This window comes from Pteronotus mesoamericanus, unplaced genomic scaffold (assembly GCF_021234165.1).
Source record: "Pteronotus mesoamericanus isolate MK-2021 breed Mesoamerican mustached bat unplaced genomic scaffold, CSHL_Meso_final contig_94, whole genome shotgun sequence".
Classification (NCBI taxonomy): Eukaryota; Metazoa; Chordata; class Mammalia; order Chiroptera; family Mormoopidae; genus Pteronotus; species Pteronotus mesoamericanus.
Genome location: NW_026555285.1, coordinates 32,202,928 through 32,275,016, shown reverse-complemented (window position 1 = coordinate 32,275,016; position 72,089 = coordinate 32,202,928). Strand labels below are relative to the sequence as shown.

The 72,089-nt window shown below is 36.4% G+C and overlaps 1 pseudogene; it reads right to left on the bottom strand.

The window, feature by feature from the left end:
• Positions 1 to 22,236: 22,236 nt before the first annotated feature.
• LOC129081168 (putative homeobox protein NANOG2) lies at positions 22,237 to 55,215 on the bottom strand (annotated as a pseudogene).
• Positions 55,216 to 72,089: the final 16,874 nt, after the last annotated feature.

Sequence of the window (72,089 nt, the reverse complement as noted above, 5' to 3'; positions counted from 1 at the left end):
AAAGCACTCCTACCTTTTGTGACAACCTGGATAGAATTGGAGAATATTATGCTAAGTGAAATAAGCCAGTTGATGAAAGACAAATACCATATGATATCACCTATAAGTAGAATCTAGTAAACGAAATAAACTAACAAACAAAATAAACCACAGGCAAGGAAACATGGAGCAGACTGAAAGTGACCAGAGGGCGGGGGGAGGCAGGACAATGGTGGAAAGAAGGAGAAGGGACTAAACAAAAAACATGTATGAATGACCCATGGACATGGACAACAGCGGGAACTGAATGTGGGACAGAGGGGTGGGGTGGGCTGGTTGGAGGAGGGCAAAGGGGGAAAAACTGAGACAGCTGTAATAAAATAAGCATGATTTAAAAAAATTCATTCATTCATTCATTAGATAATTGTCTTCGCACAAAGAACATACCAGGCCCAGATGATTATACTGGTAAACCATTCTGGTTCAAACATTCAAAAAACAAATAATTCCAGTCTTATCTAAAATATTCCAGTGTATACAAAACAAGGGATTTCTACCCAATTCATCCATGAAGAAAAATACAAAAATCCAAACTCAAATATTAACAAATGGACTCATGCAACTTATAAATAACATAGTACACCATGTCAAAATTAGGTTCATTCCAGTAGCACAAGATTGGAAAACACTGTATGTAATTCATTATATTAACACATTAAAAGAAAATAATCAAATAATCATTTTTGATAGAAACAGAAGAACACATTGAAATTCAACGTTCAGTTTTGGCAAACCAAGAATCACTTAACAACTGATATCTAACTCCAGAAAGCTCTACAGTATATTTAATATATATTTATATTTAATAATTTAATATATATTTATATATACATTTATATTTAATTATGCAACATTAAAAACATTTCCAAGATTAGAAAAATTAGTGTGCCCATCTTCACCATTTCTATGAAACATCATAAACCCAATGTCTTAGCAAGAATAGAAAAGCAAGGAAGTTGAAATATGAAAGATTTAGAAAGAAAAACACATAATTGCTATTATTTGAAAACATGACTCTAAATATACAAAACGCAAAAGAATCTATAGATGAATTATGAGAATTAGAGGTAGACTTACCAATTTTTCTTCTTAAAAACATATAAAACAGTTTTATTCCTATATATCAATAATAAATATTTTAAACTGTAATTTAATAAAGGCTATGATTTACAGCAGGCATTAAAAGCTTTAAAGTACATTATGGCAAATCTATCAAAAGATATAGAAGATTTTTAATGAGTAAATAGAAAAGCTTTTAGAAAGACAGTATAAAATACCTAAATAAAGAGCTACTATACTGTATGCATGAATTGGAAGACACAAAATTTTTTAAAATGTCCATTATTTGTTAATTGATCTATAGAATCAATGCAATTATAATAAAAATCCAATTTTTGTGCAACTTTCTAAGTCTATTCTAAAATGTTTTTGGAAGAGAAAAATGCCAAGAATCGTCAAGACATGCACAAGTAAATCAATAAATAAGTTAAGGAATTTGCTTTCCAGATATTAAGACTTCTTATAAAGTTGAGTAATTAGGTTAGAGTGATATTGGTGGAAAGATAGTTAAGTTGGTCAATAAAACAGCACAGAACTTAAAAACAGTCTATAGGAGTAAACGATTGCACAAAATAACTAGTGCACATGTTACAAACAGGCTTTAAAGACCGGGGAGAAAAGGATACATTTTCAAAACAAAGGGCTGAGATATCAAGTATTCATATGGAAACCAATAAACTAAAATTTACTTGCAAGTGGACCACTGACTTAAATGGCTTTTATCAAAATTATATACCTGTTGAGACAATACAGGTTGATACCTGTATAACCTTTGGGTAGGAAATTAATTCTTTAATTTCTGACCTTCCTCCCACTCACCAGGGGAGTATGTCCATTAAAATAGGCTAACGATGTAATGTTCAAACTGAACAACATTGTAATGGTTCAAAAATAATAGATATGTATTTCTTGTTTACATAAAAAACCAAAATAGGTATCCTGATTGTTCAGTGGCAAGGACCCAGCCTCCTTTCATGTTGTATCTCTATCATCAACATGTGGCTTCTGAGGCCATCTTGGGTTGGTCTCCTATCAGCCAGCAGGACGAGGGAAAGCCTGTAGGGGGTTTTGCGTGTAAAGATTTTACAGGCCATGTGTGCTTAAATGTCACTGTACAACAGTCACATGGGCCGCTGTGACTGAAAGGGAGGCTGCTGCCACAACCAGCGTGGAGTGGAGGTCCCTGAGTGGGGGGCAACGGGAGATTGAGAAAGACAAACACAACACAAAGACACAACACAAGACAGTTTAAGGAAAAGCGGGGGCCAGGTGGGGCATTGTCCTCTGATGGAGAGGCAATGACCCTGAACACGGTCTCCGTGTTTATTTTATACGGGTTGGTTAGATGACGCTCAAGGACGTTTTGCAGCTGCAGGCAAAGACTGTTCATTTCCCCGGCTACCTAAATGATAAAACTTTCTTCTGCCAAGGCTGCAGTTGCATTCAGCTAAAGCATATGGTTAACTATTTGCTTCTCAACCCGCCTGGGTTCTGGCTGCCGTCATCTGCTGGCTTGCTCTGCTTTGCAGATGCAAGCAGTCAAGTGCGGCCTTGCCGGCCCTTAACCTGGGCTTTGATGCCAGCCGTCACCATCCTCCATAAGCTGCCAAATGTGTATAGTTTACCTCTGTACACAGGAATAAGAGCAAACATATAGCTGATCTCCATTTCAGTGTCTAAGTTGTTAGAGATACTTGACAAAACCATTTGGCGCCGTCTAGTAAAGTTGGACCTGTATACAACCTTTGACCCCCTCATATGTGCACCAGCAGACAGCAGCAAGAGTGTTATATATTTATAATATTATGATATTATCTATCACAACAGAAAATAACCTAAATGTCCAACTTTAAGTAGATGAATTATAGTCTTAAAATTGAATATTATTCAGCAGTGAAAATTAAATCCTAGCTATTTTTAACAATGTGGATGAATCTCAGGACAATACATTTATACATAAACCAAGCAAAATATTTATCTTATAAAGTGATCAGTGTTAAAAACAAATTTTAACTACAAAATTTAATATGATTCAGAAATACAGATACAAAGGGAAAAACCACAAAGATAAACACAAAGTTCAGAATAGTGATTAATTGTGAGGAAGGAAGGAATGGGACGGGATGAGGAGGAAAACAGTAGTTTTGTACATAGGAAATGGTAGTGTTATTTTCTTTGTTTAAGGGTACATGAGAGTATATTATACCATGACTCTTTAATCTTTATGTTGTACATATATCTTATACATGTTCTTTTGTAACTACTCAGTAATTTCTAAAAACAGTGTTTAATAAAAATAGTTACAGTTCTTATAAACCATGTTTGGTGAAGGACCACTCAAATGAAGTGCCTACTGTCTGCGCTTGTAAACGTGTGCAGTCGGGCCCTTTCTGGCATCTTCAGTGAATATTTTATACTCTCACAGGCATCTCTGCTCTGAAGGTTAATCACTACTGTTAATTCAGTCATTGTGTTTTAATTTTATGAAATTACTCTTACACAAGGTAGCATCACAGTTACCTTGCTATTAGAACTGTGTCCTTGTTGATCATGAACTTGATTTTGATTAAAACTATATCCTTATTACATTAAGACAACAGCACAACCTTTATTTCCCTCTTTTCATATTGACTTACTTTACTGACAACCAGCTTTTTCCCTAACAAATTATCCTTATGTTTCCACTAAACATTTTCTGTTTCTCCTCATTTGAATAACTTTATTGGCAAAACTCTAATTAATATCTCCAAGACCAGAGTCTTAGAAAACTTAATGAATTCTAATTTTAATATATTTTGATGTCTTTGTATTTTAACTATGAAATTTAATATAATGCCCTGTATTTAACAGCATGTTACTATATTATTTCTCCCACGAAATGGCATCATCCCTTCCATGCAGTCTCTCATCTATCATGGTGAAATACTTCCCCTTCAATTAATTATTTATACAATTTTAGCATGAAGAGATGCTGTTTTATATCACACAATTTTTATAATAACTGCATTCTCATGAAAATAATCTCAGAAAACTAAAAGTATTTTAATGCATAGTAAATTGTGCAGCCTTCCTAATTGTTGACACTGTTTAGAAAATATCTTAAAGAAAATTATAAGTTAGTAACAAAATTGTTCTGGAAGAAACAAAAAGCCCTCCTTTTAAACTTCTTTCACCCTTGGTGTACCTTAAAAGACTAAATATTTGAGTATTTAATTTAAAATTTTTTACTTACATAAACAAAAAGGGAGAGGGTTCTGACAGTGTTTTCCGGTTTAGTTGTATCTATGAGAATTCCTTAAATTAAATTGCTACCCCTAGATGTCCCGAAGAAGACATTATGTTATATATGGTGGGGAGGGAGGTATGGGAGGGAAAGACATGAGAGAGGATATAAATAGATAAATTAGATAGATATATAAATAGATATATTTTTTTTTCACTTTTTAAATTTTTATTTTAGGGTACTGCCAGTATGTGAAGGAACCCAGTGACCAGAGGACTTACTGGTTACAAGAGGTGCCATAATAAAGTCCACATGCCAATTCCTCACTCCCAATTGCCAGGCCTATGCCTAATCGCATTGGGCTGCAGGATAATGTAAGAGGCATTCTAATGTCAAGCAACAAAAGAGACCCAGTTCGCTCTATGTCAATACCCCATTAACATCCGGAGACAGCCTTGGGGGAACGATAAAGATTCTTTGATCAAGCATCCCTTGCAAGCCCATGCCAGACTAATCCTGAACATATCTATTCATGTCTCTTAATTGCGAAGTCAAGTCAGCTTCCTAAGAGTATTCCTTCACTACAAACACCGTAGAACTGCCAGATGACCAAGGTTCACCTCTGAAACCCAGGCAGCCAAGAGTCCTTCAACTGGGTGTAAAATGTACCCAGATTGATATCAAGGGGAGCAAAGTCACGTCTGGCATCTCACTGCCTGGGGCCCCATGTGGAAAACTTCCCTTGACCTCAACTTTGACCAATGTCTTGGGAAAGCTTCTGTGATGAGAAGGCACCATGCTCTGAGATTTCTTTCACAGGACACGCACCGTGTCCCAAATCCCTCTCTTTCTCTGACTGCTGTGCGTCTCTACCATTACCTCAAGAAATGTCATGGTGGCTCTGTTTCTAGGCTGGGATGGCTCTAGAGAATTTAACTTAGGATGTTTTCTGGGCAATATAAAACACTTCAAAGAGATTCAGAAGCCAACACTACTGCTGAAACCCTTACATAGGTCCGGAAAAGAAACCCTTGTATTCACTGTGCCCTTGAGTAAATCCTGAGAAACACAAAGAAAAGGTGGACTTGCCTGCAGATAAGCACTTTCTTGTCTTCTGGAGAACCTAGTCCTATAGGTCACCTTTATTTAACCAAGAAACAAGATGATCACCTTTCTTTTCCTTGTCCTGTGCCTCCCTCGCCAAAAACCAGAATCCCACGCACACACATACTCCTGGAGAAGGAGCAGAAGATTTCAAAAGGCATATGGAGAGACACTAGGTAGGCCAGCCACCCTGAAAAAAGCCCCATGTCCTGCCTCCCTTTCCTTTCAATGCTATGGCACACTGGCTCCAAGTTCATTTCCACTCTCTCCAGTGCCTCGGGGTTTAGGACATATTTTCAGCAAAGGAATATTTGCATGATTCTTTAGACATGTGTCATTTTCCTCACCGCGTATTGAAAATAATTAAAATGCCTCAGAAAGGTATGGCCCAAGGCACTAACTCCCTGCTGATCACATTCACCTGCTTGCAAGAGGCCAGTTCAGGCTCCTCTGGCTGGCCATGGGGAAGGCTGAGCCGTTACAAATGATTTTAATAAATGCAAACTACATCTAAATGTCTCAGTCCTTCTAGAGTTGGCCCTTTAAGTTGATTATCAGTTCGTAAGTTATTTTGTAAACTGCATACATGAATTTTACATAAGTAATGATATTATGTGTACCCAACGCTCATTCATCAGTGAGATGGCACATGACCCAGTACTTAATTTTTATGACCCAAGAAATACTAAAGGCTTTAACTAGCTGGAAACTGAAAAATGAAATGAAATCCAGTCCTGATTTGACCAAATAGACATTGAGTGACAATGGTTCAGTATAGTTGCTAGATACATATCAGTTTCTTCCATCTGTATAGATGGATTGGTAAAGGCCACTCACATTTACAGTATTTTGCTGTGTATAATGTGCACTTTTTTGCCTAAATTTCTGAGAGAAAAATAAGGATGCGCATTATGCATGCGTGGTCTAAAACACAGGTGTGCATTATACATGGGAGCACATTATTTTTCCCTCAAAATTTTGGGCAAAAAGTGCACATCATACATGGCAAAATACAGTGCTTATCTCTTGTACAGCATCCCTATGATTTTGTGATGCTCTTTCACATGGACTGGAAGCTCTATTTATAGCTGTCCCTAATTGCACATCTGACTTTGTTCACATTTCTTCTTGCATACATGCCATTAAAGTTATAAGGTTCTTGTTCAAGTGTTCACATTTCTTTTTCTCCTTGACTTAAAAGAAATGGCTGATCTTGCATTGTGGTTGGTTTTGCTGTGGAGAGATATGCCAAAAAATTTATTAAAAGTTATGTGCAAAGATTTGTATGTTCATTATAGTTGACATGATGGTGCCTGAAGCAAAGATCACAGTGGATATCCTCAGTTACATTTTATTCTATACAGGCATACCAAATAATCTATCTATATTATTGATAACATCTAGGGCTCACTCAAATTTCTCTGGTTTATTTCAAGAGACACAGACCAAAAGAGAATTATTAGATGTTATATATAATCATTTACTCATTTGAATTTAAAGTTGAAGTACAAAGATGTTAAACATTCAGAATGGTTAACTTCTCCTTACAAAGCAATTATTTCTTTATTTTTACTGCTATGGTTAAGAATGTCACAAAGAAAATTTCTTGTTAATATTGATGGTATTGATAATAGTAATAACATAGAAAATATTAAAAACATTAAATTGGTGGAAGAAAAGCAATTTTAAATAATGCTTCTGTGCTGGTCTCCCATTCTTTATGCTTTGGTGTGTGCAGCTAAAGGAATATGCACATAAGTCTTTTTAGTGTTAATAGTCTAGATATCTGAATTCTTTGGCATGCTTCTGAGTATTTAAGTCAGATTGTAACAAAATGATGTGCTTGTTCACTTTGCAAAGGTACACTGGGAAGATAAAACGGCAATAACTTATTTTATCTGTAAGGTTTGAGGTTAAGCAGTATTAATGGTTGGTTAATAGCTTAATGAGTGGGATACAAACCATTTAAGCATGCAATGAACCTTAGCTTTTCAATGACTTTCCTAATGAAAGATCTATATGACTGCCTGTCTGTGTCACAATAGAGATAGTAGGAAAGGTACCTAATCAATTGTGATGGTAAATCAATTGATCTGTAACCCTGTTTTCATACTGCAAGGAAGATATGGAGAGAGCATTTTACTATAGCCTTATTTCTAGCTGAAGATCAATAAATAAAAGAGACAGCTCACTATTTGAAAATGTTCCCTTTTACTGTGTGCTTCAAAAGCCAAGGCAGGCAGATTGATATCCTATTTCATAGATGTGTCAGTTTCCTTTGTCATTTCTCAAAGATTTAAAGTTCTTCAAAATTAAATATATGATAGAGAATATCTGTGAGTCTAAACTTTATCGTCATGATTAAGGTTCAGATTGAAGATAAAGCTGTGGCATGATAAAAATTTGCTATATGGTTTTATAATATTCATGGATGTCATTTTTAAATTGTCCATCAAAAAAAGGTTCTATTATTCCCACTTTCTTTTAGAAAAATATAGAGCATAGTGCTGTTAGCATTTCAAAATATAATAACTTGAGATATAGGTAAGTAAATATAAAGATCAGCCATAGAATGGAAGGAAATATTTGTAAAACATAGTTATGATAATGTAATTGCATCCAAAAAATATTTTAAAACTCTGGAAACTAAAAAAAAAAAATCTAATTTTAAAATGAGCAAAAGATCTGAACAGACTCTTTACCAAAAAGATATATAGATAGCAAATAAGTACATTAAAATACATTCAATGACATTATTCATTAAGGAAATAAAATTAAAACCTCAATGAGATGTAACTACCCACTTATTGAAAAGGTTAAAATAAAATGAACAAACAATACCAAGTGCTGACAAGGATTTGAAGCAATTGAAATTCTCACCCATTGCTGGTAGGGATTTAGTGGTACAGCTCTTTGCTAAACAGTTTGGCAGTTCCTTATAATATTAGACAAATACCATAGAACCCAGTGATACTACTCTTAGGCATTTACCCAAGAGACACGCAATCTTATATTTAAACAAGACCCTGTACACAAATGTTTATAATGGCTTTATTCATCGTTGTCCTTCCTCTCCAAATGGAGAAAATCCAAATAGCCTTTAATTGGTGAATAAAGAAACTTGAAAAAACGGATATAAACAATATTTTGTATAAATCTCAAATGCATTATGCTCAACCAAAGAAGTCAGACTCAAAAGGCCACATAGTGTATGATATCATTTATATGAATCTTGAAAAGGTGAAACAAAGCGATCGGAAAATAGATCAGTTTGTAGGAGTTGAGCCTTAGAGAAGAGGTTAACAACTAACAAGGATGAAGGAAGTTTTGGAAAGATGGAACTTTTCTACATATAAATGTTAGTAAAGTTTATACAGCTATATGTATTTGTCAAAACTCATAGTATTTTACACTAAAAAGGATAAATTTTGTTATATGTAAATTATACTGTAATAAACCTGAAATTGCAATAATATGGAATTTTATTATTCCATAACCTGGCCTACCACTTACTTTGTAAATAAAGTTTTATTGAAACACAGCCAAACTTTGTTTATACTTCCCAAACTTTGTAGTGGGACACCTTCCCACTGCAAGGTACAAGTTGAGTGTTTACGGTTGAGATCATATGGTCCATTAAACCTCAAATATTTATTATCTGGCCCTTTGAATAAGAGGGTTGTTGACCTCTGGTCTAGGGCTAAATACTATACTCATTAAAATCCTTGATTATCCTATAAAATTTAGTATTTTATTAAAGATACCCACATTTAAACAAATGCAAATAAGAGAAATACCATCATTAATAAAATCAATCAAGCTTTATGATAAACATTTATTAAAGGTTTTGATGTGCCAAGGACATGATGATGTGCCAACCATTTTTCACCATCACAAAACTTAAAATTCAAACATAAAATTAGGACTTTTTTCTTAAAAAGTGAAAAAGTTCTGTACAGTAATTAAATTTTAAGAAAGTTATTTTATTAAATATTTTATTCTTCCTTTCCATTCATACAATACTTATTAGACTTTGGGTCTTTAATGGACTCTTGACTTGGCCTCCATGCTGATGAATCTGTTCACTTTCATACTAATGCCAGAAATCTAATGTTTACCATGGCTCTTCTCAATAAGAGTCTTAGAATTATGTGTTTTTCTTAGAATTATGTCCAAACCCCATGTTAGCATACATGCATAGACCTTCATAATCTGGCCCCAGCTTATATTCATATTAGTTTATTATTCTTATTTTTTTATATCTTATGTTTCTGCCATTCTAGACTATTCCCCGTCCTCAAACATACAATATTTTTCTTTGTTTACACATTTTCTTCTTTACCCTACAAGGTCCTTTTCTCTTTGCTGCCTCTGAGATTCTGGGTCTCATCAATATTAAGCTAAGTTCATTTGTCAAATTCTCTCTGAATTTTTTTTATTGCAAATATAGTATAACTGCTTTTTCCTGAGTGTTTCCACAATACTTTGTTTGTACCTGTAAATCTAACACTACTGATATGATGACTTATTAATCTTCCAGTGTTCGCCTATCTTAATTACATGTGACAGGAGGGAACACATCTTATCATTTTGTGCTTCCTCCACAGCACCTAAGTTTATACATTGCTTGTAATAGGTACTTGATAAGTGGTAAGTACTTCTTGACCTGAATTAATTCCATTTAAGTTCTGTAAATTCGTATTTACAATAAACTATTTTTGTAAATTCTCATTAATAGAGATGACAAACTCAAAATTCATTAACTGTACAAGGGAGGACCCCCCAAAACACAGAATTATCTTCTGGAGGGTGGGACCCTTGTAGCACAGGCTTCCCCTGCTAGGTGAGTGTTCTAGAAACCCATCTGTATCCGTGTACCAGCTGGCGTTGCTGTGAGAGGCAATGTCTGGTTTCAGTGAATTTTTTTTAAGACTCTTTCAAGCGTTTGCCTTTTTCATGACGGGTGATTTATGAGCACACCTGCCCACACCACACTGAGTGTTCATCAATTTTAGACCAAGAAGAGCATGACCCACCCTCCGCTGCCCCTTTCCCCGCTGTCCCTATTCACCTAATCTTGCCCCGAGTGACTTTTTTTCTGTTTCCCAGATAAAAAGACTCCTCAAGGAGACAGTTTTTATCGATGTGGAAAGGGTGAAATGAAAAAATGAAAGAAACACTAAAAAGCATCAAAATTGGTTCAAAAACTGTTATTGAACAATGGGAAAAAGTCTCAATAGTTGTATTGCATCAAGTAGAGAGTAGTTCAAAGGTGACTGAAGTTTAAACATGTAATAAATACACAATTTTTTAATAAATAAATTCCAGGTTAGGGGGGACCCTCCTCATATAATCTTATATTGTCTGCATCTCCAGTTATATATCTATTTTTACATTCTCAATGGCATAGGAGTCAAATATATGGAATATAGTGCTTGTTTTTAAAAGCCTTTGTCAAAACTCACCTAGTCCCTTTTACCTTTCTGATCACTTTTATGTTCATTCTAATCTGTCTTTAAATCTCTCCATATTTTTAAGTTCTTATGGAAGTACGGGGCAAATAGAAGCTATGGTTCACTAAACGCAAAGAAAAAAAGAGTCAATACTTTTAGAATATAGGCAGGTCAGCCTTTTCCCCACTTTTCCAGTGGGGTTTATCTTTTTCAGCCAAATATGTCTGGGCCAACAATTTGTTCCCACAAATCTGCTTGTATGGTGGCTTATATCTAGTGTTACCTGTGTCATCTGCCTTTAGTCCCCACCGCCATGGGGAAAGTACCATTTCTTTCAGCTGTTCCTCTTTTGCTGTTGGAATGAAGTACAATTTGTTTTTTATTAAAGTAACATATCTCCTCACTAATTGATACAGTGCCTCGTTCTTGATTATTCTATTCTTTGAAATGCAGTGGTCAGCTTCACCCACGTATTGAGCGCTGTAGCCCTTGTGCAGCCAGCGTCCATCCCCAAATAGATAGTGATTAGGAATCACTATCACGTGGCCTGCAGGTATTGGCATCTAGGTCAGGTGCCCCCTACTTCACTCTTAGTGTCAAGATTCCTGGAGCCCACAGTGGACAAAACTAGACATGAAGGATTTCTTTAATATGTTTTCTGGATGTTATTGTACATGTTACTTTTGTCACCTCGCATTTTTGTGCTCCCAGTAAGAAGGGTCACATTATATTTAGTTAGCTATTTATGTATCTGGATGCCTAGTACATGATGGAATCCTTTAAGGTCCAGCATTTATTCATGTTTTTTTTGGCACTTGTAGCATTGACTGCCTTTTAGTAACTCCTCAATATGTCTTGATAAATAAATGAAAGCCATTCCTTTAATCCTAAGTGTCACTCAATCTTCAAGAGGTTCTCAAGCTCTTCTTAAGTTTCAGGTGAAGGCCAAATCTTCATTCTCCAATGGTTAAAATGAAGATAAGTATTCCCGGTGGAGTATTTTTGAAACTTGTACCTTAGGTAGAATAATATAACACTACAATGAATTTTGTAAAATACTCTATTATATAACCTAGCAAGCTATTAAATGCTAGGTCCACTAATATCTTTTATACAATACTCAATGCATGAACACATTTTTTAGAGTATTTCCAAGATATTTTCACTTTAAATTATGCCATGTTACTGTACATCTCTAAAATTCTTAAACCTATGGCTTTTCAGTTTTCCTTTCTTTAATTTTCTTTTGAAGTCCCTGCACTGTTAACAAATAGTACACCTCATCATCTCACACTATTCTTGCTCGTCTCTCTCAGGTCCCCAAGATTTTTATTAGTTCCAGAATGTTTTTCTCTATATGGTAATATGATATGTTCTTATCCTTTCTTGTGTTCATATACCAAAAGTAGCATGGTACCTGTTCTGGACCTTGGTTTTTCACCTAACGAGGTACACTGTATCTCTGCCATTCCATACATGGGGATACCCTTTCTGTTCTTTGTAGCTGCATCATATTCCAATTTGTGTGCATGGCATAGTCTATACAGGCTTGTTCCCAATATTTTATTATAAGCAAGATCACAGTGTGATATTGTAACTGTGTCATTTGAGTTGTGCAGTGTATCTGTAGACTACCTTCTAATACCAAAGCAGGATTTCTGGGTTAAGAAGTAAGTGCATCCGTAAATTTGATAAGCATCGCTGAGTTTACTACCATAAATGTTGCATCATTCTATACTCTTCCCAGAAATGTATAGGAATTCCTGCTCCCAACTAGTCCTGTCAGCAGAGCAGGTTAACAACTTTCTGATTTTTTGCCAGTCTGATAGATGAGAAAAGATATCTGGTTTCGTTTCACAAATTACTTATTATGAGTGAGAATTATCTTCTTTCATATTTTTTAATGCTAGTTGTATTTGCTTTTCTATAAACTGTATGTCTCTTGGTTATTTTTTTATAGAGAGTTATTGATCAATTTTAACTTAATTTCTGGTAGCTATTTATATATTATAAAAATTAACCTTTTTATGATATAAATTGTAATATTTTTCCCTAATTTGACATTTGTTGTTTGACTTTGCTTATAGTGAATTTTTATCTTGGTGATATAATTTTTATTTTTATATAGAAAATGTTGCCAATCCTTTCTTTTATGGCTTCTGGATTTTGTATCATAGTTAAAAAACTTTTAGTTTCCAGTCCAAGGTTATAAAAGAATGAACCCCTGCTTTCTTCTAAGGGTTTCCCTTTTTACATTCAAATCTTATATTTACTTATCCTAAAGTACAATACACAGGATCCACCTTTGTCTTATTTCCAAGCAGTTATCCCCTTGCTCCAATGGCATTTATTAAAATAGTTGATCTGAGAGTTGCCTTTGTAATAACCTACATTTCCATGTATATTTGTGTCTATTTCTATGCTCTCTATTGTGTTTCTTCATCGGTCTATTTGTCTATTATGTACTCTAATTACATTTTTATATCATGTGTCCCTTAATTAAAAGCAGAAATGCCCACTGATGCAGGGAATATGGCTTGCATCTCAAATTAATAAGTATGACAATTACTTGTCGCTGTGTCTCCAGCTCTCCCTAAAGTTTAGATTACCACCTGGATCTCGTTTTCTAGTTTTTAGTCTGACAAATATATCATCATAGATCACATTGCAATATAGAAACACTGTGTGGGAGCTTTAAGCTCTATATCACCTTTAGAGATCTTTAGGCATGTATAGGGTTTCTCTAGAGCAAGCTGATTGCATAACCTCAGCCTTCAGAAGTCAGGCGGTGGGTCTGTAGCCCATGCTGACAGTGCAATAGAGTCAACAATATATCTCATGTCATCCTATGTGTACAAGCAGCTTGGAAACATAATCTTTCCTCAGACCACTGGAGATATGGAACAATCACACAAAATACTATCAACACAACATAACACAACTAGCTATACCTCTCACATTCCCAGCAAGCTCAGCATGATTGATGAATAGCAACCTGTAGGTAGAAGTAAGCCTACCAAGCATCTGTATGTTGCCTTATGTTGACAACAAAAAGTTCATTAGTCATTTTAATGACTTTATGTAGATGCTTGGAGGCTGCTCCTGGCACTGTTCATTTAACTAAAGCATTGTTCACATAACACACACTAATATCTAGTATCACATTGTTAGTATTATTTCAGTAAAAAGCATTTGGTACAATAAATTGCAGGTAATATTTTCAGGCAGTAGAGGAGCATTGAGGTGCCTAAACAGAATATTTGTCACGATTTTTTCAATTAATAGCAGTCATGGTTGTTTTTTAAAAATAGGTGTTTAGGAAGATGCCTAATAATAGCAATGGGAGTCACTATTTATTTATTTCCTATGACATACCAGGCCCACTTTTACTCATCAATATGACTGAATCCTGACAAACTTGTTCTGCACTGTGTAGAAATCTTAAAGCTATGAATGTCTATATTTCTTCATGTTTGTTTAAACTTTGAATTGCCAATGAGAACTGCAGATTATCTACTTTGTGTTAAACATGCTAACTTCCAGTTTCTTGTGTTGAGAGTTTACTGAACTACCTTCAGTCTAAATAGCTGAGTATCTTAAGTTTTATGACTTAAAGCTTTCAAGATTTAGAAGAGTTTATTATGTTAAGTTTATGCTCTAATGTCAAAGTATTATAATTTGCCACAAAACTAAAATCAGTTCTATGACCTCTAAAATTTCTTATTTGAAACAGCAAATTTCATATGTGTCTTAGCACTATTTAAAAAAAAAAAAAAAAAAGGGGGGGGGGGGGGGGGGGGGGGGGGGGGGGGGGGGAAAGAAAAGGGAATAAAAAAAAAAAAAAAAAAAGAAAGGGGGGGGGGTAAAAAAATAAAAGATGGTGACTTGTATATTTGTGGGAGGCAGAAAATGGGTAAAGGGAAATCCCCCTTACCCCTTTAGAAGTCTACAATCTAATGTGTTCATTATAGTGTGTTTCTTACTCCTTACTTCTTCTGCTACATGATGAGGGTATGGCTCTTCTACACAATATAGTTAACTATGTATTGTCATAATGCCAAAGATGTGCCTCTTTTAAGTGTTGACTACTAATAGTGTCAGAAACAAAGTTAGATTTGTTTGCCATATATATACACATATGTGTATATATATAATCCAAATTAAGAAGCTATTTATAAGTTAATTTCTCTTTTTAGACAGCAAATATGGCTCAAACTGAATACGATATAAAGAAACTGAAATTTTAACATATATGTTCTGCAGCTCCTGTCCTGATATGAACAGAAGATAACATGATTAACAACCAATAATTGTTGTAATCTGTAAAAGTGCCTTCAGTAAAATGAGGGTAGAAAACCTTCTAACATCTCAGAACTATATATTTAAAGTTCTTTAAGATGCCTAGAAATGTCCCAAAGCAGCATTCTTAGAAAGAACTAACCTGGAAATAAGTAGCTAAGATCTGATTCATCAATCATGGGCTATAGAGTAGTGGCCGCCTAATTTTTAAATGACAGCCACAAAGCTTTATTTATATCCAGCGTTAAAATGAAAGCTTACTGCATTCTTCTGAAGACGTGATCACCTGCCTTTTGCATATGCATAAACAAACTCAGAAAGCATAAGAAATATACCTAACATCACACACCTAGATAGTATGACAATTAGAAATAAAAGATAATTATTGGAGAATGAGGGGGGAGAGAAGCAAAAATGGAAAAATAAGTGCAAAATTAGTAAGTCTGGCTCTAAAGAGGCAGCCTTAAAATATTTACTTAGACGAAAGTCAAAATGGACCCCTCATTTTTATGACCTGTGTAGCAATAACATAGGTTTATGGCTTACAGACTCACCTCAGGAAGTGGTAATAACAGCCATTATTTTCTGTGGAAGCAATGCCTGCAACCATGTCATCTTCTGATAAATCATACCAATTGCATCTTATTATCACACCAATGGTTCAATTAACTCACATCACCACTCAATTTATCAAATTAAAAAGGAAGGGTTTTGTGTGTTCTAATAATTGTTTCATTAACATAAAACTAGTTAAGAACCATGAAGCTTCAGATCTGGATTCATATTGTCTTTATGCAGTTTTGTTTTGATTTGCTCTGATAGTCATACACTGACATGACTTGTATTCTATTAGTTGTCATGATTATTCTTTCATTAACATACATATGGCTATTGAATGTGGCAGGTTTTCACAGAAGACAAACACAATATTATGGAACAAAATGGTATCTATAATTTTGAAAGTCTGGTCATGTTTTTAAGCATTCTAACGGCTTTAACATAAGCATTGCCATGAGTTTAGTATGGGGGGTGTGTGATCTTTATGAAAGAGCTACATTAGCATAATATATGCAAGGAGTCTTAACACTGGAGATCAAGGAATTTCATAATAAATTTTAAATGATTCTTAAAAACTTTTTGTCTCACCAGAATAGACAAGTCTGTTGTTTCATTTTACATAAATAAATAAAACAGAAGAAATATTTCAAAAGTATTTGTCCAATAAAAATTAATTTTGAAAAATTTAAGTCAGATGTTTAGAGATTATCAGCTATACTTCAATCCCGATGTAGCTACCTCTGCCAAGTATAGAGGTACAACTGCGTGTTCAGAGCAGTGTGCTGATCATTACACACTAATAATAATTACTTTATATTCCAGCATACAGTAATTCATACACCCTTTCACATTATTTTAATCTTACAACAACCATGTAAGTTAAACACTATGATTCCCATTTTATAGATGTAGAAAGAGAGATACAGAGAGTATATTGCCCAAGTTGAGTTAGTTGCCCAAGTATGTTTAGACAAAAGTACAGGTGGTACGTAAAAGATGCTGGCCCTGGAATCAGAAAACCAGCTTTGCTGCTTATTTGAGAAACCTTGGTTAATTCACTTAAAATCTATGATTGCCATTTTTCTTACCTCTAAAGTGAGGGTTCTACCATCTTGCGTAATGATTTTGTTAAACAGTATGTGGGAGTGAAAGTACTTGTTGTGTGGACACGTAATAAGTACCCTCTAAAAAAATTCTTCTTTGTTTGATGCCTTGCTGCATTCCCTATTTACCTAACCCACTACCAAATGGAGTTGGGCATTTGGATCATGTTTCCAGTAGCTTTCAGAGCTTATTCTATGCTGTTCTGTGTTCCTTTTATCACCAATAGTAGATTTTGTGTTTTTACCCATGGAGGTAATTGATAATGGCATTTTTGTCCATCTCCACTTGAGTGGTCAAAAACTTAAGATTCCTCATACTGAATTCATCACTTCTTCACTTTCTTGGTTATTATTTAGACTTTCTCTTCTCATGACAGCCCTGTAATACAGGTATTCTTGTTCTCGGTTTGAATACGTTTTAACGCCCTTGTCTCAGTCTTGAAGACACAGAGCTTTCATGCGGTTTTCAGCTGTCCTCCCTAGTCATTCTCCAAATCAAATTAGGCACAAAGTGTTGTCTTGCCAGTTTTAGCTTTGAATTGCCTCTCACATCCTTCACTTCCTTTATATTACCAAGGCCTCCACTCTGGTTCAGGCTCTTTGGATACAAAGCTGGACTGTTCCAATTTGTTGTCTAGCCTCTAATTAATCTCTACTAATCTAATTAATCTCTATGGTATCAATCTTACCATGTTCATTTCTAAATTAACATTCTAAAACAGTATTTTCATCATGTCATCCTTGTGTTCAAAACCTGTGTCTTCTCAACTCTTTTAAAACCAAGTCTATAAACTCTTTAGCATGGCACTAAAGGTCTGCCTTCACTTCTGTAATTTTATTTCCCCATTGGGCCCACATAAAATTGGTCTGCTATTATTTCCAAGGAACATTTGGCAGTTGTGTAACTATGGAATTTTATTCTCACCATATTGTTCCCTTGGAGTTATTTTGATTTTTCTTTCAGACTTCCTAAAACCAACCTGTTCTTTGAGGTCCTATACAAATTTTTTGCCTTCCATGAAGTCTTATAATTGAGCTTAAGAACTTCTCTCCTCACCAGTTAAATTGATCTTCATAATCTTTTCTGTTGACTATACATATTTCTAGAAGCATCTTTTTTTATTCTCTACCCAGAGTTTTAAACCAGACTTTCTAAAATTCTGCCTTCAGCTCCTTGTACTATAACTGGCTACTGTGTACTCTTACTCAGCCACCCTTTCCCAGTAGGCCCTGTTCTGGGGGGCAGAAAAGTCCATTGAATTTTTTTATCCTCTTCAGTTTATAAACTGAAATTACCTAGAACAGAACTTAAACTAGAATACCAGGCTTACTGATTATTTTCTAATTAAAAATATTTCTTAGTTGAGTATAGAAAACGCTAAGCTCACAAAACCCTTATGCTTTTGAACATATCTGGAAATGTTTCTGTTTAATTCATTGTATAATTAATTGTCAGATGCAAAAGAAGAAAGATACTGAGACTTTTTAGAACCCTACACTACGATTATACAACTGGTGGGAAAGTTACAGTCTAATCCAAGTCTTAACAAAATATGTTACTCCTTCAAACATGAGCTTTTCTGATCCTAGGAACACAGCTACTGAGTATGGAAACACAAACTACATAAGTAGGATTAGCAAAATAATAACTGATATTATATAGTGTTTTTCATCTGGTCCCATTTTATTTAGTTTTCCTCACTTTCTTCTACCTCCTTCTCTCCACCACTACATACTAAAAAAATTTAAGGACTATAAATTTGACGAATCTCAAACACCCACAGTGTAGAACACACTGAATGTGTCTAAGGAACACATGCTAATTACATTGCCAACAGCAATACATATAACTAAACCAATACAGAATAGATGCTCAAAATATATTTTTGACTTAATTTAAAGTAATATTCAACTTCTTTTTTTCTTGACAGAATTTTTTATTAAATATTTATTGTTATTCTGTTACAGTTTCCCAAATTTTTCCCCCCTTGCCCTCCTCTGCCCAGCCCAGCCCCCTCTCCCACAGTCATTCCCCACTCTGTTGTCCATGTCCATGTGTTGTTCATAATTGTTTCTTGCCTAGTCCCTTCCTTTTCTTCCCACCCTTATTCCCTCCCCTCTCCCCTCTGGTTGCTGTCAGTCTGTTCCTTGTTTCCATGCTCCTGGTTCTATTTTGCTCACTAGTTTATTTTGTTCATTAGATTCCTCTTATAGGTGAGATCATATGGTATTTGTCTTTTGCTGCCTGGCTTATTTCACTTAGCATAATATTCTCCAGTTCTATCCACGCTGTCGTGAAGAGTAAGATTTCCTTCTTTTTTCTCTTATGAGTAGTATTCCATTGTGTAAATATACCAGTTTTTTGATACACTCATTTACTGATGAGCACTTAAGCTGTTTCTAGTACTCGGCTATTGTAAATAGCATTGCTATGAACATAAGGGTGCATAAGTTCTTTTGAATTGGTGTTTTGGGATTCTAGAGTATTTTCATTTAACTTCTTTAAAGGACAAAAAAGCAAACTTTACTTCTGCAATGTAAATTACAATTATAACGTGGAGTAGTCAGCATCAAGATCTGCTATCAGTCTCTGAGTCTGCACCAGAAATTCGTCCAACACTAAGTATTCTCTGTGTTAAATGACATAATAGATGGTTTAATTGCAGTGAAGGTATTTGTTCACAAGCAAAAGAGAACAGTGAACGTAATTACCTAGTCAATTTGAGGGGGAAAAACCCACAACTTTATGTCACTTAGCTCTCATCTCTGTCTTAAGCCATTAACAAGAACCCCTGTTAATTGTGACCAAAATGTTGAGAAAGTCAGAGAAGACCTACCAGATGAAGCCCAACACTTGCATATGCAGTGACTTGCTCCTTCAAGGGCCACTGCCAAATCAAATACTTGATGGAAATATTTCCAATTTTTATCAAGACCATTCTTAAGATAATTTTAAGCTCGTGTGTTAGAAAGTATTTTGACAAGTTGCTAAGCCTTTGCTGTTAGTTCGAGTGTGGCATCTTCTTCACATCTCTCAAGTGGGAAATCACCAGAGATCTAACCAGCGATTTAGTGTGCATCCGTGCTGCTGAGAGGCGTCAGTGGTTCATTAACGGACGCCGATTCCCACCCCTGCTGCCTTTGATTCTGGTTTTAATCTCGGCTTCCTATCAACGTGACTGTCATGGGCATAACCCAAGCACAGAGATGGCAGCCAAGAAACCAGGAAGGTATTTTTCAATCACATATAGGCAGCTTCATTAGTTATGCCCAAAAGATGATAATAAATGTAACCTTTTCATTTCACCCAAGCGACTGTCTTGAGTGTAGTGCTTGTAAGTGGTTGTCAACATATAAAGAACTCTCCTGTTGCATAGGCAATGAAAAGTGATTTTCATCCTGAGATCCTTTTTAGAAATTTATATTAATTCTGTATTCTTCTTCTTCTGTTCTGTATTATCCTTTTTTCAGCTAACAATAATTTTGTATGATCAATAGAGCATCACAACCCCTTTTGTTGTGTTGATACTGAATGACTCATGATACTAGAAAACTAGCGAGAAAACAAAATAAGATGACCAAAACAGGGATGTTTGGATTTTATACACCAAAAACTCTTGATAGAGAAAACTTGTTTAGTATTCTTCCCAAAGAAGCAGTGATCCACTCATTGGCTGAACCAAGCAATAATGAAAAGGAACAGTGTCAAAGGATGCTTTAAAAATCCATTTGTATCTCCTCAACGGCAAACCACTGCCTAGAGATTTCTTTTTTCTTTTTTTTTCCTTTAACAGATGGAATGAAAAGGTCTCCTTTTAAGTAGTTCAGTGAGGTAGGGGAGCAGAGAAGTTGGAAGGATCTTAAGGCACTCGTACAATCTGAAGTGTCTCAGGCATCGGTTTGCTCAAGCTGGGTTCCCATTTGAGCCAACACCCATGAGATTTGCATTAAATATCTAGGCTTTAAAGTAGTTCACATCAAAAAGCAAACAGGCAGCAGAAAATGGGAGGGATGATGCTACCTCATATTCAGCACTAATTAGGTTAAAAGAGGACACAAATGAACCATGGTGTTCTGGACTGGATCCTAGAACAAAGAAAGATTATTGGAAAAGCCAGTGAAATCTGAATAAACTTTGTACTTAGTTACTAGTATTTTATCAAAATTAATGTCTTAGTTTTGACAAATGTACTATGTTAAGTAGCACATTAACATGAGGGAAAACTGGATAAAGGGTTGATGGGAACTCTTGTACTATCCTTGGAAATTTTCTTTAAATCTAAAATTATTCCAAAAGAAAAAGGTAATAAGAAAGAGATAGCAAGAAAGGTCGTTTTTAACTCCTCTCCAGCTTTTGGGTTGTTGTTATAGGAAAAATATAAGATCTAAAACAAGGTTATCAATAATATGCCATCAACACATACAGAAATTACAATTCCAACCATTTCCATAACTGTCAAAAAGACAACTATTATCAAACTGGACTCACATAACTATTCATGCCAGTGTCCTTTTCCCGCTTACAGTTTATATATGCACAGTCTAACTCATCATTCCACATTTGTATAGAAAAATACAAGCACTATGTTCCAAATCCCAATTAATTAAAATAACCTCGCCTTGGCTGGTGTGGCTCAATGGATTGAGCGCCGACCTGCGAACCAAAGGGTCACCAGTTCGATTCCCAGTCAGGGCACATGCCTGGAGTGCAGGTCAGGTGCCCAGTAGGGGGCGTGTGAGAGGCAATCACACATTCATGTTTCTTTCCCTCTCTTTCTCCTCCCCTTCCCCTCTGTCTAAAAATAAATAAATTTAAAAAATTTTTTAAATGAGTTTAAAAAATAAAATAATTGAAAACCCATTGTGTATACTACCCATTATTCAGAACATGCATAAGTTTCAGTGACCGCTTTTTAATAAATAAGGGAAAAGATATAATTGACACTATAAGCATCCATTAAGTAAAGGTGTGATGGTTTATCACGTTCAAACTCAACTAAGAATGAAATTTACACATTACTCAAGAAAATCCTTTCTGTATGATATGATCTTTGCAAGTTTCTCGAGTGCCCTATGCTTTAGTTTTGGAGGTCACCCCTTCTCAGATTAAAGCCTTCAGGGGCATCTTTTACGTCCAGTTTACAGAGCATCACAAAGCGTTTAACCCCACCAATTGGTCAGTCCCTAAAGTGGCACTTCCTTGTGGAATGTGAAAGCAATGTGGCCAGGATTAGCAGGAAAGCAGTGTGGCCAGGATTAGCTCAGCACCTGGGGTGGTCCGCAGCGGTACCGGGAAACAACGTGGAGGAACCTGCTCTCAGCGCACTTTCTTCCCATCCAGTTTTTGTTCCCTGAGCTCACAAGCTCAACAAACTATCTGCTTGATCAATTCTGCCATCTAGTGGGCCCTTTCCACCTTACTACGTTTCCTTTTGGGCTCTTCCTATTATAATTAAAGGACAGGTATTCATGCTCACAGTGTGGGCACCACTTGGTAGTGGGTGAGGAAGTATGGGAAGGGAAACCATAACCCTCCCATAAGAAAAGTAATCATTGCATTAAAAAAAGAGAGGTTCCTGAAGCCTTACCTCCAGAAAACCGAGCAGGTTGGAGTCATGCTGAGCTGTGTGTTTCAGATCGGCAGAGAGAGCAGTAGGCACGGAGACCACCTGTTAAGTGAAAATCCAAAAATCTTCAAAGACCTTCCCATGCCGAAAACCTGTGATGGAAACCCCCCCTGGGTCTCTACCACCTTTGAAAGCAGCCCCCTGTTGGCCCCGGCCCCTCCTTCCACGGAGGGCTGAGTGTGTGCCACCCTCTGGGCTCCACACTGAGTTTTTTGAAGAAAAAGAAAGGTTATTTGTACTTTTACAGACATACGGGGAAAATATATGATTACTTCTAGCTCAACACTCTTTGCTTTCTAATGTAATGTACCTACCTTATGTCCGAAAACTCTGATATTAATGAATTGCCATACATTTTAATCATCAAATTAAGACAGTGTACTAATAAAAATTTCATATCATTGAGACTGGCCAGCCCTTTCTGTTGCTGTTAGAGAACAGGTATAGAGGTCTTTGAGATATTATGATGAGTTAGAAAAATAATTATTTCCATGATTACGGAAGCATTTCCAGAATGTTGACTTTAAAAATACAAGCACTGGGAGGACATTCAAGAAAAAAAATAAACTGTTATTACACACTAAACTATTAAGGTTGCTGGCAGCGTTTCAGATCAGCAAAATTCAAGTGGAAATTTTTACACCTGTGTCGCCATTGCCCTGAGAGCAGCTCTGAAAGATTTCCCCCAGAATCAGTGTGTTCTCTGCTTCAAAACAGAAAACTTCACCACAGTTTTTCTTGTTATAAAATAAATACCAGCTCCTGGTGGACATTTTACAAACTAGAGAAAAATAAAAATTGGAAAAGTTTGTACTCTGACTCTCCTGACTTAAATATTATTGACATAGTACACATTTTGACTCACCTTTTGACCTTTATTGAGGCAGTTGTTTGTGTTTCTGCGGACTTCCCCTTAGGGTTTTTATTTCCTTATGTAGTTTATAATCCTTCTTGTGAGCTCGTCTTCAGTTGGTGTCTTATTGTTGCTGCTGCTGTTCTTGTAGTTTGCTGGTTGGTTTGTTTGTCTCCTGAGGAGGTCTTGTGCACCCTTCACTGTGGAAGGGTCCCTGTTTGCTTTCACAGAGCGCCGCAGAGATTTTGTTAGCCCAGGACTAGACGGTCCGTTGATTTCTTTACTTGGGAGACATGCACAACATGGATGTATAAATTCAGACCCCACACTCCAGGTTTTTATTTATCATGGGGATTTATTTATTCGTCTACAAGCATTCTTAACTCTTCCCGGGATGTTCTGTAAGAAAGGGGCAGTTCTTTCAGGCTCTGGGTTTTGTCCTCTTTGCCTACTTAAGTGGGTCTGATGCATACTGTCTTTTTCTTTTAGACCAAAACTACTAGATTGTCAATATCCCAAGGACCAGAGCCGCAATTCCTATGCTTATGCTCTGCAATTAAGAATTTTGTCTTTCTAACTCACCCTTGTGTATCCATTAAAACAATACTATAATATTTTGTACAGAATATTATTGGTTTTAATTAAGGGAAAGTGGTTCATATTAAGTGCCTTTCTATATACTGTTTCACATAGTTCACATAGTACTCTTTGTCCTTACACCAAACTGCATCTTAAATTAAAGGGGAAATAAGTCTTGTTATTCAACCCCTTCTGAGCTTCCAGGGTTAAAATATAAGTCCTGCTCCATCTGTCTATCTACTTAGACATATCCAGCACTGCCATCTGTTTCTAACTGTTTTGTGTTATGGTATTGTGATCATTGCTTTTTGATATTTATTAAAAACTGCTATGACGTGAAAGTATCCAAATGTGCAAAAGATATACCATAATCTTATAAAGCAAGGCATTGACCACACAATTATAGGATATTATATTGAAATTCATGGACTTAGTATTTCAGATCTGAAAACTACCTTAGAGTCCATCTCATCATAACCAACTCTTCCTTAGATTTGAGAAAAGCAATGCCCTGAGAGTTCAAGAACAATTTTCTAAGGTCTTTGCAATACCTCGACCAAAGTAGCACTAAGGCACTGAATCCACTGTTCTGAATCGACCTGACATTCTAATGTTAAAATAAGTATACAGATAATCTCTTCATTAAACATTAATATGTAGTAAAGCAGCTGAGGGTGTGGAAAATTATACAACTTATAACCTTTTTGTTTTAGTTTTCTATTATTTTAGAGTTTATTCATGTTGTGGTTGGTTCAAACAAGTCCATACTTCTTAAAATTTCAACAGAATTAAAGGAATTATGACTAAATGCCAGCTAAGCATTTATAAATCAATATAAGCTACTTTATATGTACATTTGTAAATATTTATTTTCAACAGTTTACCATATTATTTGACTCTCTGAATATATGAATTGCATAAATGGGCTTCTCTCATTTTATTAGTTTTACATTTGTGTGATCTGTGTTTCTTTTTTATCCTTTGTTTGTTCAGATGTGGATTTTATGGGAAAATGGAATTCTCTGAAGATGGCATGACAAGGCCAATACATTTTGCTGGAACAGCTACCTTAGCCTTTATTGTTCCGCCTTGAGGAGATCATGATCCTCAGTGAGGGAGTTATATTTCAAGGCGTTCCCCAAGTGACTCAGTTCTTTTTTCCTGAGAACTTGGAAATAATTTGTTTAAAACTTTTAAGCGCTAACTTTTTTTCCTATGGACAAAGCAATAATTCTATACATATTTTCCTAATATGCCAGAAATACAAATGTACTATTCGCAACAAGGTTTAAATAGATTGACTCATTTCCGGGTAGCTGAAATGAATACATAAGCAATGATTTTCCCAAGGGCCAATGCTAATTTTGGGCCAGAATGGCAATCTAAAATTCATTTGGTATTCAGATTAGGGAAGATATTAGTTTCCACCCCGAACACATAACCCCCTGGCAGGCATTTTGAATTCGCACTCATTCAAGAGGTGATATTTAGGATGTGGTGTTTTCAAAAACTGGCACAAACATTAGGTAACTAATATGTGAAAAGACACATTGATATTAAAATGCTACAGGAGGTCTGGCTCTCCAAGGTTTGGTTTTAGAAAGTAGTACATACCAGATGTTTCAAAGAAAAGCATAAAATCTACATTATGTGCCTAATTGTACTGTATTACATCACAGGGCTGGGGATTTTTTTTTCCCTGACCACAGCTGGTGATAACAATATGCCCTGGAGCATGAAAGAATCAGGCACCCTCTTTATAGGGGAGACCCTTACTGTTTTTTTGTTGTTGTTTTTGTTTTCTGGAAGAGTGGAAAAAAATTTTAGCATAAAAGAATCTGTATATCCATGAATGATAACACTGTCAAGTTAGCAAAGTCTGTGGATTTGGGCTAAAATACTGAACTAATCGGATTGGATCACTACTGTAGAGAATGATCTGGAAAAGGAAGAACCTGACAGTATTGCAGATCTGGGTACTGAACAAACCATATTTATAAGGGGGATGGGGCCACCGCTGGGGCTCCGAAAAGTCCCTAGTGTTAATTAATGAGGATCATGCCTTGTTAAAACATGTCACAGAATCGAGCTGCTCCCAGTAGGCTACTTCTTATGTCAGGAGCTGGCCATTCAAAGGAAGGAGAGGTGTGGAAAGTGTTTAAAAAAAAAAAAAAAAAAGATGGAGTAGTTACATGGTGCCCTTCAAAACTTACATTCACCATTGACCAATCAAAGAGATAGAGCCTTTCAGCTTTACTATCTTCTACATTCCTATGTAGAAATACAGTGTTTCTATATCAGCAAAGAATATTCCCTAGGCATGGTGGCCATTGTACTGTATACAAAGTCATTTTCGGATGAATAAAAAGTCTGGAGTTACTCTTTCAGTTTTTTCTTCCTGTTAACACTTGCAATACAGGCTGTCTATAATAGATGTCAGAGCTTTAGAGTAAGTTGCATTTCATAACTATGTTCAAATCTTATATAGGATAACACCTGTCTGCAAAAAAAATTGGATTATTTTTGAAAAGTTAAATCCTCTTTTTAAAAATATTTTTATATACTGTCATTATCATACAAAATTATCCTACAGTAAATGCCCAACTCTTAGGAACTATTAAAGGCAACATCTCAGAGTCATTAAGTGACTTTTCTTTCATTTTTCTAAATGAAATAATTTTGTTTTAAACATTTACCAAATTTGGCACTGTTTGTATCACATCGTCATTAAGCTGACAGGGTAGACAGAAGTTATGTCTTTCTTCCTGGAGTGCCTCTTCTTTCTGTATTTTCTGTTCTGACTGCTCTTTCCAAGTAGTTTTTCCCCTTCTTTTTCTCTGTTTTCTCTCAATTGGATCAGAGTTTCTAATTTGCACTTCAGTTTTAAAGTTTAAGCATTTACAATGAGTACAATGAGGATGTGAATGTAAACTAAATGGTAAGCTTTTAATAGAAAGAATAGTTTTGTGTCATACTGCCATCTAATGGTGTCCACCACCCCTTCCATAATTAACTACACATTGTAACGGAAGAACAAGTTATTAATTAATACCTAAGTCACAGTTTTTAGAATTATTAGAAAAATGTTTTATATAATGCAATTGGTGAACACATTTGGAAACAGTCTTAGTGTTTCAAGTGGTTTGCATGCTTAAATAGTGCATTGTTTGTAGCTAATTTTAATATCAAGAAGATTAGGCCAGGACTTTCACTTCTGTGGCTTGTATTTTGATCATCTCTCTCTGAGTTTTAACCAACAGGGATCGATAATGATCACCCTGTTACTTAATAATTCACAAAGAGCATAAAATGTATTCATTTATGTACAATCCCAGAGGTTTTACATTGGTACTGGCCATAACCCATAGACATTTCCTCTTAAAGGACAAACCTATATGTCTTTCAGTGGTTCTATCAAACACGCATGAACTGGTAACCATTACGGTGGGAGAACAGCAGAACGCTCTAACCAGCTGCTCTAGTTCTAATCCCATAGCTAACAGATTTACGTCCCTGAATTTCCATGGTCTTATCTCTAGGTTGAAAGGATAGAACAGTTGATTTTCTAAGTTGCCTTATCGCTTCTAAAGTACGTCATTTTAATGGCATACCCAACTAAGATGCATACAGCATCATAGTTTAATTCAAAGTCATGGACCAAAAGTCTTTAGAATAATAGGCCTGTTCCCAAAACCATTTGATACAGCTAGAAGTAGTAAGTAGAAACTAGTGATGATTTGTCAAGTATGTGAATCCTATCTCACAAATAAGAACACTATTATCCCCATATTGGTAGGCTAGTCTATCATATTATCTGAAAAGTAAGCAATTATAATTTTTTAGCCAAGAAGCAAAAGAATATACACAGAATGAAAATCAATCTGATAGGCTGAAGTAATCTTCAAGATTATATATTTCACATATGCATGTGTATGTTCTATTTACATAATATGCATGGAGAAACAAAGCAGCATGCTAAATATTCTTACATATTGTATTTTAGTTTTAGTGGAGCTTCATTGTAAGTCACCATCAATGTAAAATAGAAGGGAGAAGAACAAAATTCTATAGAGTCAAAAACAAAAATACAATAATAACAAGCCAAAATCAAGATCGCAGAAGCTTGTTAATCTGACGGAGACAGGTAACTGCCTAACTCACAAGGAAGAGTAGAATTTAGAGCACCATTGACAAAACTATTTTCAATTTTACTTCAACTCCTAATTAAAGGACTTCTATCTAAAAAGAAATAAATAAATGAACCAAATTTTTCTGTGTGCATCTCAAGAGGTTCATGATTTCAAAAGTCTTAAACATGTATAATTTCTTTTTAAAAAATGTGCAGGTCTTCAACTAATCACTATTTGCTAGGAAAGCAAAGAGGAGGAAATGCAACTGTGTAGCTATGAAAATTTTCACCCAAGGAGAATCCAGGAGGTTTTACAAAAAGAGAGAGAGAAGGAAAAGAAAGAAGAGAGAAAGAGAGAAAGAGAGAAAGAGAGAAAGAGAGAAAGAGAGAAAGAGAGAAAGAGAGAAAGAGAGAAAGAAAGAAAGAGAGAAAGAAAGAAAGAAAGAAAGAAAGAGAGAGAGAGAGAGAGAGAGGGAAAGAAGGAGGGAAGGAAGGAAGGAAGGAAGGAAGGAAGGAAGGAAGGAAGGAAGGAAGGAAGGAAGGAAGGAAGGAGAGAGGGAGGGAGGAAAGAAAAGCTTTGACTGTACAGATAATAGAAAACAGCTGGGAAAGTTTTAGTTCAAGATTATAAACAAGTACACATCCTCTCATGCTTTTTCCTTTCTCCCTTCCCTCTATTGCTTCCTCTCTTTATCTTTATCTTTCACTTTCTTCTCTTCTCTTTTTTTCCCCTTTATCTTTTGGTAAATTTCAGTTATGTTGATCAGGTCTTAAAGAAAACAGGAAGTGAGAAAGGCCCATTCATTTGGTCTTCTCTGCCAGGAGGTAGCTAAGAATCAGCTTGGGAAAAATAATCATTCTACAGTCACATATACATCATAAACTCTCAAGTATTTACAGTGAAATAAAAATGTTTACTGCCTGTCTGGATGTTTCCCAGAAACAGAGAAGCCAATGTCCAGTTCAGAGTGCTAGGAGTGTTATCTGATACTGCCGAGAAAAATGCAATATGTTTTGCAAACATAAAAGTAATAAAATATTTGAGTGAGTTCTGGAGGGAGAAAGGAGAGCCAGAGGAAAGAGGCTGGGGCTAGAAATCATTAAGACGATTTAGATTATAAACCAGAGCCCAGTCTGTACGCCAAAAGAAGAAAGAGTCCCAGAATGGGAAGATTAAAGTATCTCAGAATTTGGCAATCATTAAAAGCACAATTTTGAGTTCTTTGGGAGTTTGTATGTCCTATTGTGCTTTTCTGACCTAGATTAGTCTAGTTACTCAGAACACAGCAGTATAGCTTTGCAGTAACGTTGCCCCATGGCTTAATTTCCCAATTAAACTTAAACAAATTTCTCAAATGCTCATAAAACCCTTGGTGGCAAGATCAGTGCACCTGAATATTTAATTATTTGAATGTCAGTCTGAGACATAGATAATTGGCAGCTAATAGAAAATGCTCAAGACCCGAAAACAAAAGATTGTTCTATGGTTTATTCTACAGGAATAAGTGAATAAATTTACTAAAATAGAGGGGGTTTTTGTTGTTTTTATCCTAAAGGAGTGGAAAGATACCAGAAAACTGGAAAATACTAAAAATAAACAAGATAGAAGAAAATAGATTATTTAATTGTAATTATATTCTTGACGCTAAACTTTGGCTGCAGTTAAAAGGTAGAACTAATATAAGAAACAATCTGTGATTGTTTCTTAATCACAGACTAAGTGATTGTCTATCAGAAAACACCAAAGTTATCCTGGCTAAGAGTATTCTTTTCTTTGGCTATAATATTTCAACATAAATAAATGTAAAACTAAACAACATAAATATATATATATATATATATATATATCAGACAACATTTAAAAAATAAAATTAATGTAGTAACTCTGATAAATCAACTTAATTATATACCTAGTAAAATGTCTTGAGACTTGGCTGGAAGAAGATAAACCAGAGGTGGTGATAAAAGAGTTATTAGGCTCAGGAGAGGTCCCAGTGGGAAGCCTGGGGAATTAGTCCTGGGCTCAGTCTTACTTTACATCTTAATTACTGATTTCAAAGAAAGGCTAAACTGCACATTAACTAATTTGCAGATGGTACTAAACTGGCAAAGCCTGGGAATTGCAGATTAAAAATCCAAAGGGATTTTAAGAGGTTAGAAATGAGAATCAGTGGAACCCAACCCTTTTCTTAGTAATAACAAGGATGATGAGGTTGATAAAACTAAAACTCTGGTTAAATTCTTTTGTGGAGCCATCATGTCGAGAGACGTGAAAGAAACATTCTTCTTCAAGACACTGAGCCAGGAAACTCAATGTGCAGAAGCAGGGATGAAATAGAGCAATCACTGAACCAGATACAGTTGAAAGGACAGGAATTAGGGATTCTAAAAATACTACAAGTGTATCTCCTTGACCAAAAATCAGCTCGGCCCACTTCTCTTTATGGGGCTGAGAAAAATGATCACTAGCCCACTGCTACTGGGTCTTTATTTCCTTCATACCATTTGACTCCCTTAGTAGCAACCCCTAGTTCTTATCCTTTATATTGATATTCCTTTTGGAAACCGAGAGGTCCTTTAACTAGGGATTCTAAACTGGCAAAATAGAAGATGCAATGATTGACATCCCTATACACCTCCCATCTTTTTTCCAACACCAGCCATATAGCAGTCTGAGGTGGTGAGTGGCATAGGTATAGAGTACAAAAAGAATCCACCAATAGCACCTGAGAGAACAAGATGATGACAGGGAAAAACCGTTACCAGTGAACATTCAAAAAAATGTCTGAGATTTAGAAAGAATAGAAATGAGTTTTGAAATGAAACAATAGGTAAAGTCAGCCTGAAATATGTTACCAGAGCGTTGAGAAATGTCTGTCTAGTGGAACCTCCAAGTGACTCTTAGTTTAGAATTAGCTGATGACCAAGGGTAGGAAAGGGAAATGAAGCTGAAACAAGGGAGTCAATGAAGCTATTTCATGTGACCACTGTACCAGTCCATGTGCTCACTCCACTGCTCTGTCCCCAGAGCAGAGCCCAGAGAGTCAGTATTCTCGCCAGGCGAAGCGCAGCATGGCTGATCTCTAAAGAAACTTGACCAAAGTGTAGGGGGAAAGTCATAGATTCCAATAAAGATGTTATATGCCCAACCACTAAAAGGCCTCCTCATTCTGGAATTTAGAGGGCTGGAGGCAGAGAAAGAATTCTAACTTATTTCCCCCAAAGTAAAATCTCTTAGCCCTAAGGCTACTGGAGCAGCCTTGTTCAAGTGGAAAAAAAGAAAACAAAAATCAACAAAGGTCACTATCGCCTCCTTCAACAGCAAGGGTGGAACTGTATTCATATGTACAGAGTTCATTAGAAACCCAGTCAGTCTCTTTGCCTGGGTCATCCCCTTACAGAGCGGCCAGTTGTAATTCCCTCAAATGGAAAAACTTCAGTTAAAAAATGAACTAGCAGGGAAACTCACCCCAGCTACCCCTTCTTCTATGTCAGCCCTGAACAGATAACCAAGCATTACCAGGCATATAAAGAAAATCAATAGCAAGGAAGAGAATAACAACCAGAACACAGACCCTGGTAGAAATAAAGCTATTCAGAAGGCCTCTAATATATTTTTAGAGATCAGAACATTTTAGGTGCACAAGATAAGAACAAGAGAAAATAATAGGGTATAATGAATATGACCAACGCAAGTCAAAAAGAAAGGTAATTAAAAACCTCATAAAACACAAACAAAAAACCCCAATCATGAAATTCATAAGCCAGATAAAAAGTTCTAATATCATAATATCATAATAATCTAATATCATAAGTTCTTTTGCTGGAATTGATATAACCCATATGCATGTATTTCTGCAGTAAAAATGATACTCAATTGCTTTGTCTCATTTATTTTAAATTAAAGAATACAGAAAAAACAGACTAGAATAGCTTAAACACTGCTAACAGATACCCCTTTCTGAATAGGTGAAGAGTTGGTTCAGACCAAATTTGAGAAACATCTGCAGACACCGTAGGAAGATTGCCACAGATAAAAGACTGCCCAGAAGGGCCTGTGTGTGCACTGAAGATCCCTCCAGCTGACCTCTCTGCCTACATCCTCTTTAAGCATTATCTCTATTTTGCTGACAGCTCAATGTTCTGCAAATTCTAAGAATGTCTTTCTGCCTATAACTATATTTTTTAAATAGGGACCTTCATAATCTAATGGCAATTATCTTTTATCTGCCTTTTTTCCAATGTTCAGTAACACGCAAGTTTCTGTTCCAGCCAAACTAGACTACCCACTCTCCTGAGAGACAGTGTGCAGGCACCTGCGCTACTCCACTCACCCGAACCGCCCTGCCCCACCCTGTCTGTCCATATTAAGTCCTACTCATCCCCCGCGGTTATGCTCAGCTCCACCTCTTTCTTGGAGCCTGAGTACCCTCTCCTGAAGGATGGGAGTCTGCACTGGAATCCTCTCTTTTACTTACCCTCTTTGGTTTTTCTTCACCTTTTCTTTCTGACTTCCCCCTCCTTCTTCTCCCCACAAACATTTTCTCTGCACACGTATTTTCTGTTATGTGAAAGGCTAATTTGACAATAAGTCATGGACTGTAAGCCTTCTATATTGCTATTGAGCTTTCCAGTTTTTCTATTGGTCTCTCTAGCCTGAATGAGGGCAAAGCTCTATGAGGGTAAAGGATCGCATTTCAAACTTCTTCATATTCTCTCACAATGCTTAGGACTACTCAACAAAGTAGGCTCTTGATAAATATTTTTGGTTAGACAGATAAGTGTATTAACAATTTGCCTTTATAACTTTGATGATGTTCAACTTTATGTAACTAACTTTAAATACGTGTGAGGTTTGGTTTGTGAGACAGTCTAGCATAGAAACAAAATTGAAAGAACTTGGATATTGGGTTGGCTTCTGGTTCCATCACTTCCTAATCACATGACCTGGGATTAGTTACTTAATCTACTTTTGCCACAGTTTTGTCATCTATAAAATGTGGCTGATAAAATACCTAAAATGCTCATAGTGCTGTTGTAAGAATTAAGGGAGACATATATAGCGTTCGAGTATTCTGAAAACATCAGCTACTTTGTAATTTCCAGGACACAAGAACCTCAAAATCTCATGTGTTGAACTCCTGACAGGTGTTTCTCACTCACACAAAGTCCACTGGCGGTCCCCAGAGAGACTGTGCTCCATATGGATACTCAACTCCCTAGGCCCGTGGACATTGCCCAGGATGTCCCCAGGGAGCCTAGCAGTGGAAGAGACAGCTGGGGGTCATGGGCTGGATCTTTTATTCATGGGTCAATAAGTGACACTGTCACTGCTGACCAACTGTAAGAACAGCCGGGGCCTGGGAAGCGTGTGACCACATCAGATGATCAGTCAGCCTCCTGTTTAGGCCACAGATGATGGTGGATCTACAGAGAGAGAATGGCAGCAAGCAGAGGTACAATCTAAGAAGTCCAAAAGATTATAACATTGTTCTGAAACAGGTTTCAGAAATATAAATGTTTGAAACTAACTATCAAATTAAATGCTTCAACACACGATTCATTATTGGTCTGTCTGCTGGAAATTAGTATCTCCAACAAATTTTATTATTACTTTTCTTAATATTCATTTCTGTTTCAAACTTATTCAGAAATCAGAGCTGGAAGACATACTGTTTTTCAAATAAAAGGCTGATCTTAGATTTAGCCATCATTTTTAGGGTAGATCTGTGAAGTTTTCATATTGAAGCTGCACTTCTTATTTGCTGCCAGCAAGGGGAGTTGTATGAACTCTTAACTTCCCCACTAGGATGCTAAAATGAAAATCTAAAAAGGAATGGGAAAAGTCATAGATTTAAATTAATCACTTCTAAATCAGCAGGCTTTCCTGCAGAGGGACAGCAATATTTTCAAATGCTTTGAGTATTACATCCAGACTAACAGAGAGAGTAATGAAGAACACTTTTTTTTAAAAACTTTGTTGTGTGAAGATGCCCATAATGTTTTTTTCTCTGGTTTTACTTTGTTTTTCCTAAATTAAATTTATGACTGTAGACCCATGTAACATTTTTTGATCAATCTCCTGTATGTTTCTGAGAGAGAAATACCAAAACAGTTCGCCTTCATCTGAACCCATAAATGCCCTGATTCCACCAAAGGAGCTGGAGCCCTTCCCTCTTCCTTGGAATCCCCCAGCTTCCTCAAGCTTTCCCAGCAGTGACTCCTGCTGTCATACAGCTAATTGCGCAACTGCTGTTCAACTGATCATTCATTAAAGCCCCTTCTCTGCGTTTAAGAGGTGAATGCGTCCCACCTAGTAAACCTCCTTTCTCTTAATTCAGGAATTTATTGGAAAGGATCTCTCTCTCTATGTCATAAGAAAAGGTATCTGAATTACATGTAAATTTCATTTTTTAATTGCTAAACAAAAGTGCGAGTGAAGAAAAAATTAAAGTAAAAAAAATACTAGTAAAGTCTGCATCTACAATAAATTAAAAATGATTTTGTTGTGCTTTTTCTTTTCACTTTTCTTTTTTACTTTTATTTCTTTGTTATTGTGTGCAATTAATTCAAATAATTCAGATCAGAAAACAATCTTTTTCCCTTTTTTATATGATAGAGCACTTAACTCTTCAGGATATTAATCTAAATACTTTCCTAATCCTTCTGTCTTATTTTGTCTCTATAGCCAGCCATAAGCTATATATACTCAATCTGTAACTTGGCATATTATCCATATTTTCATTTAAATAAACTTAGTGTCCTCAGTGAATCATGAGATTATCTAATTTTTGAGTAAATACATAGAAAAAACCTTTAGGCACTAATTACAAAAAATTATGCTCCATTACTCAGAATTTTAAAATGTATTCCTTAAAAAAAGCTAAACTGACTAAATACTATATTCTATCATGTATAGTTTTAGCAAAAAATATTATCGAAATAATTTTAGTTACTAACATTTTTACCCGTAAATTAAAATTTTTAGTTGGAATTTGCCATACTTTTCTGCTTTCTTTTAAAGGATTGCTTTTAATACTTTCTGCTAGAAATGAAGTCTGATGATAGGCACATTAACTTTTGAAAAAATAATACCTTAGACGGTAGCCCCCTTAAAGTTTAAATGGCCCTCCATTAGACGTAAACAGCTTCACCAGTGTGGGAACACCTGTTCACACAGCTGGAGCCTAAAATATCCAGCCCTGGCTTGGCAGTCCACCCCTGTTACACAATTGCCACAGCATCAGAAGTGCCTATGCTAACTTGTTAACTTCTTTCTCCATGCCAACGCCTTCTTCCACAGACCCCAGCACACACTCACTCACAAACCCCTATTCAATGTTTTACAAATAATTTGTTGGCATTCTCTTCCTCTAATATATCTATATTTTTTAAAAAGGAGGAGGAGGAGACGTGAGAAGTGCGGGGAGAAGTAGCTGAAGGCTGAGTTGATCACTAATGGCCAATGAGTTATGGAATCTCCATAAAAACCCTAAACGACGGGGTTCAGGGAGCTTCTAGGTTGGTGAAGGTACCCACAGGCCTAGAGGGTGACACACCATTTACAGAGACAGAGGCACCTGCGCTCAGGACATTTCCAGACATTGCCTTATATACCTCGTCATCTGGCTCCTCGTTTGTATCCCTTACAATGCCCTTTACAATAAATCATTAAATCTAAGTGAAGTGTTTCCCTGAGTTCTGTGAATCTCTATAGCTAATTATGAAAACTGAGAAGGAGGTTGTGCGAAGCCTTAATTTGTAGCCAAGTTGGACAGAAGTGTGGGTAACCTGGGGACCTATTATTTGTGATTGGCATCTGAAGGGGGGCAGTCTTGTGGGACTGAGCCCTTAACCTGTGGAGTGTGTGCTAACTCCAGATAGTTAGTATCAGAATTTAATTAAATTGTATGACACCAGCAGAGAAATACAGAAGGCTTGGTGTGCAAAACTCACACACTGGGTGTCAGAAGGGTTGTGGGTAAAGAAATGGTTTTTCCCTTTAAGTATTTAAAATTTCCTTGACATCGATGCTACTGGGTCCAGAACATGTCTGTTTGTCCTGGAGACTGCCTTAAAGGCTGAGAGGTAGTGGCCTGTCTGCTCTTCAGCAGTCTAGAGGCACTAGTGAGTGTTATGGGAGAAAAGTGGCGGGTAGGACCTCAGCCGAGCCTATGTGTCTCCTTCAGTGCAGGCCAGCAGCTCTGCTCTTTGTTTGAGGTTTTCCTTAAATGGTCTATATCATTTCATTTAGTTGGTATGGGATTTTAGTTCTGAAAGGGAATTCGAACTTGGTCTTTGAATTATTTTCAGGATTTATCAGGAAGTCTTGGATAACCTCTAGCCTCTTCAATGGTTTTTGGATCCATTTCTATTGTCTGTTGATGTGGCCTTTTCTCTCCAGAATTTGTCCTTGCCTTTTTCTGGAATAACTTCTTCATCCTCCCAGAATCAGCCTGCTTACTGCTGTCTCATCTGGTGGGTACAGACAAATCTCGATGAGAATGCTGAGAGTTTTGTTGCTTCAACTTTTCCACACCATGTGACTACTGCAATGAGGTGGCAAATTTAGGAGCCACTCCACTTACCTCCATGAGAGAAACTGTACTTTTTTTTTCCTCAGATAACACATTTTGAACCTGATGACAGGGATTCTTTTCTCATTTGATTGTTAAGTAAATGTTATACTTTCATTTATTATTATTTTTTATTCATTTTGTTACATGCTAGGGAGGGACCTTCTGTGGTCCAGCTTCATTCTGTCAATTAACCTGGAATGGTTAATGGTTAAAATATCTACAATATTTTATGAGAACTTTAGGGCAAAAGAAATACATGTTTATAAACACACTACATGAAGGGAAAAAAATCTGTAACTTTACTATAAAGTAATAACCATTAACATTGACATAGGATTGTTCTAAGATAATATGGAGAACATTTCTGTGTGTGAGGAAAATATCTCTTTTTTTACTTTTTTACTGAATTTATTGGGGTGACATTTGCCAATAAAACTATATAGGTTTCAGGTGTATAATTCCATAATACATCATCTGTACATTGTACTATGTGTTCAACACCCCAGGTCAAGCCTCACTCCATCACCATGTATCCCCCCCTTTTCCCTCCTCTACATCCTCCCACCTCCCTTCCCTCTAGTAATCACCATACTATTGTCTGTGTATATAAGTTTTGGGGGGTTTTTGGCTTAATCTCTTCACATTTTTCACTCAGCCCCACACCCCCCTTCCCCAGTGACAGCTGTCAGCCTGCTCTTTGTCTATGAGTCTGTTTCTATTTTGTTTGTTAGGTTATTTTGTTCATTTGATACCACACATGAGTGAAATCATATGGTACTTGTTTTTCTCTGACTGGCTTATTTCCCATAGCACGATGCTCCCCACGTCCATCTATGCTGTTACAAAGGGTAAGATTTCCTTCTTTTTTATGGCCAAGTAGAATTCCATTGTGTAAATATAACACAGTTTTGTATCCACTTATCTACTGATGGACACTAGGGCTATTTCCAAATCTTGGCTATTGTAAATAACACTACAATGAACATAGGAGTGCATATATTCTTTCAAAGTAGTGTTTCAGATTTCTTTGGATTTATTCCCAGAAGTGGAATCACTGGGTCAAAGGCCATTCCATTTTTAATTTTTTGAGGTAACACCATACTGTTTTCCACAGTAGCTGTACCAGTATGCATCCCCACCAACAGTGCTCATCTTCCCTTTTCTCCATAACACTATTTATTGAATTGACCATCTCTACCTAATTGTATTTTTTTTGCCTATTTTGGGGCTTTCTATTTCATTCCCTTGATCTATGTATCTGTTTTTCTTTAGTCTTTACCCAAGGACATTTTTCCATTGTTTTCAGAGAGAGAGGAAGGGAGAAAGAAAGAAACATCAATGTGAGAGAGAAACATCAATTGGTCACCTTCTCATATGTGCCCCAACTGGGGATCAAACATGTAGCCTGGGTATGTGCCCTGACCAGGAACTGAACCCATGACTTTTCTGTCTATGGAATGACACTCCAACCAACTCTGCCACACTGGCCAGGGCTATATATCTGTTTCTATGCCAGTACCATGATGTTTTGATTATTATGGCTTTGCAGCATAGTCTGATATCAGCATGATTCCTCAAACTTTGTTCCTCTTTCTCCAGATTATTACGTCTATTTGGGGTCTTTTGTGGTTCCATATAAATTTTGGAATATTTGTTCTAGTTCTGTGAAATACACTCTAGGTATCTTAAGAGGAGTGGCATTCAATCTGTAGATTGTTTCGGGTAGTGTGGACATTCTAATGATGTTAATTCTTCCTATCGATAAACATGGTATATTCTTCCACTTATTTGTATCTTCCTCAATTTCTTTCTTTAGTATCTTATAATTTCTCAAGTACAGTTCTGTTCCCTTGAAAATATAAACAAGATTGACAAACATTTAACTAGATTCATCAAGAAAAGAAGAGAGAGGACTCACATAAATAAAATTAGAAATGCAAGAGAAGTAACAATTCACACCAAAGAAATATTCACAAAAGATTGTAAGAAAATATTATAAACAACTATGTGCCAACAAATTCAATAATTTAGATGAAATGGATAAATTCCTAGAAACATACATTTTTCCAAAACTGAATCAGGAAGGATCAGAGAATCTGGACAGACAGATTACAACTAGTGAAATTGAAGCAGTAATTAAAATTTCCCAATAAACAAAAGTCCTGGATTTTCAACAAAAGTCCAGGACTTTTTAACCAAAGTCCTTGGTTAAATTTACTCCTAGGTATTTTATTTTATTTTGATGCAACTGTAAATGGGGTTGTTCTCTTAGTCTTTTTGATAGCTCATTATTGGTATATAAAAATGCAACTGATTTGGGGGTATTATTTTTTTATCTTGCTCCTGTATTGAATTCATTTATCGGTGCTAGTAGTTTTTTGGTGAATTCATTCGTGTTCTCCATATACAGAATCACATCACCTGCAAATCAGGACAGTTTTACCTCTTCTCTTCCATTTGGATGTGTTTTATGTCTTCTTCTTGTCTGACTATTGCTGTTAGAACTTCCAGTGCTATGTTGAATAAAGGTGGTGAAGGTGGACACCTCTGTCTTTTTTCTGTTCTTAAGAAAAATTCTTGTAGTTTTTGCCCACTGAGTATGATGTTGGCTGTGGGTTTGTCATTATGCTAAGGTATGTTCCCTCAATTCCCACTTTGCTGAGACTTTTTATCAAATAAATATGTACTGGATTTTTTCAAATGCTTTTTCTTCATCTATTAACAGGATCATGTTATTTTTATCCTTCATTTTGTTTATGTGGTGTATCACGTTTATTGCTTTCTGGATATTGCACCAACCTTGGACCCTCAGAATAAATCCCGCTTAACCATGGTGTATGATCTTTTTAACGTATTTCTGAATCCGGTTTGATGACGCTTTGTTGAGGATCTTGGCATCCATGTTCATTAGGGACATTGGCCTATAATTTTGTTCCTTTGCAGTGTCTTTTTCTGGTTTTGGAATTAAGATAATGCTCACCTCGTAAAATGAGTTTGGGAGTCTTCCCTTCTCTTGAATTTTTGGAATAGTTTGAAAAGGATAGGTGTTGGTTCCTCATTGAATGTTGGATAAAATTCATCCATGAAGCCATCCAATCCACGATTTCTGTTTATTGGGAATTTTTTATTACTGCTTCAATTTCACTAGTGTAATCCGTCTGTTCCTTCCTGATTCACTTTTGGAAGAGTGTATGTTTCTAGGAATTTATCCATTCCATCCAGATTGTCCACTTTTTTGGCATATAGTTGTTTATAACATATTCTCACAACTTTTTTTATTGTTGTTCAATTACAGTTGTCACCATCCCCCCCATTACTCTTTCCTTTCTTACCCACCCCCGCCTTCCACTTTCACTCCTCCCCCACCCTATTATCTTTGCCCATGGGTACTATATACATGTACCTTGACGTGACCCTTCCCCTTCTTTCCCCCATTATACCTCTTCCCGCCCCATCACTGTCAGTTTGTTCTATTTCCATGTCTCTGGTTCTGTTTTGCTCGTTTGTTTGTTTTGTTGATTAGGTCCCACTTATAGGTGACATCACATGGTATTTGTCTTCCACCGACTGGCTTATTTCACTTAGCATAATGCTCTCCGGGTTCCATCCATACTATCTTAGAATCTTTTGTAAATATTTCTTTGGTGTGAGTTGTTACTTCTCCTTTTGCATTTCTAATTTTACTTATTTAGGATCTTTCTCTTCTGATGAGTCTAATTAAATGTTTGCCAATCTTGTTTATATTTTCAAAAAAACAGCTCTTGAGAACTTTTAATATATATAACTATATTTTATTAAACTTTCTACACTATATATACTATTTTACCACATTATGTAGGTTTTGTTTTTTACCCTTTCTCAGTTGAAAGCACTTCAAAAATGGTAATAAATATTGTAAATAAAATTATAATTATAAAATATTATTTTATATGAATTCAATACATTACACTTTATGAATCTATAATTCTTTTACCAGTGGGCACTTAGATTTTTTTCTCAATGAATCCTATTATAAACATGTTCTGATACACATGCTTATACATCATATTTTGTGGTATTGCTTTTATTTCCTTTAGTTAGAGTCCAAGAAATCAGCTCAACAGTTAATCTGAGAAGGAATCAATTCAAACTGAGGCAGCAAACATAATTTTTCTACAATTTCAGTTAGCCTTCATGAATTGGATGCTCCTAAAATAACTATCTATGGTTTCTATAAGAACTAAATTTTAGAGCTAAAAACAAGACTGCAGTAGAGTATATATATTTATAGAATTCAATACATTTCCAAATGGGTATATATCAATTGTTCTGTATCTTAAGCCCTCATAACAAGATACTCATTTTTTTTAAATTACTTACTAAACAGCTGATACTTAGCTTGTGGTTCGCGGGATCAGGAGACATCTAGCTTTAGTCTTATAATTTGTAACTTAAAATAGTATTAAAAATTCAAAGACTGCATTTAAGCAACCAAAAAAATACGGTGTAATACCAAGACTACTAGTTTTGAAGAACAATGTGTGAGGTAGCAATAAACCCTCAAAAAGTAGCAAACTCATGACTTGTTTCTTGTTTGGTCCCGACCATCAAAATAGTTCTTTCTCCCCAGCACTGTCAACTACCAGCAACGGGAAGGGGACGGAAATAGAGGAACTCATGAACTCATAAATTTTTCCTGATGCATCTGTAAGGTCAACCCATAAACATTAACATCTGCTGGGACTTGGGTGGGGCAGTTCTGAAGGGAAGTTGGAGGAGAAAAGAAGGGGGGCTATTGCTCAACCCTGCTGTTACTCCACTAGTCGTTCTGGTGTATCCTTTATAAAGCACTAGCAACGGAGTTTTGCCCAGGATAGTTTCAGCACTACTGAAACCAGGATGGACTAGTGTTGAAACTGTCATTTCAACTCTACTCCCCAAATCTTAGAACTACCAGAAAAGGAAGCACAATTCATCCTATTCCGGCTTGGACTGAGTCATTGAGTCATTACCAGTAGCAGTTGTAGGGTCACTTTATTATAGCTCAGGTGCCTCACAGAAATAAATAGTTTACATATCTCATTTTCTGGGAACAGAGCGTTCAATTCCCAAACCACAATGATGCTGGACAGTCTCCCAAATTTCCATCTCTCAAGGAAAGCATCTACTTCTGATCCTGACTAAAAGTTTATCCTTTTTTTTTTCCATGTTGGGGCTTAATTCTTCTTACTTCACACTATATTGAGGGTTTATCCTACATGTTTTAGTATCCCAAAATTCCAATTCCATGTAGAATTGCTCCATAAAGTGTCTCTTGAATAGCTTCCTCAGTGAAGTCACAAGATGGGCAGATGCATCAGAGCTCCTCTCCTAAGAATGTCATGTGCACTGATGCATCTTCGTCTTCCTGTTAACTTCAATAAAGCCAAGCTTGTTGAACAAACAATGCAGTGAGGGAGAATTGAGAGACATGAATAAGCAGATAAGTTTGCTTCAAAAAACAGAAAGTAGTGATTACTCAAGAATACCCATTTTTTTCCAACCTATAGTCTTTTGTTACCCATGAGAACACCTCGGCTCTGGCAGGTATGGGAAGATCCCAGAGTAGGCTTTGTTTAATAAATCAGTAAATTTATATGTTATTGAATCCAACTAGTCCTGTGCTAGATGATTTAGGAAAATCACAAACACACCAATACATATACTCATGCACACACACACAGACACACACACACATCTCTCTGTTGTGAAGTCATTTGAAAAGTGCTAAACAAACTGGGTATAATAATTGATGTTTGGAATGCTCTTACTTAAACGAGGGTTGTGCAGTAAATGCAATCAATTTTTGACTGGGAAGATCCTGAAATGAACTTTAAAAATATAGGCAATCATATTTAATAGAGCTAAAATTAAGATACAACTGGAATGTCATGAGTAGACAAGAATCACTGAGTAGACAAGACTTGCCATGCATGCAGAGATGCTGTGGACAGATTTCTCATAGCAGTTGTTTGAACGGGAAGCCCAAATTAGACCACAAATGGGCCAATACTTCAAGATGGACACGTTGACGTGCTGAGCTGTTTCTCACTGCGTGATTGTGGGAGCTCTCCACCATGAGTGATGACAGAGTTGTATGAACTGCTATCTCAAATAGACTTAAGAAATGCATTGTGAATCTTATTCAATAGTTGTTTATTTCTTGCTGCCTGACACAACTAACTGGGTGGATGCAGAGTTTGGTGTGGTGACAGGATGACAGACACTCTGCCATCTTCCACACATGGTCCTCGTGTCCCAGATCATCCCCATTCCAGCTGGCCGGGAGCACAGAGCCATACTTGGAGAAGTCGTCAATGAACCAGGCTTGAAATGCCACACATCACATTCTGTTGGCCAACACCCAAAATTAGTTGTGAAATAGGGTTCATCTGGGGATACAGAAAGAAAAAGAGGACATATGTTCTGGTGAGCAGCTTACAGGATCTGTCTTTAGACTATTCTTTTAATTATATAAAGTTAGATAAAATTTCTCCCACATAATACGGAGTAATATAGAGAACAGATAATAAAAGACAACACATTGAGTGTTCAAAATGTGCTAGGTACTGTTCTATGAGCTATACGTGTATAATTTAATTCAATTCTCACATACATTTGAGGTATGTAATGCAATTATTCCCATATCTACACAGATGAGGCAACAAAGAGCCAAAAAATTTAAACAATTTTCCCAAGATGACATAGCTAACAAATGGCAAAGGCAGAAACCCACCCGGACTTACCCTGGAGCCTGCACCCATAAGCAGAGAAGTAGGTCAGTAGATAGGGGGATATATACTTCTCTTTAGACATTTGCAACCTAAGTGGGAATATGAAATCACCAGGTCATATGGCCCTGTTATTGCTTCACTCACTTCCTTCCCTCCTCTTCAAGTCTTCCTTAGCCCCTGGCAACCGCTAATCTGTTCTTCATTTTTATACTTGTGTCATTTTGGGAATATTTTAAAGAGAATTATAGAATGTAACCTTTTCTATTTGACTTTTCTCATTGAACATAATTCTTTGCAGATTTCATCCAGGTTGCCACATGTATAAGTAGTTTTGTTTTGTTTTTTTTTTCTGTTGCTGAGCAGTATTCCATGGCATAGACCTACCACAGGTTGTCTAACCATCAATCCGTTGAAAGACGTGTAGGCTGATTCCACTTTTGGCTGTTACAAATACTGCTCCTACGCACACTTGTGTACAGGTTTCGGTGTAAACATAAGTATTCGAATTGTGGGAGCACCTCATTGTAGCCTGACAAGTGTAGAAGTCTGGGCACCGCACTTAGGCCTTTGCTGGTTGAACTGGAGAGGTGCCCAAGTTAATTCCGTGTCATTTGCCTGCAATAGAGCAGTTATTGTGTGTCAATGTTTTCTATCTTTTCAGGTTGTTTCTTTCCTGGTCCTTGGCTAGAAAAAGCATACTTTCATTTCTATTGTTGTTTGTCTGAGCTTTTTGGCATCTTTGGGTTTCTGGCTCCTTTAACTCCAAGTCTAAAACCCTGGGAATTTACTAACGTGTCATTTTCTGGGTCCCAAGATCCTTAATTGGTCTTTCTACCTTTCTAAGGCTTCTTATGTTTGTTTTATATATGATAGCCATGGTTTTTATTTGTATGTAGTGGAATAAATAGGAAAAATATGTCTAGTTTAGCTTCCTGGAAGTAGAAATGGTCTGACAGCTGTTTAAATATTGATTAATGTCTTCTATAAAGTCTGTAGAGACACTAATATTATCATTTCCATCTACTTCACCAATTCATTCCCTATCAAAGCGTACTAAAAATATAAGTGTATCCTTTTTAACACCAAGAAATACGACATTTCCAAAGCCTCACAAAACCTCAATATATAACCAACCTATTTGTGCTCCATTTGTTTCAACTTTAAAGTTTGTATTTAAATGAGTTTTGATGGGATAGCTACTTTACTTTGAAGGAAATTCTTTAGTAGTAAAATTTGCAAGTCCAGTGAAGTCAAGACCCTTGTAAATTGAAAATACTGTGAATCTATTTACTTGCAAGATGTGAATAATGTACCTTTTTAAAGCACATACTAGTGAATTTCTCTTTTAGGCAACTCTCTATAATTAGATGATAGCTGCAGGCTGTCAGAACTAAAATTAACATAATAAAAGATATTTACTTCAAAACTTGCTTCCTCTGCCTTAATTTAAAACTATATTTAAAGTTGGAAGATAACTTTTTTTAGACATGCACATTAAGATGATAATTAAATGTTTAGAGTCTAGTCACTAAAAATTTGCAACCATTCAAGATCTGCATCAGCTTTTAAAAATGGTACACAATGAAGGGTAGAAGAAAAAAACAAAGAGTAATTAAGATTAAAGCCTTAGAGAGCAACCTCCAAAATAATGCCTAGATTTAGTACTGTTAATGAAAAAATAGGAAGCATATATTTAGAAATGAATTTTGTTTAATTGAAAAACCATAGTCCTATTTATTCTTGAAGCCTATATTGCAATATTCTATTATCTAAAAGAAAAAATAATTTAGAAATGCAACAGGATTTCTCTATCATCTAAATACCATTTTTTCTAATGTTCAATAGCTGTATGCTATGCCGTTATAGTGGCATGTTCTGAGAATCTATAAAATACACTGAAATTTCAAATATTATTCTTACTTTCAATATGGCCCAAAATAAGTCCATATATTAGCTAATTAAAAAGCATTATATAGAGAGAGCCCTGTACACAGTTGATTCACTTATCCATGTTCATTTTTATTTAACATTTACTTACTAACTTCTTATGTACTAGGTTTTGCCAGATGCTAAAATGCCAAATAACTAACTTTTCCCCCTGAAGAACTCATGCTACAAAATGCAAAGAGTCTAAATAACAATCTGGAAGTGCAACTTCAATTTCTACAAAAAAGGTTTAGCACTGGCTGGTGTGGCTCAGTGAATTGAGTGCTGGCCTGAAAACAAAAGGGTTGGCAGGGTTCGATTCCCAGCCAGGGCACATGCCTGGGTTGTGGGCCAGGTCCCCAGTAGGGGCTGTGCAAGAGGCAACCACACGTTGATATTTCTCTCCCTCTTTCTCCCTCACTTCCGCTCTCTCTAACAATAAATAAATCTTTAAAAAAAAAAAAAAAAGAAAGGAAACGTAATACCTCTACATGAGTCTGTTCAAATTATTTGTCTGAAGGAAATAGACAATTACAGTGTCTTTATACTATTTTTTTATGTCAATGTAGCCAAAACTTTATAAATGACACTGAATGCTCCTAAGAGCAATGTAACCAAAAAAGGTGTCTAGTGCCCTAACATTGTGGCCTATATTATGTTAGTAGTATGCCACTGCAAAATGCATAGAGTATATCTTCTTAACAAGCCAATTTCATTTTGATTTTGAAGGGAAAAGTTATATACTAGTATTAATAACTAATTTTAGTGTTATGTTTTTATTAAAAATCATATATTAGGCAAATTTCATGTAAATTTTTAAGATTAAAAATGACTTCAAAAAAATCCTCATTTGTGTAATAAAGGATTTACCTTCTGCAGATTCCTAGAAAATTACCTTTCAGTGAAGTAGTTTGCATAGGGTACCCCTACATTACTTTTTCATTATGATTAATCCATTAAAACTGAAACCATCAGAAAATGTGGTCTGCAATACTTTTCAATCTATAGAACTGAATCCGCTATATTTCTTATTCTCCCTATTTCTTTCACCCCCTCCAAAGTACATTATCAACCCTGCTCTTGAGTTTTAACATAAATCTAAACAAGGCATGATAAATTAAATAAAATAATTTAGATATGCATTATCCTCCTTCACATGATCTGCTTTATTCACTTTGCTTCTTATTTAATTCAAAGGTTCTGGATTGCATTGCTGGAGGTTTTCCATAGCCGTCAAAGTCTGCTTGTTTGCAATAAAATTTCAGCAAAATTGCAGGACTCCGAGTAAGGAGTAAGGCCAAAGCCTATTATAAATTTCGTATGCCATGCAATATAAATCCCGGGTCACATATGAGCTAAATTATATGAGAAGACAGCACATGGAAGGGAAACAGGAAATTATAAATCTTTATAAATTTGGGGGGAAGATGTTTTATTTATTTATATTTAAATTTACAAACCAACCAGCCAAACTGGTATTATCATGATACAGCAAAACACAAAACATCTTTTCCAAATACTTGAGTAATAAACAAATTAGGGGTTGTAGTAAAACAGCAAAATGGGCAGAGGAAATCAGTGAAGCATATTAGAGCTTAACCATTTACCTGAAGTGAGGTTTTTAACAAGCCTCACAATCCCAGAGAACACAGTAATCTTTTATCACATACTTTTGCACTTTTACTTTCTACTCTTGAGGTTGAAATTCTACTTCCTAGAGTAATTCAAAATAGTATTATATGTAATTATCTATAGCCAGAGACATCTTACATGTCTATAGCAGCAAGGCTACAGAAATCTCTGATTTGGTTCATCATACCTCACCCGCACTCTCCCAAATTGGCATAATAGACATCATGAGAAGGAGCATATCAAGGCAGAGATACACGGAAAAGTCCTAACAGAAAAAAATCCTAAGAGAGATACAGCCACTGCCCAAACTGAGATTGAATAATATGCCCGCTATCACACTGAATGTTAACAGCTGCATGTTCATGGAGTAATCTGGGAATAAACCCATGGTTTGCTGTGTACTACAATACATAGGGGTTTGTAGTATTACATCATAGCTTTTCCCAGCAGCTTTCAAGGTGGCCTCTAAGTCACTGATGGGAGTTGGCTGGAGCTGGACCCGGGGTGGCAAGGATTCTTCTCCATAACTATAGAGCTGATTGTTCTAGGCCTGGTTGTTCTAAGCCTTCTTATTCCAGGCTTGGGGCACCAGGCCTGACTATTCCAGGAATGGTAGTTCCACGCTGGGCTGTTCAGGAACAGTCACTGCGAAACAGGTTACCGCAGCCCAGTTGCTCCCCTTTGAAGGTGATGATAGGAAGAAAGGCCCAGGTACTCTGTGGTTGCTGAGCGCATCTGAGTTACACAGTTGCTATTCTTTGGCCGGTTTTATTTCTGCCACCTCTTACATTTCATTCTCTGGTTCTGGAACCAGGTCTTCCTATGTTTGTAGCTAAGGTTTGGGATGTAGGAAAGTTCTTGCATCTGCTGAAGGCTGAGATATTTCTGTCTCTGAAATTGCTCATTGAGTACACAGAGCTGGGTCTGAGAGAAGCCTGTTCGGATCTTCTATTTCTTGACCTGGCCCTTTCCTCTTCCACTGTGCTGTTCTTTACAGAAATGGGCAGTGTTATATTGGAGCTGGTGAAAGAGACAGGGCTGTTATGAATAAGCCGGTCCATGGAGGAAGGAAGAGGAGAGGCAGTCTCTGTGTGGAGTGTCTCAGCAGATGACATTTGCAAGGATGCATTGTTTTCTTCAGGCTCACAAATCTCAGGCACTGCTGAAGTTTCCCTAGAACTGGCTACTTCCTGAAATGCAGGCTTTGGGGAGAAGTGGAATCCACACTCATGTTGCTGAGTTGAAGCAGAGAGAAAACACCCCAAGAGCTAGATGGTAAGATAGAAGAGATTAGAGAAATAGGAGGATCTCCAGATGTAAAAGTATCAAAATGGCAGGATGAAGTCAGCCATCTTTGCAGTAACAGCAGCCAACCAGCCCAATCTAGGAAAAGGTCTAAATCTTTCTATTAATATCACCCTCAAGTCTGTCAAAAATGGAAGAGAAAAACAACAGAAGCTATCTACTGTAAGACCAGAAACACAGGATAGAGCAGACTGAGAGTATTAATAAATCATTTCCTAAAATGTATCTACAGCCAAGTTTTAGTGCATAAATTTTTGAAAAATATAGCCTCCACAAAATTACTAATTTTCAAGTATATTATCAAGGGATCATCTAAAGGGTCTTTAGAACATAAAAATAATGTCATATGTGGCATTGTCTTATAAAACTAGAACAACATCATTATGTTGAAGGTCATGAAAGAAAATGAACTGTAGGATAAATCTTTAATAGGCGAATCACAGCTGTTAATATGGGGCAAGGGGACTATTTTAAAGTCATATTTTTAATAATTATAATACTTATGTATAATTTAAATATAGTGATTCTATATACATTTTTATAAATATATTTAAATATATATAGTACTTATAAGTACTTTTATTACTTAAGCAGTACTTACAATCTATATTTTATCATAATATCTGATGTGCTTTTTTTTAATTATATGCAAATATGAGCGGTAAGCAAGCACTTCTTTTTCTGTTCCCCTGAGGTGACCTTTTTCTCAGGCATAGCTTAAACTATTACTCACAAGGAGATGTCACGCCATGTTGTATCTTGTAGCAAATGAAGACACTGAAGCTCAGAAAAGTTAAAGGACCTTGCTCAAGGTCACAAAGTTAGTAAGAGATTTGTTAGGGTTTATGACCATGTCTTCTTACTCCATGTCCAGAATCCTTATGTGGTAGGCATTTTTTTGTTTCTAAGTGCCCTGCATCCATCTACCTTGTACTGCTAATGATACCTCTAATTTCCTTTGGAATAGGCCGCCTTCTCTCTCACTTCATGTGGTTTTGGTAAGGCCAAACTAACTCCTGCTACAGGAAGGAAGAAAGAAACTTTGGAACGAATATAACTATAAATAATTTTTAAGTATATATAATATGATTACATATAAAACTATGCATTAAAAGATGTTTAACATGATAACCATTGAATATTACTGTTATTTCAGAGTATGGTATAAGGTGATTTTTAAAAATAAACATGCTTTTAAGTTTTGTTTGACTTTTTTAAAATGTAGATATGTTATTTATATAATGAAGGTAAAAAAGCAAGAGAAATATGTGTGTGTGTTTGTGTGTGTGTGATACATTTACATACACACACACACACACACACACATATATATATATGAATGTGGAGGGTAAAATAATGGGGAGATACTGAGTATTTACAGCTTCTGGTTTGGGTTGAAAATCCCACTCAGTAGCTGAGATACCACATTTGCTGCCCAAATTTTACTTAACAGGCACCATCCCTTTCTCCCCTTCCAGTCGTCTCTCTGCCAAGATACACATGCATCAAACCAAGAGTCAGTGTTTTTCATAAAAGTTTTTCAAAACTAATTTATAAAGTTTTATTCTTGTTATTCTCAATCCCTTAATCATTTTTATGGTTTTTCTGTGAATTCTTAGGTATTTCCATACTCCTGTGTTTTCAACCAATACTAGTAATTATATGTGAAAGTGTATAGAAATTAAAAAGTCTTTAGCACAGACAGAACCAAATATAACTGAAGAAAAACCAAACAACTTTGGAAATTAGCAAAATTAATTCTGATACATGCTGTCATGCAAATTAATTCATACTAATGATGAAGAATCTCTAAGTATATAATAATAAACTGGAAATTTACTCTTGAGAAATAATGATTAAAATACTAGAAACTCCTTAATCTGTAAACATGGCAAAAATTGCTTATTATCTTAACAATATCCAGTTCCTGGCATATTATCAGACATATAGTAAACATATAGTAAATACTTGTTGATCAAATGAATAGAACTTATTAGTAAGTGTTAAAAATTAGTAAGTGATGATTATTAACAATTTCATTATGCATAGCTTTGTATAGTGACTTTCAAAATTTTCCAGGTAAAAAGTAATTATTGTTCAAATATTAAGAAAAGAGACACTTCCATTTCTGGCCAAAATGGTGCCTGAGGAATCACATTTACTCTTCTACTTTTCCATACAACTAAAAGAAGAAAATTATATGAGATAACAGTTTTCAAACATCGGACAACAGGCAGTGTAAAACTATGATCCCTAAAAGAGAGGATACAAATGATGTGAACCCCCATTTTTGTACCAGGTAACTACCTGGAAATGTTCCCAGGACTTAGAACAGGGAAAAGGAATGTAGACTGAGCTTTGTGGTCTTCCTGAGTCGACAAGATCTAATTCCGAGTCCACGGAGCCCGAGGAGACCAGAGTCCTTGAGGAGTACCAAAGAGGAGACAGCCACAATGAAAGAGAGACCTACAGGGTGTTCCTCACCCCATGCCAGGGAAAGAACCGTTGGAAAAGAACAGGCAGAATAATCCTTGCAACTCACACAAACGAGAATAGTTTGTTTGCAGCAGCCATCGAGGAAAAACCTTATAATTTACAGAGTGTAAAATAGAATGTTCAGCTATTGCCTATTGCCTTAGTAATGAGGGAAAAAATTAGTCCTAGATTAAAGACTTCTCTGAACCTGCCAGACAAAGCTTAAAAGAAATCCTTGAAAGGATCAAACTCTTTCCAAGTAACTTAACCATATGTTGCAGATCAAAGCTCAAGAATATTGGCATTAGCACCTGCACACATGCAAACACACACATATCCTTAATGCCCATTAAGGTGAAATCTAGAATGTCTGGAATTGTATAAAAAATTATAGGCAAGCAAAGAAGCAGGATTATATTTCCAGGAATGAGGAGAAAAATCCATTAATTGAAATATCCAGAAATGACGCAGCTGATGGAATGTGTAGACAAGAGTATCATGAGAGTTATAACTTAATAATCACAGTTCACCCTTAAACAACATTTGTTTGAACTGCATGGATCCACTTACACTAGGATTTTTGTTCTCCAGTAAATACAGTTGGCCCCTCCTATCTGTGGTTTTGCATCTGTGGATTCAACAAACTGCCGATCACAAACAGTACTTTCCCATTCCCAACTGCGGACTCCCAACCACAGGCTGGAAATACTGTTTTCTATCCCTCACTGCTTGAATCTGTGGATGAGAAGGGCCAACTGTAGTTATGTTTTGGGGGAGTCAAGAGTTATACGTGAATTTTCAACTGCACCAAGGTGGGTGCCCCTTACCCTCTTAGTTGCTCAAGGGTGAACTCTGTATTTCATGTGTTCAAGAAAGTACAGGAAAACTTCAGCGTTTTCAAAAGAAACATGGAAGTTATAAAGAGACCCAAATTGAATTTCCATAGAGAAAAAAATCCAATGTCTAAGGAAAAAACATGAAAATTATCTTATGAATGTGTCGGTCATAAATATGGAGGTTTTGTCATTTAACATGAAATGTCCTTAGAGGGATTGAGCCAAAGGTAAGGACAGATTTTCCCTTTCGCTCGCTCCCTTCTATCCTACTATCCTAATTTCCCCTCCACCCATTTTTTTTTTTTAATCTTATAAGCCTCATTGAAGACGCACCTGGGCAGAGAGAGGGGTTTTAGTGGATCAGCAGTAGGGACTTGTGCTGCTCAGACATCCTCTGGGTGATTGTGTCACAGGTTGCTGGGTCACTTCTCACTGTCCTGCCATCTCCTTCCCTTGGAAGTATCTGCTTCTGTGCTTCCCCGTGCATAAGCCATAATGGCTTCCAAGGAAAATGATTTGTGGAGAGAAGAACACGAACCATCAAATTACTGTTTTCAAAATACTCTCTCAGTCATGCAATAATTTGATTACAAAGAACATTCATAAACAATTCTTTAATATAGAGCTATACCAGAACAACCTTCTGTAAACTGTTAGCATTGGAGTCTATCATCTCCTATGGAGCTCTGTGGAGAATCATTTCATTTTTCTACTGATTGTATACAAAATGTGTCATCTGTGAAAAATCTTGTTGTAGGTTATCACTAGCTACAACCAAGCCTCTGTTAGTTATTAAAGAATGGGATTAAGTAACATTTTGTTTATTTACTTACCAAAATACTTTTTTCTTTCCAAATAAATTATGTTTTAATTGGGTTGAATTCAAGTTCATGCTCTCGGCATTGATTTTCCCTTTGCTAAAAGATGTAACTTCCTCCAAAGTTCACATGTTATTTTAAGAAATAACAGAGGATAACTCTAGAGGATTCTGCCCTTAATGTTGTATCTTAAGAGATATTGACTTACATTTTACTTTTAAGGGTTTTTAAGCATTTCACATCCGATCTAAGATTGTCCTCTTGAAATATGTCTAAGATAAAACACATATATCATTGAGTGATTTATGTTTTATGATAGATACATTTATGGAAAGACTTTTAAAGAATGAACTAGTTTGACGCACTTTGGCATCAACAATTGAACTTTGACTGTAATGGAAGAGTTTGTCAGTTTTAGAGCTGTTTCACATGGACCAGACAAATATTTTCTTTTATTTTATAGCTAGCTAAATATAAATAACACAGAGTGCTTCTTTATCTCTTATAAGTCAGCGATTCAAATGAAAATAGAATTTGGCCTAAGAATTTCAAAATGGTTTCTATGAGCAACGAAACAATTATTGCTTCTTAAAATGATTTGTAAATGAATGCTTTTATGACTAAATCCCATTAACTAAAGATCGTAGATTTTTTAAATGACTGATAATTGACCTATGTTTTATTCAGACAAACTGTATTTTTCAGACTTAACTATTCATCTGGATCATGAAAATGACCATAAAACACACCTAAATTACCAAAAGATAAGGTTTAAACAACCCATCAAACAAAGTGTGTCCAACAATACTGCTTTTCAAATAAGTTAAATTCAATTAACATTTATAGAGCATTTATCTACAGGATACACAAACATGACAAAATATATTTCCTGCCACTGAGACCTTAAAATATATCAAGACAGACATACAAGTTATTTTTACAAGGTAGAAATAATGAATGTATGCAATAATATATTTACTGAAAATATTATATGTATGAAAATATATGTATACTATACTTCGATAGGTGTTTTCTTAAATAAATTAATGGATTTGTTCTTCCAACTGTACTAAGAAATAAGCACTCAATATTTCTGCTTTATTAATGGGGACATTGAAGCTTAAAGTTAAGTGACCAAAGGTCGGAAAAGTCAGAGGCGGGATTTGAACTAAGGCAGAGAATTTGTGGAAATATGAGCAGCCTTCTGCAGGTAGCCATAACACTAAAAGGAAAAAAAGAATGAAATATGAAACTTAATTATATAGGTTTGAATTTATATTATGGCTCTGTTTAACACTAGCTATATAAACAGAGTAAATAGTCAAACTTTTCTGAGGTATATGTTCTGTAATTCTAAAGTGGTGATTTTATTAGCTGTCACTTAAGGCTATTACATAGTTTAATATTTATACAAATCCAGTATAGTGTACTACACTTGGCTCCTCTCTCAAAAAATTATATTTATTTTTATTTTATAGTTTTTATATTGGGAATAACAGTAACACCAAAATAACAATAGCTCAAGCACTCAGGTAAATTTTTCTCATGTAAAAGAAGACCAGAGTTAGAAAGTCCAGGACGGCTGTGGCAGGTTCATGAAGCCACCATATGCCTAGACTCATCTATCTTTTTGCTGTATCATTTTTGGTGTGTTGATTCCATACTTAAGGTGACCTCATGACCCAGAATGAATACTGGAGCTCCAACCATCGCACTCACATTCCAGGTAGCAGAAAGAAGAATAGGAAATAGGAGAAAGCAAAGGAATCTCCCTTAAGGTCCCTTTAAAGGGTCTTCCTGGAAGGCTCTCACAAAACATTTACTCTCACACATCTAAACTGGAGGGGTACAACAGTCCCAAGCTGCCCGGGAATTGTCATTATTATTTGACATGACTCTACAGACAGCTAAAAATCGTCATTCTGTTAGTAAGAAAGGAGAGAAGGAGTCACTCTCTGTCGTAGCTCTGATGAAAACCCATTAAATAAAAATAATTTAGAAGACTGAGGAAAGGAAACACCAGATCCAATCCCCACTTCCTGATGTGAGAGCATACTAACACCCCCTCATGCCAAGGGAGAGAATGCTCTCTTTTGTAAGCATGGAGACAAGGGATAGCCCAGAGGCTGACCTTGACCTTCGCAGAAACACATTGAGCAGTCCCCAAAGGTGGCATCGAAGGTAAGAATTTCCTCAGAAAACAGAATAGCTAGCATTCCCACAGCCTTGACTAAGCAAATTAGGTTCCATCAATCAGTCTTACAGTAAAATTTGTAAGCGACTGGAAAAAAAACAATGAAAGCAGAATGAGAGTGAGTCAGTATGATTTCAGTGGCCAACTCAGATAGAATGAAACATGAAAAGTGTGCATCATGCCTTCTATTTGCTGTCATTAACTCTGTTGGCAATTGTCCCTGTTTGATCTAGATGTTTGGGAAAGGAGCTGATAATTCGCTGGAATTACTATTCAAAGCTTCCCGCTAAGGCAGCATGAGAGGTAATTCCAGGAAGAGACAGCAGGAGGAGCCCATGGGACAATGAGGCCTGCTTGCAAGTCTCAGCCTGCAATCAACTACCCCCTCCCTATTTCACCATCTGTTAACCTTTGCAGCTGTCCTGACCAATGGAAGGAAATAGAGTGGTCTCTACCCAAAGGAGTTCTAAAAAGTCCCGGAATTCTGCTCACCAAACTGGATTCGTGTCCCGTCTCCCAGACAGGCCAGTCTGCCACCATTGGCACAGTTGTTCATTTTCAGTCTTGATCTACCCATCTCTCAAGCGGGGATAATAATATTAATCATACCTACCTCATGGAGTTATTTTGAGGAATAAGAACCTGGTAGAGTACTTCATAATTAGTCGGCATGCAACAGGTAGTTATTCTGCACTTTGCAGTCCCGTTGATGTACGGCAGAACCCACTTAAGAGCTAAAAACTAAAACACTTCTAAGTTTTGACTCCTTGAGTCTCTGGCACTTAGAAAGTTTGAAATGAAATGTAATGATTTTTGTGATAATTACCCTATATCATAGTTGAATTTTATATTCTACAGGTTCTCAAATAACATAGTTTCATGATAACGTTAATAAGGAAAAAGAACTGATTCCCTGTTGGGGCCACTTGTCTATGTGGCGTCTGCGTGTCCTCCTCGTGTCTTCGCGGGTTTTCTCCAGGTCCCCTGGTTTTTTCCCACAGCCCAAAGATGTGCGCGTGAGCTTGCCTGGAGGGCCCACGTTGCGCCGGCTCAGGGGGTGTGGTTGTGTGCGGGACTGGCCCTGCAGAGGAGAGGCCTTCGTCCGGGCTGGTTCCTGCCCTCCTCCCTGAGCTGCTGAGTGGGCTCTCAGAACTCTCCACCCTTCGCCGGAAAAAGCAAGTTGGAAAATAACTAACTACTTTGCTTGTTTTTATTATTTTTTCTTAAATTTATAGACAGCTCACATTTATTTCAATGGTTAATATTCAAGGCATTTTGGGTCTTTATTTAGAAGTGTATGATGTTTTTATGATCAGGAATATTCCATAGGGACTTGACTTACTTATAGCAATTGGCGTGTGTGTGTGTGTGTGTGTGTGTGTGTGTGTGTGTGTGTGTGTGTGTGTGTGTGTAAAGAACAATTAAGTCTTGCCCTAGCTGGTGTGGCTGAGTGGATTGAGTGCCGGCCTGCGAACCAAAGGGTCGCCAGTTTGATTCCGAGCCTAGGGCACATGCCTGGGTTGCAGGCCAGGTCCCAGGTTGGGGGCACAGGAGAGGCAGCTACACATTGATGTTTCTCTCCCTGTTTCTCCCTCCCTTTCCCTCTCTAAAATTAAATAAATAAAATCTTTAAAAAAAAATACACAAGTTTTCTCAATTTGAGTTCTGAAAATTTTCTCTTACAAATTATTGAACTGCAAGTATACTTTATTATAATATCCTAATGAACTAGTTTACAATAGTTCCTTCTATCTTTATACCCTCTCAAATGATGATGTAATAAGTTATATTATTTAGAGGGAAGATATGCATTTGACTTTCTCATAAGCCAGTGAAACATTATATTACTGCATCTTAGAGCTGGCACAGGCTTCTCTCTTTAAATGACAATACAGAATGTTAAAATAAGCCTGGACCTGTGAAGCTTATGTTTTGATTCCATTAGAATGTGCAAAACTCATTGTATTTAAGCTGCAGTCTCAAATGGGATCATCTTTTATCTGCCAAATTTTAAAGACTCCAGACTTCTGAATTCCAGAAATGAGTTCACTGACATAAATATTTGGAAAGTGGGTAAATGCATTTTCCCAAAAAGGGAATAAATCTACTACAGGAAAATTAGCCAGAAAGGGAGAAAGATTACCCTTGGAATAAGCACAGTTGGGCCTATATACAATGCATTAGTCAATGATGTATTTAGTGCATTCTGATAGTCAGAAAAGGTACAGTTAGGCCAGGACTCCGCATGCAAGAGTGTTAAACAACTGTTTTCAAGGCTGACTGTTGTTAGCTGTTGATTCTCCTGCTTTTGTTTTTGATGTGGACAAAATGCCAACTATTTCAAGACCAATGGCACATTTTTATGATAAAAATCCAGAATTATTTTGCAGGTGAAGTATAAGTTCAGAAATCGGTAATTTAATATCAGTGAAAGTCTACTCTATGTAGAATCGGAGTTTCAAGGTAAGATCTCTTCCTATGCACTAAGTCTGAGAACCCAAAGCCAACAGATGACAGGTGATATCTTCTAACAGTGCTCCTTTCTTTCAACAATTTTAGGTCAACTCCACAACAATAGGTATTGCTCCAAAGCTTCAGTTCCAAAAGGAAATGTGCTAGAGTTATTTGGGTGCAAATCACTCTCATATCCCATAGATCTCTTCAACCTCGTATTCAATAGACACTCTGAACATAAACAGTGCACATGGAACCCAGTAACTTGGAAACATACCACCCACTGATTGTGGCTTTTTCCCATGTCCCAAACAGCCATGCCCATCCTTTCCCTAAAGAAGGCATAGGTGGCTGTCAGAAGCAGTTATTTAATAGTCTATTTACATATTTTTCCATTCAAAATCACTCACTATTATAATCTTTTATGAAATAGCCTAATAACCAAAAAGCCGTTTATACAAATAAATGTGACATCTTTGGTGCAGTAGAAAAAACATTGGGTTCAAATTAAGAAAACTCTTGTTCAAATTTTGCTGCTGGTTCTCACAGGATTGTAAACTTGGACTAGTCTCCTAGTTCCAGGTCTTTGTTTATTAATTTATTCACTGAATGCCTGATATGTTCCAATCACTATTCTAGGCTTAGCTGTACAGAGGAGAAATAAAGACAAAATATCTGCTCCTTTGGAGCTTATAATTACAAAGACAAGAAAAATATTTAAGAAATAAAATATCATGTAGTGGTAAATGTCATAAATAAAAATATAGCAGTGTAAAGAGTCATGTCTTAGCAGGTGGCATTTTTGACAGGAAGGTAAAAAAAGGCTTTTCTGGGACTGAAATGAAGAGAAGATGGGAATGTCTATGGGAAGAATATTCTAGGAACTCCAGGAATAGGGAATAGCAAAATATGCATCCATGTTTAAGGACAAGCAAGAAGTCTTGCTTGAGGTAGAGTAAGTGAGAGGTGTTGGCAGGAGATTGGAGGGTGGGTCCGGTGTCAGATCAGGTGGGTCCTGGAGACTAAGTGAAGAATTTAGCTTTAATTCCAAATGTGTTGAGAAGCCATTGGAGTGACCTGAATGTTGAGTGGCATTCTTAAAGGATCACTGTGTGAAGAATGGATTTTTGAGGTTAACATGGAAACTGGGGGATAAGGATTTATTTTTTTTAAAGGTGAAAATGCTACTCACATTTCATGTGTATGCTTACATTTGTTAGAGCTGAGAGTGAAGAGTATTCCAAACAAGGTGTTAAATACCCCTGAAGGTAGGTTTTATAACCCTGGCCATGTGCTGCCCTGCCTCTACTACTTTAAATGATTTTTCTCAAATGAGTGTCATCCCTGGAAAATCTGTGCTCTGCTCCTCTCTGGGTTTTATCTTCTAACCAGTCAAAACCTGCTCTCTCAATACTCAAGTAAAGCATATGGTATAACCCAAAATTATTAGTTTTGTTAAGGCAAACTGTTGTGAAGGATAATGCACAATATTTTCCCTATTTCTCAATGAGACAGGAAAATATTCCCAATATTTTCAGTTCAGTTTCATGTTGTTCAAGAATATAAAAAAATTTATGATTCTTTTTAGAAGTGGATTTTAATTCCATAGGAAATGCAGAAATATAGGAATTTATTTCTGTGTTTCTGCAATTTTCTGTGGAATGCCTATGAAATTCCATCATTAAAAGAAAATTAAAATATAACAGATTAGACTAAGTCTCTTCTGAACACCACCTGTACTCTTAGTCTCTATTCTGGGTTAACTGCAAATAAGAATTTGGTGTGTATCCTTTCAGAACTTTTTCTATGCCTATATTTTATAGCATATGTCATGCCATGTTATATAGCTTGGTGTTTGTTCTTTTTACAACTTTACATGTATAGTATACTTCCATGAGTTCTTTGGTTTTTTGTATATATAAATAAAAAGTATCACTGTTTCATGCTGAAAATTGCATTGTGCTTCTAATAACACATCTACCAGAACTTTCTGGAATAAATGTATATTTATTTATTTTAATCATTGCAATGCATTCTGCAATATGAATATATCATAATTGTTCAGTCATGTACATTATGATCACAGTTTTTCTTTTGTTTTGCTATTTCAACTAAGACTACAATAAACAGCCTTTTATATGGTTACTTCTTCACATGAGAAGAACATTATGTCCATTAATCTGGAATAGATTCCAAAAGTAAAGGTGCTATACATATTTTAATTTAATTAGATAGTATTAAATTGATCACAGAGTAGAACTACTTTGGTCTTACAAGCAGAGTGTTTACTTATGCACTGACCAAGACTTGATCTTACTATTATTTATTTATGTATTTACTTACTTAATTATTTATTGCCATTCTAGCAAGTGAAAAAGGACTACCTTGTTTTTGGACTAAAGAGTTTTCCCTATTTCTAGAAAGCTTGGATAGCCTTTTATATTCTTATTGACCATTTGTAATTCTATACTTGTCATGTATCAGTTTAGTTCTTCAATAATTTTTTCTGTTATTTGTCTTTCTTATATACAGGGTCTGGTAGAAGTAACGCCTGCTTGAGTGTGGTTGATAGGGTAATAATATGAGTGTAATAATTTATAGTCTTACTTTGAACATTTTACCTAAAATGTCATATGGTGTGCTTGAGTGCGATATTGTTATATTACAGAATTACATGCTTACAATTTTGTAATAAAAGATTTTATCATTAAAAAAAAAGGTGTTATTTGTGCTGGACCCTATGTTTGTAAAAGTTATTTATATGTATTAAATATTAATTCTTTGTTACATTTTTAGCTAATATTTTCTTCTGCTTGATTTTTCTTTTAACAATTTAAAAGCGTCTTTTGTCATATAAAAGCTTTAAATTACTATTTAAAGAATCAAATTTATTATTTTCTTTTGTGGTTCTTCCATTATAACTATGATTTTTGTTTTAAATAACTATTCTTACCTGAATTAATATATACATACTTTATGTTTACTTCTTAGATTTGTTGGTTTATTTATTTATTACTTATTTATTTATCTTTAACATTTAGGTATTTGAGTCATATTGGATGCATTTTTACTAATAGTAAGAAGTGAAGGTCTAAAAATAATTTTTCAAATTAGAAGCTAATTATCTCAAAATTATTTTATTAGATTGTCCCCTCTTTTTGTCCAGGTTAAAAAGCTTTACCTGATTATATGCTAGATTTCCATATACATGTATCCAGTATGAGATTTTAACTGTCCACTGCTCTAATTACCTTCTAGTTGCCCTCTCCCCTTCCTTAACCTGAGACTTCACATATACAACTGTGTTGGTCTGTTTTGGGTTGCAAGTAGTGGAAACTCAATTGAAATAGATAAACAGTTAGAGGAATTATTCCCAAGCCCAGTGAACTAAAAAGTCCAAAAGTAGGATTCAGATTCAGGCCAGACCTGATCTACTGCCTCATGTGATGTTACCAGGAAACAGTTTCTCAGCTACAAAGAGCTCTTTCTTTCCATTTCACAGCTTTGCTTCATCAGAGCAGACTTCATTGTTGGAAGCACCCTGCAATTGTGCAAGAAGCTGGAATGAAAAGCCTGTGACCAGAATTTTCAGAGAAATTCTCTGAAGTTTACTGTGATTGAATCCCTGAAACAAACTATTTTAGATAGGTTAATGTGAAATGCTTATGAGACAGCTGAAGGGATATATTAAGTGGGCAATGTGATATATAAATCTGAAGCTTAGGGGAACACTTTGGACTAGATGTATAAATAAATATGGGATTCATTCTAGATTTATATTTTATAGGTGAAATATTCAGCTATGGAAACAGATACAATCTAGGAAGAGAATTTAAAGAGAAATCAAGACCAGAGAGCCTAAGACTTAGCTTTGAAGTTGTAGAAAGAGAAGTATGTTGTCAAAAAGCCTGAGAGAGTGCCCAAGTGGAAGAGATGCTAACCTAGGAGAGCGTGATGCCAGCCTGAGTCTTAGAGTAGAAAGCAGATAATCTAAAATAAGAATATGCATTCATGAGCACGCAGATGAGAGGCACAAATAGAAAATAACTAATTCATGTGCGGACATGGATAGACATTCCTTTCAAGTTCATGATCAAGTATGTTAGGAGGCACCTGGATGCATTTGATGATGCAGCATAACTTTGGAATCATATAGACCAGTGACTGTCTATTCGGTCAAGTTTCTCGATTTTTTTAAACTAATGCCACGTGTTAAGTGGAACTGTTCTACTCCATAGGGTTATCATGAGGATGGATTACAAGAGCTATGGTAAGCCCTGGTAGGTGTTTTCTTCTCCTCACTAGGACTAGGAAATGAAGTTGAGAGGGGATTTATCTGTGGTATATATTAGGGAGAGTCACTCTGCATATCCATGTCTGGACTGGTTTGATCGAAAGATCAATTCTCTAATCCCTACAGTAGGGCTTCACTGAGGGTATGGCTTGTCAGGAGCTATTTACATGACAAGAAAGACAAGGTCTTGCCTCGCTCCTTGTTCCTTCTTGATCTTTGGATATCTTTACTCCTCCTGTTCCTGCCATTTGCACACACAATAGCTCTAGCAGTTTCACATTTCAGTGTGATTTTTAATCATTTTAATCACCTCTAAAGGAACTGCAATGTCTATCCTTAGGGGATGTCTTCTACATCTTAAGTATGTGCCTGAATTTAGACACTGCTTTTTCCAATTCAAAACAACTGTGTCAGTATCTTATATTCCTTATTCTTTTAATAATTGTTTTTCTCAATGACTTCATGCATTAGCCGGCTTCTAGGGCATAGATGGTGCTTTGAGAAGTAATCTAATCTTCCATCACTTTAATTTACTTCACAACTGCAGGGTTATAAGATATTTTTGCTTGGACTTAGCCTTGTACAAGAGTTTGACATTACAAAACTCTGAAGGGTATGTTGTACCAAACAATGCTGTCCTCAGTTCAGAGATCAATCAGATGACCCAATGTGTCTTTCCAGTTTCTGACTTCTATGATATCTTACAGTATGGAATCTCTTCATAACATAATAGTCCTTTATACGAAGAAATGAATATATCATCTAATTATTTATTTCCATTTTAAACCACAATGTAGCTTCTGATTAAACCACACACTGAAGTTAGAAAGCAGATGAAGATCCTTTAATATCTGCTTTAGTCTTTTCATTAAAGGTAGAATTAAAATTGATGAGATCTATACATTTTTTTTCTTGAATAGGCAATAAAAACACTGAACAGGAACACATGGCCCTTTTCTTCTAAGTTGTATCTATTTTTCAGCAAAATCTTTCACCCATTTTAATCAGGTCTAAGGTCAGTAAATCATCCAGTGTCTTCTGTTTCAATACATCTGCCCCACTTCTCCACCAGATAACAGTATATGAATAGTGTGCTGCTTTATCATTATCAGGTTTTAATTATATCTAGCATTTTATATTTTGAAAGATACTTATCGTTGTTAATTACAATTATATAATTAGAAAAAAAACAAAATTTGACTGACTTGGGTGGAACTTGCTTGTCAACAGTTTAATTTTGGCACTATTTTCCAAGCTGTTTAAGAAATTTTTAATTCTTATTTTCAAAAAATCGTATTTACTTTTTTGTCTTGCTCTTTTATACAGGGCGGAAAAATACTAAATTTCATTCATTGTTAAATGGTATATTAGATCTGTGAAGAGGGTCCCTTTACCTTTTTAGTACCACATGAGACAAATGTTCACCATAAAACCTGGTTCCCAAGACAGCCTGTGACAGATGGTGACATGGTTATATATACAGCCATGAATGGTAGTTGATAATTGGATGATTTCCATTCCATCAAAGTCATAAAAGGAAAATGATTTATCATAGATAATTAAAAATGCTATTATGTGTTGTAAATGATTTTAATAGACTACTTTTTAGAGCAGTTCTGAATCAAGTACATCTGTGAAAGGCCTAAGGCCTTTAATTGAGCCTCCTTAGGACCTTGAACCTGAGAGTAGATGCTCATTAAGACCCACTACAGCAGGGGTGTCCAACTTTTTGGTGTCTCTGGGCCACACTGGAAGAACAGTTGTCTTGGGCCACACATTAAATACATTGTGACATGTAATCACACACACACACACACAAAATCTCATAATGTTTTAAGTAAATTTACAATTTTGTGTTGGACCGCATTTGTAGTCATCCTGGGCTGCATGTAGCCCAAGGCAGCGAGTTGGACACAGACTAAAGGTGAAAGGATTAAGTAAAACAAAACAACCAAAACAATCCACCCTCATAGACACAGAAAACAGTGTGGTGATCACCAGAGGGAAAGCCGGTAGGAGGAGGTAAAAGAGGGTAAAGGGGGGATTCATGGAGCTAGAAGGAGACTTAGGTTGGGGTGGTGAACACACAATACAATATACAGATGAAGTATTATAGAATTATACGCCTGCATCATATATAATTTTATTAATCAATATCACCCCAATAAATTTAATTTTTAAAAACTCACTTGATCCTGGGGTCCCTTTTCACATTAACGTTAAGTATGATATTTGAACCAAGTGAAACCCATGAGAACTGCCCATGGAGCCCTCGCGACCTGCCCTGGGGAATCACGTGCACTCAGTGCTCGGTGCCTGACACAGTCGGCACTGATAGGAACTACAGGGTATTGCTTTTTCCTTTAACATCAGCACGATTCTAACACAGAACAGTTCCCTGCTCTTGATTTTAAAAGTACTCAACTGGAATTGATTAGTAGTCTAATTTTTCTCTTCATTTTACCTGAGTAAGATAAAACTTCTTCCCATTTTTTCCTCAATTTCTGAGGCATAAAAAGCCATGAGAAATGGGAAATCCAAGCACCAAAAACCCATCTTCAGAGGGTCTAGATTTAGATATGCTTCATAAAAATGACCAACTTGTAAAAGCATGAAGTTGCATTTCAAGTTGTTCTTTCTTAAAACCACTTATACAGTAACTTAGAGAAGATTAGTGTCAAATCCTTCTATTCTTTAAAAGCACAGCAATGAGATACTTTAAATAATCTTGTGATATGTCCTAAAAATAAGCAAAATTAGTATACCTCCACTGCCTGAAAGTGCTTTGCATTTGTGTCAACTTATCACATTTTCTCATGACTACCTCATTATCGCTATTCAAATCATGGCACATCTATTAAAATCTATCATGGATGTCTATAATGAGTCACCACAAAGGTATTTCCAGGATGCAAATTTGCTCGTGTTACTTCTCTGCACAAAATTCTTCGGTGGCTTTCCTCCATGCCTATAGCACCATATTAAATCCTAACATGATTTTTCCAACTAAAATTTGAACCCAACCCATGTCTCTGGTCTTACAATCTCCTTCCCACAGTTCATGTGTCCTAGAGAGCTGACAGCTGCTTCTTTTCCAAACTTGCTCAGGCCCACTTCCTCTCCCCTTGGACTCAAACTCTTTTTGTTGATTTATAGTTCTCTTCCCCATTACTCTACTTCCCAACACCAACATCCCTACTTATCATTGCTGTCTTCTGAAATCTACTATTGCCTTAGGTTCCGACTTAAGTATCACCTCTTTTGAAACCTGAGGCTATCCGACCAGAAGTGATATCTTTATCCCTTGGGCTGCAGTAGCAGTTGGTTGGTGTCCCTCTGACATCACTTATCACTTTGCACAGTTTTGTAACTATTTGTCTACATATAAGGTGGCCATCACTACAAACCCTCATCTCATAAAGAATGTCATCCACAGTAGGCCCTCCTTGATCTTGTCTTGAATTTAATGGACTGTATAATTAAGAACTATACCTCTAAGGCTCCATTAACACTCTGAAAGACCTTGGTACAACATTAAAATAATATTTCTTCATCAATATACTTGAACTTTTTCAGAGTCTGTTCTCAGCATGTTCAGAATCATGTTTGGTAGCTGATAGTCTAAGAAAGATATCCAACTCAAATGATTAAATAAGCATTAAAAAATATCTGTAGTGACAAAGAAAGCCTAGCATTAAGGCCAACTCTGAAGATAGCAGAGCTGAATACAACAACAAAAAAACAGTATAATTAGAGTTTCATAAGAACCACTTTCTGCAAGTTCAAAAAAGTATTACAAAATTTATGCCCTATTAGTGAGTAAAGGGAAAGCAAACATCCATCAGTTGCCACCAGCCTCAGAGACTGGCTTTTCCCATTCTGTTCACCCTAATTTCCTGAGGAAACACACATAATCTGAGCTTTCCTGATACTGTTTGGTCCTATCAGAAGGAGGGGAGCCTTGCAAAACTTTCAAATGTTCCTGATATAATCAATATCTGCATAGCAATTATGCTGAGACTTGGCAACTGTTAGAACCTTCATATCTTGGGTTCCTTTAGTAATTATGCAGTACTTCTCATTCAGAAAATGATTCTTCTCTTACAATGCACTTATGCCAACGCAATACTAAGTTGTACTAAAGCTAGCAGTCTGGGAAAATTCCCACTGTCATGAAAAACATTCTGGCCTACACTTCAGCCTGGTAAGACCTTACCTCCCTATAAAGCTTGCCCTGCTTCCATCGTCTCCTCAAGCCCTTTGGGAAGCATAATGCCTATTGTTTATACTTCCCCCCCTTAGAAGCCATCTCAGAAATATTAAGGAGATAAGAGTACCTATAAAAGCCCTTAAGATACTCTTTCATTTAGAGCAAACAATGGACTATTTATTTGCCTTATCTGAGGATGGGTGTTCCCTTCTGTTCATTAGAGAAGGCTGGGGCAGAGGAAATTTACACAAGGGACTCCAGGCCTCCCAAATCTCCTAGGAAGTGGCCAGACTTTCAGGGCATCAGCCCCTCTGACCTCAGCCAGCTTGGCCATTTCTAAACACCACATACTATTTCATGTAACACCCTCCGCTCTTCTCGTTGAAACTACAAACTTTTTTGTAACTGAAACAAGATACGGCAGCTTTAGGACTATTGCATCTTTCAGGTGCAGAAATAAAGAAAGACCACCCAAATGCAGCATGCTAAGGCTATTTATTCGGTGCTTGCAAGGGATTCAGACACCATCACTGGTGTTTGGCAGACACTCAAAGCAGGCAGGCAGAGGAGCGGGACATTTCGTAGTGAAAAATAGGGAGGGCCTCAAATGCACTCTGAATGCATGATTTTTGGAATCAGAAAGCAGGAGATATGTTACCGAACAGCAGGTGGGATCCTGCTGCCCACTGCCATCCTCCAGGTAAAATTCCAGAGGCCAAAGTTTGGTGAGAAAGGAAAGGGATCTTTAGTCAAAAGCTTCAATATTTTGGAATAACAGCTTTACACATGCATTAGTCACTTAAGCCTATTGATTAAGGCTAAGCTCTTTAACTCTTTAGTTACAGCTCAAATCACTTAAGTGATCTATCAATTAAAGCCATACTCTTCCCCGCCCCCCCCCCCCAGAGGGAAAGGGAAGGAGAAAGAGAGAGAAACAACAATGTGTGGGAGAAACAGCTATCTGTTGCGTCTTGCACACCCCCAGCTGGGGACACGGCCCACAAACCAGGCATGTGCCCTGACTAGGGATTGAACCAGCGCCCTTTCAGTTCACAATCACTGGCACTCAATCCAGTGAACTACAAAATCTAGGGCAAGGCCAAACTCTTTAATACCCGAGTCCTCCTCTCAGTCCCTCTGTTGGTTTTTAATTATTTTTATAGGGTTATTTTACAAACTAAAACAACATGAGATACAAAGATACACAACTTTGGAAGAATGGCAGGCTTCTGCCTCAGAGCCTGCCCTCTCTAGAGCACTCAAAGAAGAACAACCTCGCTACCCTCTGCCAGGCCAGCCTCATCCTAAACTGGGCCCGGAGTTCCTTTCCATCCAAAATACTGTCTGTTGGGAAATGCAGACAGCTGCAGCCCAATCACCCAGGCATCCTCGAGGCAGAAGAGAGCCAGAGAGCCTGAGAGCCCTCCTTTTATATTAAGTCTTCTGGCCCATAATCCTATGGGCTTTGGATGCATTCAGCTTCTCAGCCAATCCTGTTCTAAGCTGTTTACCATTGCCTTGGGCAACCTCCTTCTATGGCCCCTTCCTACACCTGATCAGATCTCTCTGTACCAAGTGCTCCATTCTATATATGGTCTGGCCATTGTCTATACTTTCAGTCGCTCACACAATGTTGTCATTGTTTATTTTTTAATCATTTTAAAAATAATTTTGTTTATCTTTACTCAAGGATATGTTTATTGATTTTAGAGAGATAGGGAGGGAGGGAGGGGGAGAGAGAGAGAAATATCAATCAGTTGACTCCTGTATGAGCAGTGACCAGGGATTGAACCTGCAACCTAGGTATGTGCCCTGATTGGATGTACCTGCAACATTTTGGTTCATGGGACAACTTCCAACCAACTGAAACACTCAGCCAGTGCTATTATTTAATTATTTTTAAATGAAATAATAATCCAGGAAATCATCAAAAAGAGTGGAAACTATAAATTCATGTCTCAATAGTAATTGTAGAATCATTTATATTTTAAAGAAATGCTTTCGTTTTCTGGCCTAAAAGAATACATTAGCTTGAAACAAGTTTCATCAAAGTAGCATCAAAACTATCCATTGAGAAAAAATATCCTTTGATTATGAGCTGGAAGTTAAAGTTGCCCAAATAGTATCAGTTTAGGTAGATCCAGTTTCAGAATAAAATTATAAAAGCATAAGTGGTTTGACATGTCAACTTTTTCACCAAATAGTAATTGGGAAACAAATGAACAAGGCCTCCAGAATTAAAAAACAAAGGAGTGAAGGGTGAGACAAGCAGACTTAAAAAGGTGGTTGCAAGGGATATTAACAACATAGATGCGGTAAATGCGTCATAAGCTAAACCAGCAGGACTTGCCGACTGATTGGATATGGAGGAGAGGAAGAAAGAGAATTCTAGGATGACTCCCATGTTTCTGATTTGCATGATCTAGATTATGAGATTGTTAGCTGAAATTGGGCAAATAAGAGGAAAAAAACATTCAGAGCATCTTTAGGTATCTTTAGGAAGTAGAAGGAAAAAAAAAACAAAAAACCTCCAAAGCTCTAGAGGAGAGATAGAACTAGAAATACAAATTTTGGAGTCATTTTTTCAACACATATTTTTGAATGGGGAATTTAAATATTAAAAAACTAACTAATTGTGACTGTAATGAGTACTATGATGGAGTCAGGAGAGCATCTTGCAAAGGGAAACACTACTCTTTTGGGGAATCAGGAAATACAGAAGTAATATATAAACAACAAACAATATGTATATTAGTGGGAGTTAGTTCATCACTGGGGCAGCAATTATTCCTGCGAGAGGGAATAGTGTGTACCAAGGCAGTAAGACAGGAATAAGTATATTCAAAGAACTGAAAGGAAGCTGATGTGGCTGAAGTAGAGGAAATGGAGGGTTGAGTGGCTCTAGATAGGATTGATAAGATAGACATTATGTCATACAGGACCTTGTGGTCCATATTCACAATGTGGGATATTATCTTAACACAGAGGGAAGGCCTTAAAATAGAAGATTTACATGAACAGATTTACATTATCAAAAGATCATTTTGCCCACAATGAAGTCAGAGTATTAAAGGAGCGCAAGAGCACATGTACAGGACCAGTATGGCGGCTATTAAAGTAGGCTAGGTGAGTGGTAACAGTAGCTTGAACTGCATAATCATCATACAGATAAAGAGACATAGGTCAATTTCAGAAACCATTAGAAGAAATATTGGAACTCTTGGTGAGAATGGTTCAAAATGGAGATCAAGAACCAGAAGATGTCAAAGATAATTCCCAACTACCAACTGTTTGTGCAATTGAATAGCTAGCAGAGTAATCCTCTGAGATAGAGAATAATGGAGGAGAGCCAGGTGTAGAGAGGAAATTATGAGCTTGATTTTGGAAATGTGAAGCACAGGATGCTCATAAGATAAACAAGGGGAGATGACAAGGAGGCAGTTGATTCTATGATGTGGAGTTAGAGAACAGTTAGAGTCAGCAGGAAAAAAAGCAGAGAGTTACAGATGGTAGTTGAAGCTACAGGAATGAAGAGAAAGAAACAGACCTAACTCTCAGAAATATCAGCTATTTAAGGCCAGGTGGCAAAAATGAGCTGGCAAAAGTGAGAAGGAAGAAAAAAAATCCAAAGACTGTGAGGTCACCAAAGGCAAAGGAGTGTTTCAGCAACAAAGTTTCAGTAAGCTACCTCAGTACTCTGGCAGAATCAGGTAGGAGGAAGACTGAGGGGGGAAGGGGGGAAGCATTGGTTTAGTGGCACGTATGTCATTAGTGACTCTCAAGGAGTGCTTTTAGCACTGCAGTGACGATAGAAGCCAGGTTGGAGTAGGTTCAAGGGTAAGCAGAATTTGAAAAAAACGAAGATAACCAGTAGAGACAATGTTTTCAAAAAGGGCAGGGATGAGAGCTGGAAGGAAAAGTGGATTTGAAGAAGGTTGTGTTTTTATTTTTAAAACTGCTAAAGCTAGAGCAGGTTCAGTTGCTAGTAGGATGGAAGCAGTGAAGTCAAAGGGACTGAAAATATAGTCGTGAGAAGTGCTAACAGACAGGGTAGGGTTCCTGAAGAGGAGCGGGGAGAGAAGGTCAGTGGAAAGAAGGAGTTGCTGGCATACAGTAACATTCATTAAACCATGCGGCTGAGGGCTCAAGAAGTATGATCGTCTGATCAGCATGGTGGATGTAGATCCACTATGCGATCTGGTAATCATGATGGGAGGAGGTCCTGTGTAAACCACTTCTAAAATTTAAGCCTCAGAACTGCCCAATTCATTATTTAAACTTTGAGCTCTGTTCGCCCACTTACCTCCATTTATTTTGTATAGCTGAATACTTAATCCAGGTACACCAGGAGTGTGGTGATTAAACAGTGGCAGTAGAACGTGAAATGGAGCTTAAAAATTTAACTACCACAAAGTCAGCAACCGGTATCCCATGCCTTGTATCTCTGAATTCTACTGCCATTTAAATTTGATGGCACAGCATTCTGATTGTGCACCAGAAGGAATGATGCGTAGGAACCATGTAACAGAAACAACTCTGAACTGGGAGGCAGGAGACTTGAATTCTTGTCCTACTTCTCACTCCAACTTTTCTAGCTTTGAGCAAATCACAGCCCCTCTGGGGACTTGACTGAAAGGTATTTAAGAACGTTGACAGGTTGGAGTCTATTATCCATGATGAGCTAATAGCTTGGTGTGGCAATACTTATATTGATGAAAACAATGTGCTCTGGGGATATTCTTTAACAACTGGGAACTCTTAACTAGAAGAGAAATAATCATCATAATTCTGATTCACTGCGTTCCAAAAGATTTTTATTATCAAGGATGTTTAGTAAACATTCTTCTCAGACATCAAAATGTTGGTGGGGAATGAGAATAGTAAACTAATATATGATATAGTATTAAACAGTAATTTTAATTATACTTCCAGGTACAGAACTATATTAAAACAAGTGAGTTCAGGGTAATGGTGAGAGGTAAAGGAGGTGGATGTGAAAGCTGACGTTGGTAGGAGGAAGAGAATGGAGGTTGTCAACCAGTCATTCCTCAAAAAGGCCATGGAACAGATCAAAGTAAAGGTCATTTGTTTCCCCAGCTGAGTTAGTATTGGGTCTCAATTGCATCAGTCTCTGCTTGTCTTTTATAAGAAGCAGAGGGCTATCATCCAGAGGACAGGAAGAAGAAACTGTGCTTGTTACAGCAGAGATAGCATGGAGATATTATAGCCAAGTGCTAAGAACCCTTAAATCAAGACTTGGATTTAAACACTAGCTTTAACACTTACTGAGTGACCTTAAACAGTTATACTTTTTGTAGTCCTTAGCTTCTTCATCCATAAAATAAGTATAATCATACTGTCCTCATAGGGCATTATGTGAATGAAATGATGTTAAACCCATAAAATGCTTATCAGTTCTTGCAACAAGTAAACTTGGAAAACCTTTAGCCATTTTTGTATTTGTAGTTGAACCAAAATTGTAAACATTTAATTATGATGATCAAAAAATAGTAGTGTTAAATATTGTACATTAACGTCTTCTATATTGTCAATGCCTGTTGAATACATGTGGGGAACAAAAATGGCGAAAGAGTTTGCATATTCTAAATAGTAAATAGAATATTTTAGAAAATATTCTAAAATATGAGATCATACCAAAACCAGCCTGTGGGGAAAAAAATGATACAGTGTTGGCAGGGAGAGAAGGACCCTAGAAAACCCATGTCAAAATAACCTCTCAGGTCATATTACAATTTTGTTGTAGAAGGTGTCTCTGCTATTATGTTATCAGCACAGAATATTGTTCCATTTATTTCTGTTTTATTCAATTGTCTTCATTAATGTCTTATAGTTCTCAAAATGTAGAGCTTGCACCTCATTGCCTAAATTCATTCCTAGGTTTTTAAAATTCTTTTTGATGCAGTTGTAAATGGGATTGTTTTCTTAACATCTCTTTCTGATCATTTATTATCAGTGTATAGAAATACAACAGAGTTTTGTGCGTTGAGTCTGATCCTGCACTTTACTCAATTTGTTTCTTAGTTCAGTTTTTCATTCAGTTTTTAGATGGAGTCTTTAGGTTTTATGTCATCTACAAATAATGACAACTTTACTTCTCACTTTCAAACTTGCATGTCTTTTATTTCTTTTTCTTTCCTAATTGCTGTGGCTAGGACTTCCAATATTATGTGAAATATAGGTGATGAGAGCAGGTATCCTTGTCTTATTTCTGATCTTAGTAAAGTGGCTTTCAGCTTTTCACCAATGAGTATGATATTAGCTGTGGGCTTGTCATATATGGCCTTTATTATTTTGAGGTACAGTCCCCCTATACCACCTTTGTTGAGGATTTTTATTATAAATGGATGTTGAATTTTGGCAAATGCTTTTTCTTCAACTATTGGCATGATCGTATGATTTTTATCCTTTTTTGTTGTTGTTGTTAATGTGGTCTATAACATTGGGTGATTTGCGGATGTTGAACCATTCTTGCATCCTTGGAATAAATCCTACTTGACCATGGTGTATGACCCTTTTAATGTATTGTTAACTTTGGTTTACTAATATTTTGTTGAGGATTTCTCCATC